This window comes from Malurus melanocephalus, unplaced genomic scaffold, assembly GCF_030028575.1.
Source record: "Malurus melanocephalus ecotype Western Australia unplaced genomic scaffold, MMel_1.1 scaffold_31, whole genome shotgun sequence".
NCBI lineage: Eukaryota > Metazoa > Chordata > Aves > Passeriformes > Maluridae > Malurus > Malurus melanocephalus.
This window is the reverse complement of record NW_026623263.1, coordinates 1,231,378-1,295,506: the sequence shown is the minus strand read 5'-3', so window position 1 is coordinate 1,295,506 and position 64,129 is coordinate 1,231,378. Positions and strand designations below refer to the sequence as shown.

General features: G+C 38.4%; 3 protein-coding genes across 5 annotated transcripts in view; 2 read left to right on the top strand and 1 right to left on the bottom strand.

Moving 5' to 3' along the window:
* Positions 1-14,164: 14,164 nt before the first annotated feature.
* On the top strand, positions 14,165-36,756 carry FAM169A (family with sequence similarity 169 member A). Its single transcript, XM_057363804.1, has 12 exons — positions 14,165-14,299; positions 15,813-15,912; positions 17,062-17,147; positions 18,493-18,664; positions 20,500-20,679; positions 22,100-22,228; positions 26,647-26,753; positions 29,022-29,076; positions 29,419-29,557; positions 31,411-31,576; positions 32,451-32,657; positions 33,374-36,756. The coding sequence occupies exons 1-12, from the start codon at positions 14,165-14,167 to the stop codon at positions 33,905-33,907; spliced, it is 2,010 nt and encodes a 669-aa protein (XP_057219787.1). The 3' UTR covers positions 33,908-36,756.
* Positions 36,757-42,267: 5,511 nt separating this feature from the next.
* On the bottom strand, positions 42,268-47,301 carry NSA2 (NSA2 ribosome biogenesis factor). Its single transcript, XM_057363803.1, has 6 exons — positions 47,229-47,301; positions 46,833-47,020; positions 45,702-45,852; positions 45,193-45,372; positions 43,925-44,117; positions 42,268-42,536 (listed from the first exon to the last, which is right to left on the bottom strand). The coding sequence occupies exons 1-6, from the start codon at positions 47,229-47,231 to the stop codon at positions 42,469-42,471; spliced, it is 783 nt and encodes a 260-aa protein (XP_057219786.1). The 5' UTR covers positions 47,232-47,301; the 3' UTR covers positions 42,268-42,468.
* A 400-nt stretch (positions 47,302-47,701) lies between these two features.
* The window catches only part of GFM2 (GTP dependent ribosome recycling factor mitochondrial 2), a 17,350-nt gene continuing 922 nt past the window's right edge, over positions 47,702-64,129 (top strand). The window contains exons 1-21 of one of the 3 annotated variants that reach the window (XM_057363800.1): positions 47,702-47,764; positions 47,979-48,070; positions 48,365-48,454; positions 49,039-49,123; positions 50,125-50,170; positions 51,072-51,169; positions 52,128-52,253; positions 52,657-52,745; positions 55,123-55,211; positions 55,487-55,547; positions 55,642-55,827; positions 57,606-57,686; positions 58,368-58,516; positions 59,045-59,185; positions 59,266-59,365; positions 59,891-60,080; positions 61,042-61,118; positions 61,577-61,715; positions 61,834-62,019; positions 63,236-63,351; positions 63,590-63,772. In XM_057363800.1, the coding sequence (XP_057219783.1) occupies positions 48,392-48,454; positions 49,039-49,123; positions 50,125-50,170; positions 51,072-51,169; positions 52,128-52,253; positions 52,657-52,745; positions 55,123-55,211; positions 55,487-55,547; positions 55,642-55,827; positions 57,606-57,686; positions 58,368-58,516; positions 59,045-59,185; positions 59,266-59,365; positions 59,891-60,080; positions 61,042-61,118; positions 61,577-61,715; positions 61,834-62,019; positions 63,236-63,351; positions 63,590-63,772 (2,205 nt within the window). In that variant the 5' untranslated portion in view covers positions 47,702-47,764; positions 47,979-48,070; positions 48,365-48,391. Of the gene's footprint in view, positions 47,765-47,787; positions 47,839-47,978; positions 48,071-48,364; positions 48,455-49,038; positions 49,124-49,707; positions 49,839-50,124; positions 50,171-51,071; positions 51,170-52,127; positions 52,254-52,656; positions 52,746-55,122; positions 55,212-55,486; positions 55,548-55,641; positions 55,828-57,605; positions 57,687-58,367; positions 58,517-59,044; positions 59,186-59,265; positions 59,366-59,890; positions 60,081-61,041; positions 61,119-61,576; positions 61,716-61,833; positions 62,020-63,235; positions 63,352-63,589; positions 63,773-64,129 lie in introns of those variants that run through there. The other 2 variants (XM_057363802.1, XM_057363801.1) reach the window with 2 other exon arrangements.

Here is a 64,129-nt window from a genome sequence, read left to right as displayed (position 1 = left end):
CGCCCTGGCAGTTCCCCCGGGCAGTGCCCGACCCCGCCGCCCACCGCTGCCATCACCGGCGGCAGGGCCGCGCCGAACTGGCCGCCGCGGGGCCCGTGGGCGATGGGCGGGGGCGGCTCGGTCGGGCGGTGGGATGGGCCAGGCTCCCCCGCGGCGGGGGCGGCCCGGCTGGGCTCGATCCCCCCTCTGCCTGCCTGGCCTTCGCGGAGCTTGCGGCACGCCGAGTTCGGTGTGAGTTCTGGCCCAGGCCACTCCGTGTTGGTCAGCACCAGCCATCTTTTGTGGGGTCTTTTATWGTAGCGTTGAAATTTACGTATTATAGCCACACACGCATGTACGATCCATTATCCATCCATACACCTTTACGTGTGCATGGAAACAATAATTGCAATGCTACAGTTGCTATCTCCCACAAAGATGGCTCTATGCGTGTGCATGCGTGCAAATACATTTGGACACGCAGAGTCATGCGTGCACACACACACACACACACACACACACACACACACTCTTCTGTTTTCCTACATGTGATGTGTAAGTCTTTCTGAATTTTATTTTGAGGTAGAGTTGATTCATTTCTCTTGAAACGCAGGGAAGCATCTTGCCGAAGATTCCCATTGACGTAGCGTTGCTATCCTGCTTATGAGTGTTAAATGCAGCCTGATAAAGTGGGTTACGCTAAGAGCTAGAGCAAAAGGCTTTACTAGCATTGGTGGAAAACAAACTATATTAACTCACCAATTTTATATATGTGTGAATGCTCTATTTAGAGAAAACCATTAAAGAATTGTCTTTATGCTGGTCTGAGCTGTGGCATTTTCAGTTATTGATAATCAGAAATTTGGAAAACTAGCCTTTAGTGAGAAGACACCATTCAGCTGATATTTGCTTTTTTGTGCACATATCGCCGAGGAGGGAACTTTTTTCTTGTTCTGCGCAACTATACTTATTGTATGAGTTGGGCAGCACCATTGGTCAAAGCCTAGTATAGAGCCCAGCAGTTTCTATGGGGAATTAGCATTGTGTCACAGTGATCAGTATAATAAAAWCAGTGCTGCCTCACTGGGGGACCTTTGAAACATTGCTGTGGATTAGAGTGATCATGGTCTTCCAACTTTATAGAAACTGAGTGCATCTTCTTTCTGTTTCCTYAACCATCCTAGTACCTTCCTTGTTTAATTGACCTCTGTGCAATTTASGTAGTGAAGAACTTCGTGCTTTTTGTCTTAATGGTAACTAGTGAAAAACATTGAAACACCTATTCTGTAGTAGAAAAACGTTGGGGCAGAGAGTGATTTGTAGGACCAATATTTATATTCAGGTGTTATTGATGTCAATGAACATCTCAATTTCAACACTTTTTTTGAGCTGTTGATAAAGTAGGCAGGTTTTAAAGTCTCTTCTTGTTTCTCTTTGCCTAGTCTGATGCTCCTTATCATCTTGTTTGTGTGGAATCAAATGTTTTATGGTGTCTCTCTTTCTTGTTGTACAAGATGAGTAATTAAAATAGGATTCTACTGTACTTGTACACTATCTCTCCAGCAATGCATGATCCAGAACTCTTTCTGTAGTGTTACAAAACTAGACACTTTACAAAGAGGCATTACTCCACAAAATGAATTGGAAAATGCTCTTAATTTATTCAGTATGCACATCAAGGTAGAGAATGTCACTTTGATTTAATAATCAAAATGTGGAGGTTTATATATATGTGGATGGAGTCTTTTTTAATGTCTGTTAGTGTTGTAAAGATAATAGAACTCAAAATTATCTTAAAGCTCTTTTAATCCACACATTGTATAAGCACAATTTTTTAAAAATAGTTGTAGTTGCAGAGCCTTTTCCAGTGAAAGGTGGAGGAAGTTCACTTTACTAGTAAGGTTGACACTTATTAGTGCTTTTATTTTCATGTTTGGTGCAAAAATCACTAAAGAAGAACATGGGATTTGGTGTTGCTAGAGAAACTCATCCGAGTAGAAGAGCCCTTCAATTGCTTTATGTTCTTAGGTATGATAAGATTTAGTATCAATTTCTCTTTTCTACCAATCATGAATATCAAGTAGTAATGATCATTTAAAGGTGTTRCCAGTTATGTTTCTAAACTTCAGGTTCCAATAGTAGTATTAGAGCTGAAGTAATGTTTACTTAGGCTTATTTTCATGTTGCCATTCCTAAATAAATTTCCATGCGAGATACTGGTTTCTTGTTTCTACTCTGATAAATATCTTACTCCTGACTCTCAAGTTTGTAACTTATTCATCACATTGTATCAACTACACATTCCAGAAAGCCCCAGTCGTCCTCTTTATGAAGCTTTGGAGCGCCGGTAGTAGAGGAGTGTGCTTTACTTTGGAACCGCTTTTGTCAATGAATGTCTCTTGGGTAATCATTTTGTAACCTGTTGAGAAAAAAAACCAACTTTTTTTTCTTATAATAGATATGGCCCCATTCACTCAGACTTCAACCCTCCTCTCAAACTTAGGCTTCCAGATGTTGCAGTGCGGTTTACACAAATCTGAGTGCAAAAGTCTGCTCTAATCTGTTTCCTCTCCTGCATTGTTTTACATTTGACCAAAATGGCATATGCAGTATCTTCGTAGCTATTCTCTTGCATTCTTGCAGTTTTGTCTGCTATTGCTGATTTTTTTTTTTTTCTGAACAATGGGATGTGACAGCATATATTTATATAATCATTATAAATTTAATTGGTGTTCTCCAATAAGTCCGAGATTTCAGAAATGCTTTTAAATATCTTGCTAAAATATGTAAAAGAATCCTGTCCCAAAAGAGTAATGAGCTTTCAAATCTTTCCTAAAATCTCCACAAAATTAATAAGAATTTTCAGGACTAACGTACCTGTTTCTTTGTTTTCAAAGCTAACTTGAAAACTTACTGTTGTTTTAAATGATACATTTATAAGGTCTAAATTATTCTTTGAATTGAAAATCAAGGAAGATCCATTTCTTTGAATTGTATACTGAACTGTGTGTTCTACAGCTATTCAAAGTAATAGTTTTGATTTTTGATTTGTTTTCAAATCTGAGTTGTCCTTCTCTTTTGTACTTTTGGTAGTAAATTAACATTTTATGTCAGAATATTATAGGACAGGTGACCTCCATATTCACAGGGCCGGTGTCTCATGCTGCTGCTTATGACTAGAAATTGTTTATGGAACAGAATGATTTGAGTTCATTGTTACCCTTTCTTCTTGGCTTCATAAGAACATGTAAAGTAAGGGTGGCTAAATAGGTTTCTTTAATTCTGAGGGTCACTGAAGAGAAAGAATAATCAGTGAAGGTGTGGTCTCTGTCAAAACAGTAGCCCCTGAGGCAGTACTAGAAGCATATACCCAGTTCAGAAGTTCTGGTGAGGCAGTGGCTGTGAGCATGCTGCTTGCACCGACCTTTCCCAGCACTGAGAATCCGTGAGCTTCAAATGGTATGAAGTGCTGCCTTCACTCTAACTTCATGCTTCTGATACACTGGGTGTAAATAAGTGAAGTGTGTTTAAGTTAGCAAATGTATTGCTGTCTTTTATTTAGCTCTTTTGCAGCCAGCAAATTCTGCAAATAAAAATGTTTTCTAACTTGAATAATATTTCTCACAGCTGTTGTAGAATTAGCCAGCAATAACCATAACTGGGGAATTGGAATAATTTGGGAGTTGATAATGATAAAATAACTGGCAATTTAAACAATAGAAATGTAAATGTTACTACAGTGCAGCACAACTTAAAAGGATTTAAAAATGTTGGAATAATTTAATTTTTTTGATACCTCATCACTGAGAATTTATGTTGTCAACCTTTAGTCTGCAGCTGCAGAAAGGAGTTTTTTTTTAAGGAGCAGGAGGTAATAAGCTCATTCCTGGCAACTCAGGCTTAAGCTGAGCACTGATTTAGTGTTAGTATAATGAGTCAGCAGTGCTAATACTGTTCTTTTTGTTGTTGTTGGGTGCTTTTTTKGTGTTTTTGTTTGTTGGTTTAGGGTTTTTGTTTGTTTATTCACTTTTTGACAAAGTGAGTAGGGGGTATGTTCAGAAGTGTGAGTAGCTTTACTTACCTTGTCCAAACCCACCATTAACAATCAAATAATGTGCATTTCAGAGAAGGTAAGTTATTGAAGCATTTAAAGCTGCTTTTTTGTTTGTGTGTTTGCTTGTTTTTTCAAAATAAAAATTCAAGTACACCCATAATGGGATAGCCTAGGTACTAGAAGGTGTATCTTAGAAGTTTGAATCTTACAAACAAATGTAATACAAATGTATTACAGTGAGAAGCAGGGGAAATGCAGAATGTTGACAGAAGCTTGTAAGTTCTTGGAATGTCAGGATGGTTGCTGAGGACAGATGATATGAGGGAGGAAGTTGTGTGTGAATTCCTTTCTGCTATTAGAGACATTCTTGCTAAAATTTGCAGACATACAACTCCAATCCTGTAGTAACGTGTTTACTGATACCTTGTGAATGCACCTTAATGGATGGATTTTTATAACATGGCTGTCCTGGATTGAAAAAACCAGCAGTGGCTATACCCAGACAAATGTGGGAAACAAGAATTAACCATCCACGAGTATGAGACTGCTGGAATAAAAGGCAAACACAGAATTGCTCAGAAGTCAGTCTGCTAAGGATTTTGTTAAATACTGCTTTGGATGACAGGAAGTATGAATACTGGGGAAGAGATTCATTTTGGGGAAGATAGATGTAACTCACTTGACATTTGAATGGATTCTTGATTCTGATTCTGAGCAATGAAATACTCTTTTTGGTGTTTTACTTTTCCTTTGTTTTGAGAACAGCATTTCTACACAAACAGATACCAGACCTTCTTACTATTTTTTCTACTAGCTGGAACAGCTTACAAGAATGCCTGACTCTTTCCTAGCTTCTTAATTGTATTGATACTGCATATCATTTTATTACTTGCTTATTTTTCAGATGGTGGAGTTTACTTCTAGTTTTCTGGTTTTAATGCATATGCACCTTTTTCATCCTTCTGAAGAATGGAATAAGAAAGATAACATAGTCACTGCTGACTACACCTGTGAGCTAGGCAGGGGTAGTCTAGTTTTTGGGCTTCTGTGAAGGTGAGGAAGTAAGGGTGCTGTTTTGCATGGACATATGGAACCGCTTATAGCTACCACTGTATTTGTGAGAATGGTCTCTGTGACCTGGGATGGCATCTTGAAATACCTCTTCATAAAATGACTGGGCTCAGACTGGAACTCCTTATCCTGTCTATGGCCCAAGCATGTTGTCTGAAAGCCTGATTACTTCCTTTGAACCATGTTTTTGATGTACGCGATAATCTTGACATAAGACTTTGAGAAAGGCAAGGCAAAATTCTTTCCAGTTATCTGTGTCCCTAGTTCCTTTGGAGCAATCCCACACTGTTTTGGTAACACCGACTGTTTTGTAAGTATGCCTGTGAAGTTAGTCATCTTGTAGTTCATAATTTGTTGTACAAAGCAGCTGAAAGAACTTGCTACAGTTGAACACAGAGCACAAATAGCAGTTAAAATTGAGAATTTGCTCATACTAGATACTGTATTTTTAGCCATCTGTCATCCTCTGAAGATAATTGTATCTTCAAGATACACTGGGGCTGRATTGAGAATTTGGAGCTAGCTGCCTATTCCCTTCCTGGGAGAAAAAAAATCTAAGGTGACATTTAAATTCTCACTGCTCTGAATGTGTTATACTTACTGTCTTGCTGCTTTCAGATTTCTAATCCTCAGGCTATTGTAAATGTGCCATAGGGCCATACAGTGAGACCCTGAAACATCTCAATTCTGCGTGCTTGTTGGTTTGCAAGAAAGTTTTATGGTTGCCTGACAGGGGTCTCATGTTGCAACCTTGTTTATTTCCATTCCTGTGTCCAGGAATATCTTATGTCAATTTCTATTCTCCTTTCTACATTTTCATTTGAATCACCCACAAAACCAAGACTGTGCTGCTTTCTTTGTCACATGCTATATTCTTAGTTGTAGGTCTCTTGCTGCAAATGACATTGAAAATCAGGCAAAACCAGCAAAACCACCTACAGATAATTTCAACAAGACAAAAAGAGATTGAATACTGCTTAACTGTTGAATTTCCTACGGCTTGGCTGCTGAAAGCCGGACTTCATGTGGCATAGTTATAATGCATACACCTATTTAAGTAACTCCTAGGGTATGGAGACTGACTGCGAAGATTAATCACCTGCTCCTCGCTGTTAGCAGCCACAGACACCATCACTTGAATTTCCATGTAGAATATTCTCAAAGCAGCCAGAGTTGCTGTTCTTTGGCTGATGAGAAGTAACGCATTAGACTGTGCTAACACATATCTGTGATTGGTTAATCTAATCTGTGCAGCTTTGACGTCCGCCCCAGTTGTGGGAATAGGGGATAGGACAGCACAACCAAGCAATTTAAAAATAGATGCAAATGCGTATGTAGGGTTACTGCAACTGCAGTCTCACTGTGCTGTTAGGTTAGTTATGTTAGGTTGCTTAGTCCACCAGTTATCCAGATTTGGTGGGTTTTGTTGTCTGTTTTTTTTTTCCTACATATGGCAGGAAAATTGTTCTTATCTCTGAAATCGCTACATGTATTTATGAGATGGCCCTTGCAAACCAGTGGGATAATGTAAGAGGAGGATATGAAGGCTTGAAAATGGAAGAAGTTGCCAAGAAAYGTGGGTACCAAGTGGGAATAGGAGATGGTCTTCTGATAGCAAGCAGCAAATTAAACTTCACAATATTGCCTTGTTAGGTGCCTGGAGGAGCAGAAGGCAAGCCTATGGAAATTGTGGAAGATGAGCAGGGGTAAGAGCAGTGTGGCTGTGTGTGTCGCAGGTGGCCCATCAGCCACCTGAGAAGAGAGGCTATGTAGGAGCCCTGAGTGCTCAGCTATAGGAAGGTCATTAAGATCTTTAGGAGCAGATGGTGTAAGGTCTAAACGGCAGCAGCAAAATTGGAGGGTACTCAGGATGAAACCAGAGAACTGCACACCAATGGCTTCAAACTGCTAAAGCATGGAAGGGGGAAAGAGTAGTGAGCAGAGAGGAAAGGTGTGTCATTAGAGGTATCTGTATGGGGTTTGGTGTTATTTTCTTAGCCCCTAAACAGGYTTTTCATGTAGTGAAGGGAACTTAGAGGAAAGTAAGAAATTAGAAAGAGGGGTGAGTGCGGAGTGCTGGGGAGATCAGATATGTATTAGGCAGAGGCAAATTCACAAAGTAATAATCCCATCTGCCTGTATCTGTCTTTTACATGTTAATTATTTTCAAACACAACTAGAACAGTTTTCATTTTTTTGTATGGATAGATTCCCCTTAAAGCGAAGTAGTTGAAAGGGAAGGCATGAAAGCTTTCTGTAAGAAAAATTAATTTTCCAGATTTATTAATTGTGTTTATTTTAAGCAGTCTCAAATGCAGTATTTTGATTTAGTTTATCTCTGGCACATTTTCACTGTAGGAAACACTTGTGCATATTAATTTCCAAAACTCCCTATTGAAGGGAGTCCTCTTCAAGAAACCAAATGATAATCTCATTAAAATATGAGACTGTAGAAAAATGTAAATAACAGGTTAGTAGTTTGCATACTGAAGAACTTAGTTGTTGATTAAATTAGCTATCTAATATAATGTCTAATTTAAATCACTTGAGTAAAATACCAGTGATGGTACACAGGTGCCTAATTGGGCATATTCTTAGGAATTGTACCTACCTAAGGTGGGTTGGAGAGGAAATTTGCATCTCTTCTCCTAATGCTACCCTGTCAGCTTTAATTGAAAGAAATCAGATGCAAATACTTTTTTTTTTTTTTTTAATATGGAGGGCTCTTCCTCTTTCTTTCCTGGTTCATGTTTCTTTTGATAAGAGGGTGCTCATACCCAGCACTGAGAACTTMGGACCATAATTCCTGCTGAGGAGTTGAATCCTTTATGTAGATCTCATAATTCTGTGATATACATGTAAATTTAAGTTACATTGTGTGGCTAATTATTGAATAGAAAGGATTTGTTTTTGTTTGTGTATTTGCATTCAAATCAACAGCCTTGATTTGTGTGTCTGATAGAAAACCAGAGCTGCATAAGCTGCTTCAAGCAGATTATGGGTGATGTGGCTGGCATATTAATCCAGAGATCTTGGTTGATGTTGATGGCAATTTCTAGACCACTGCCTTGTGTTTCCTTAAGAATTTTCTGTTTGTGATTTTGTAGGGTATGAATAGACATTGTTTGGGTTTTATATTACTTTAGACAAAACCAACCAACCAAACAAAATCCCCATTATTTTTTCCTTTCAAGAAAAAAAATAAATCAGAGCAAATTTATCTAAGATGGCAAGAATGTGTATTTATGATTTATATGCCTATATTCTTGAAAAATATGAACAAAAGCTGTACTGTAGGGAAATAGTATTTATATTCCTTTGTGCTAAAGTGTGGATAATGGTTTGAAGACCTGTTGTCCAGCTTCCATTTTGCAATTTAAAACCCAAGAAAACGTTCCTCTAAATCAGTAGTTATTTGAATGAGGAGGGCTTGAGTTGTCTATTCAATGTGGCAGATCAAGTAGTGTGTTATTGTTGCTACTTCAAGCTTGTATGGTTTTCAAGAAATCCTAATACACACTCTGTTGTGTGAAATTTAAACATCTCTCTCCTAAAACGTCTTTTTGTTCCTACAGTCAATATACATTACATCACAGATTAAAGTTCACAGGGTTTTAAGAGGTAGGGATATTTATAAAACACAACGGCTTTGTTACAACAGTGGTCTAAATAGGTAATCACAGGACAGTCTTTCTCTATGTATTTCAGTTATGTTGGCTCATGATAAACCAAGTATGGGCTCTCATAAAAATGTTTAAATGACTGATTATCTTGGTATAAGTTTAATATTTACTTATTTTTATAATAGAAAATCATGAACTTTTAAACTTAAGTATTTTAGATTTGATTCTTATAGAAACAAGAAAAAGAACTACATTTAAAAACAACCACTCACAGTTTAAAGTATTTGATGTTGAATAAAGAAGAAATAAAATGAAAATTTTATTAGTGTATGTAACAACTGGTAGTAAAAGCAAAGAAACATTTATGTAATTTGTCTGTTAATAGACTTAGTGCTAAGAGAGCTTAACAATTTTAGAAGTGGCAGATGTGATGATTTTTGTAGTTTAGTAGTTGAAGCCAAAAGACTGAAAAGATTAGTTTTTCAAAATTTAAAATTTTCTTACAATTTTTATGTAGCTGTAGTTTCACAGCTTTCACCAGACCAGCGACTGGACCTGGCAAGGTGGGAAGCAAAGACAGCAAAATGGAAATGATCCTCCTACTACTCAGACCAAGGTCATTGCTGCTTTGGTGCATCATCAGTCTGGGCCTGGAGCATTGCTTGGGATTTCTGCAGTCCTGGCTTGGCTTTCTCTGTAATTGGTGTATGTGTAGAGTTAAGTGTTTAGTTTGTTATTTATGTCTCTTCTCTTAATGAGAGCCCAGGTGTAGCTCATAGCTAGTCTGGGAGGTCATGGTAGGATCATGGATTATATTTTTAAAACAGAACTTGGTTTAAGGTGTGTGTTGATTCACAGGAAATACATGGCAGTCTTGAGGATCAGTCTGGTGATCCAATACTTCTGCATTTATTGGAATAGATCAAAGCTTGGGTCAGACACTACTGCAGATTAGTTTTTGTCTGAGTAGACCAGTGCTTCAAAGAACTGGACCTGTATTTGTATCCTGCAGGCTGGGTCTGTGTTGGTTATCCTGGTTTAGCAGGAAATGGCTTGAGCACCCTGGCACCTGTTCTCTGAACTGCAAATCACAATTAAAAAACACCACACCAACTAATTAAATTATAATTATTTATTGTTAAAAACAAATTTAAATCTGAAGATTGTTCAGCTGCTTGGTTATTTGTCCCAGCTATTATCTTTTGTTGAAAAGGCATTGAATGATTGTGATTTTATTTTTCTTTTACTTTTTTTAAAGGAAAATTAGTTGTTTGGGTAAGCTGTGCTGTGTAACTATCTATTTCCTGTACTTGTTAAGTTCTGATATGATTTTTGTAAACATATGTCATAATCTCAGTAAAATATTTCTCACACTGGTCTTTTTGAGGTAATGATAATCTGTGTTTTGTAGAGGAGTTCAGGCAGATCAAGTRACACGTCTGTGTTCACATGAAGTCTGTGCTACAGCTGGAAATTCCTCTAAATCCTCATCTGTCAGCCTAACCACTTAGACTTCTCTTCCCCTGAGATAAAGGCACGCAAACCCAGTTTTAAGCTGTTTGTAAGCCCTCTGACATACTGTAGGAAATAACATAGCTGCTGGCTTCTTACTTTTCTGCAATTTTGTGACATTCATTATTGAGGAGTTGCAACGGGTTGAATAGATCTCTTGATTCCTGCTCAAATCCACATGTGATCTGGAAGCTGTGTGTACTGTGCAACTCTCTTAATATTCACTTCCGAGATGACATAGGGGCTCTAGATGTAATTTATTATTAAACCAATTCACAATTTTGCCCACTTTTGCCATGTTTATTTTTTTAACAATAATGCTAACATTAATAAAGATTTTGTAAATAAAGAAGTGCCTGTGTTGCACAGAAATGTGTTCACTTGTCCTGTTAAGCGTGGGTTTTGTTGGTGTTCCATGAATTGATCTGTTACCCTCTGGTGCTGCAGCTGTTCTTAAAAAAGGACGTGCCATTTCTCGTGTAATAGCTTGCATAATGCTGACAAGGGAGAAAGTCATACGATTCCACATTAATGCAAATATTGTTCATGTGAGATTATTACACAAACCCATTAATATTATTTTGTGTAATCATATGTTTTTGAAAAGTGTAAAATTTATTTTATTTTGCTTGAAAAATGAAAAGCTTAAGTTGCCTCATTTGAATAATAAAATAAACTTTTTCCCCCTGCCCCCCCCCAACACACTCTTCTAGTATGGTGKTTTTTTTTTTGTACAAATGCTCATGATGAATTTGGTTGCTTAGGGCTACATTGCATGTGCTCAGTCAGGCTGACTGTGTGCTAACCAATTGGAGTGGTACCCCATGAGCAGAGCATGGTCTTGTAATGTGTGACAAGGATTTGACCTGACAGTTTTACAGTCATGCAGTGTATGGAGGTTTAAAGCAACAAAAAAGGGCATGAGTGACTGCATGGCAGAGACCTGTGCTTTCCTGCCGCCTCTGCAGCAAAAAAAAATGTGTTACTGCTTTGGTCAAGAAAAGCTGTTTTCTCCTGTCCTTTTTCTCTCACTCTTTTATTTGAGACCGACTAGATGTGGAGCCATCTGTATTTTTACTTTGTTTTAAATACTGAATAACCAACTGTAATTTAGTGAGGGATATGTATTAAATCATTACTGTTGAAAGCCATTTCATTTGTCTTTATGATATGTTATTATGCATTTCAAAATTGAGATGCTTGCATTTTGTATTGTGAACTACTTTCTTATGCTCTGCTGTAGATTGGCATGGAATGTTCTTCTTTCATTACTTGTTTATGCTTTTGCTATAACTTGATAACTTTGTGAATAGTTATTGATTTCTTCAGGGATGTAGTGAACTCAAATGCAAACTATTTCTGACCTCATCAACACTGGAACAAAATACATCACACAAGTGTACAACAGCTTGTAACTTTACATGTCTAATCTGCTGCATGGTAAAAAGGATAAATGGCTATTTAGGAGGGGTGCTGAGTAGCTTTTACTTGGTTTAGTCTTGAAGATTTCTCTGTACAGTTTTCTTTTGTATAACATGTTCTCTGTAAATGCTGTGAAAGAAAACATCAAAATTGACTACTGTGAGTTGAGAATAAATAAAATTGAAGTTTGCCATGAGAAATTAAGTAGCCCAAATAACAAACAGAAAAGAGGTCTGTGAATGATTTTAAGGGTAATTTAATGAATGTATTAGTTAGCCTTTTTTGCTTATAAACAAAGACAGGATTGCTGCTTTTGCTTTCATAGTGGTATAGTGGTTGGAACTCAGATAAATTACTGGATTTCTTATTGTGTGTTTTCTGCTTTGGACCTGAATTATTTTATTCAAAAAATGTCAGGAATTATTACCTAGAGGCTTAAAGTTATATTGTGGCTTGTTTGTCTGTTCATCATGTAATAATGAAACCTCAGCTCAATTTCTTTGTTAATAGCAGTGTTATCTAAGAAGTTGGGTATTTCTTTAATAGTAGAGGGGGGTTTCCCTTTCTGCCAGCATACAGAAAATTAAATTTTGTGTTTTTCACCTACTGTATTCATTTACAGCAGGATTTACCTGGCCTGTTGCAGTTTATCAGGTGGTAAAGCCTCATCCTCTTGTAGAAGTAGTGTCGTGTAATCTCATACTTCACCTTGCTTTTCTTGCAATGTGTTTAGATCAGCATAACCAGTGCAGTATTGCTGATGTATTTGAGAACTGTGATCTGGGCAGGTAAGCCTTATCTGCTACACATGAGGAGATGAGTGATGGATGGATTTCACCCCTGACAGCAGTTTCTCTGGTGTGCTTTACTCCTGCCTTCAAAAGCATGCACACATCACCTTTGGCTCTGGAAATCAGTTTGCTTGTGAACAGGAGGAGCCAAAGGAGTAGTGTTAACAAGAGCAAAGGCAGCCTTGAAGTGTAGGGATAAACAGTCAGAGAACTAAGAGGTGCAGCTGGGTATCTGATAGGGTCAGTGAGCAGTAAGTGGGAGGAATGTGAGAGACTGGAAGGGGAGGCAGGAGAAAATGCAAATAACAGCTGAGGGGAAGGAATGACCTGAATTTGAAAGGAAATGTCTATGAGGAATGCATGTGTATATCTGAACAATAGCATTCAGGGAAAATATTAGTGTTTTCATCAGCAACAATGTTAAAGGCAGCATTTGTAGACGCCAATGAAGTCAGGTCCAAGTTGGTTGTTCAATGCTAACAGGGAAAAAAAATCTCTTTTGTAGAAGGAGCAGCCTCTTCTATTCAGTCAACTTAATAGTAGCATATTATTGCAGTTTAAAAGCTTTTAAAATGCAGACTTTTAATTGTTAGTGATTGAGTCAGAATAAGAAATTCTTGTGCACTTGATTTACCTGTGTCAGGAGAATAAGGAATGGTGGATTAAATAGAGGGGACTGAAGATAAAGATGAAAAAGATCATTGAGCATTAGGATTTCAAATAAAATTTAGAAAAAAAAAGACTCTGTAGTGAGGACTAGGAATTGTAAAATTTGTATGAAAAATTTTGTGTTTAAAAATTGTGTGATGGGTTGATGGGAGCTGAGCAGACAAGATCAGATCAAAATCTGTGTGCTCCTCCAGAACACCCGGGTAGGTTCTCATKAACTTGTATTAGCTCATGCTTCTGAGGGTTTGAAAGTACCTTGAAAGTAGCCAATGAGTGTATAGTTTTATAAAGCTGGAAAAATCCTTACCAGAAGAGCACAAAGTGGATACCAGGAACTCTAGCTCATTTCAGTTGACACTCCTTTGGCAAGGAGAATTTTAATCTAAGAGCTTCCAAGAAGTCATTGCCGTTATGCTTGGCTTCATTGCTCTAGTCTTGTCTTGTCACCTCCTGAATGTGTCTCTTTAGTCTGTTGTGGGCTCTTGTTTTTAAAGAGCTTGTACACATTTCTGTTTGCAGCTGAGATGCTTTTGGAAACAACCATCTGTTAGGCACACTAACTGGCCAGTTGTTGAGAAAAATCCTGAGCAATGWTTTGGTTTCTTCGGAGATGTATTTAAGGGCAAAGTCTCAAATTGACTGTCTTGTTATCTTCTGTGTAGTTTACTTTTTGTTTATCACCTAGTTATTGCTTGACCTGTAACATCAAAAACATCATCTGGGAGGGAGAGAGAGCTAAGTCTGCCACCTCAAAGCAGCATGTAGTTGTGCTGCGAACAGGGAGCTTGTGTGTTGGAAATCTGCCACAGCTGAGGTCTGCGGGGATCTGTAGRATAATCTCATCCTTTTCAGGTATTCTTTTACAGAGTGAGTGTTAATGGTCACCGTCCTAATTCTAAATGCCTGGAGCATTTCTCCTTTCTCTCATGCATGTAGAGAATTTTAGTGAACAGCAGAGTATGGGGGTTCAACAGTCTTATTTATGTGTGCATTTCAGGTCTCAAACTACTTACATTAATAATGTTGCTTTATTTCTCAAGAGCATGTCATTCCCTGTGGATATATTGAGCAATTACAGTCATGAGGACTTGGAGAACTCGGCAGAGGATTACCTCTTCAACCTTCGGTGGGGGAATCCAAACGCTCCTGAATTCTTTTCTCTGCAGGACCGTCGCAAGGTAAGAGCAAGTAAATGCTGTAGGTCTGGCATTCTTAATGTCCTTGTAGATTTAAGGTATACAGTCCTATTGAATTACAGAATTATTTTATCAAAGCTTTTGTATTTTTTGAATTCAGGGTTCTTGTGTTAATCTCTATTTTTTTCACTCTGTAGTTGGGTTTAAATCTGGGTAGCTGTGACTGTGTACTGCTTCTAGGCAATAGATCTCTGTATATTCAGTAATTTTAAAAAACCTCCACAAACCCAATCTGTCTATAACCTTAAATCTTCAACTGATGAATCAAACTCTTACCTAAAAATGACTACTTCACATAGTCTCAAAAATTATCATCAGCCTACCACTATCAACCTATCACTAAGGGGTTTGTTATTTTTTGAAGCTAATTGGCTCTTTTTGTATCTCAGTCTTTCAGTGTTCTTCATGTTTAAGTTCAAGTTTTCATTATTTAGCTTCACTAATTTCAAAAGGTTTTTTTTTTTTTATCTGAAATACTCTGTGACACTTCTGAGCTGTAGTAGAGAATAACTGTGACACTTGAGTGTTTTAAACACTTACCCTTGTGTGGGAAGTTGGTCAGTGTCAATTCTGTCCAGACAAATGTTTCTATTAGAACTAATACCAATACAACCAATAGATTATAGCATTGATGAAAAGTAAGTGAGCTGAGAGGATTTTCTGTGGGATCTAAAGGTCAATGCTGTAGATTTCTTAGCAGAATCAGAATCTTGGCTACTTTTCTGCATTTATACAAGTGTTTTATAGCTAAATATTTGCTTGTATTAATATCCTCATTTGTGGCAGTAGCATGTCATAGTCTTCTTWAATTGGTTAAGCACGTCTGTCTACCACACCATTCATGTCTGTCAAGTTTTTTATACCTTAATAATGGAAACATGTGAATTTAAATATCAAAATGCATTTCAACAAAGATACTTGATTCCTTAAAGGAAGATTATTTGACCCTTTTCATATATTCTCTGAGGAGGAAAATCAAGTAGACAACTTCAGAATTTCTAAAATGTATGTAGTGTGAGCGAACAAAACCCTTTTGAATTCGCTTTCCCACTGTAGCACATTAGAACTTGTTAACAAACCAAATTTTGCTTTGCCAGTTTGTTTCTGTGCTTGACTGACTGCCTTATTCTTCTGTTGGCTTTGACAGCTTGCGGAGTTGGGGCTGTTGAAGTGAACATAATGCTGGCTCCTTGCATGCCCTTACTTCAGTTGCGCACACAAATTCAAACTGTTGGCAGAAGAGAGCTGTAACAGCACAAATTACTATAGCTAAATGTGCCAGAGCTTGGGAGTCAGAGCTCTTTAGAATGTAGTTTGTCTCTAAGAAGAAATGTTGATGTCGAAAGTAAGGACTGGAATCTGATGCTTCTACAGTTAGCCATTAAGGACTTGATTTTCAGTATTTATCTTGTTTTCCTTGATAAATATTCTCTGTAGTTTTCACTATTGTTGTTTTAGCATGAGTCTACTGAATTATTGGGCATTCTTGTTTCAGGTTCCTATTACCTTGACATCTGTGGGCTTTGTTCCTCTCTATGGTGAAGAGCAGACGCACAAAGTTCTTGCACTGTTTGCACCATGGGACTCACTCACAGGTTTCATTTTAAGTTTTTTATCTCTATATTGCTGTTAATTCTTTTTTTTTTTGTGAAAAATATGTGTAACCAGGCCCTTGCTCATTTCATGCTACTCTAGCTCATAACTTTGCCACTTGTGCATTTGTTGTTTCCTGTCCTTTTGTTCATATACTATTATTTTTTGTTGTGGATTTAAATACACAAATGCTAGAACTTTGCACACTAATCGGACCAGAACTGGACCCATTGAATTTAAAAGATACGTTGCAAAATAATGTGGTGCTTGTCTGGGTCATAGTACAACATCTCTCTTGATTTTGTTTTTATATATGCTTGACCTCTCCAAAAGGTATTGATTATACTTAGAATACATTAATTTCCCATGAATTGAGATACACATTATTAATAGTGATTGATCAGCATTGTATGTAAATTTGTCTTTAGCTTGAAGTCCTAGCATAGCTCTGGCTGAGATGACAGCCAGGTTTTTGTCAGTTTTCTCCTCCATTTCTTCCTTCCTTCTTATTCCCCTACGAGTCCTCCATGTTTCCTTCTTCCATTTAATGCCATATATATGATTGCCAAATTTGCCACAAATGCCTATAGATGACATTTTTCCTGACTGCTTCTCACATGGCCATCAGCCTTTTTACTTTCATCTAACTCCCTAAAACTTGCACAGTTTCAATATCAATATCCATTAGCAATCCAAAAGTAAAATACATGTAAGARTGAGTCTCATGTTGACAGCCATAGTTTTTAGTGGAAGGAGATATTAGAGCACGGCATCAAAGGATAGTCCTTATGTCTGAAGAAATAGTTCCTGTATGTCATATGGCAAAAAAAAAAAAAAAAAAAAAAAAAAAAAAAAAAAAAAAAAAAAAAANAAAAAAAAAAAAAAAAAAAAAAAAAAAAAAAAAGCATTTGTGTTTATTAGTCTCAGTTATCAAACAAACTTTTGGACTAGGGGGCATTTCATATGGGTGGGGAGTACAGTGCCCCATTTGTTGTGCTAGGGTAGTAGGAGCTACCTAAATGTAGTGCCATCTAGAAGATGCCTAATTTGGTTACTACAGTGTTATTCCTGATTATTTGGCAGCTTTAATAAAATGTTTCTTTTGGAATGGTAAGAATCACTAACTTTTTATTTCCCTTGTTTCTTTCAAGCTGTAGCCCTGTATCTTGCTGACCAGTGGTGGTCAATTGATGACATTGTGAGAACATCTGTCCCTGCTAGACAGGGACTCCATCAGGTAAAGCGCTCCAACATTCACCTAGCAAATAATCTTATACCTCAAGATAAAGGCAAATAGTTAGTCTGACAGATATCACATGTTTTAATTTCATTTAGAAATGAGATGGCTGAAACAAGGTAATAGAGAATAGGTACTAGGGGAAAAGGAACCTCTGTGTGAAGGTAGTGTGTAGAGCAAGAACGACTTGTACAGCAGCTTCATATGTAGACAACATAGATGTTAGCTGTGTTATAATTTCTTTCTTTACTCTTCAGAATATTGTTATSTGGTTGTGTTGAAGCATCTTAGTAGAATAGTGTGTGTACCATGGCAGTACCTATTGGTCTCATCAGGATACTAGCTAACCAAGAATACTGTAAGGAACGTGTTTGACAGAAGCAAGTTGGAGCTGGTGGCTTGCTGTGGCAATACATGAGGTCTGGAAAAGTACATTGCCTGGTATCTGCTTTATTGCTCATCATTGACCCTTGTTATCATTATTTAACCCTATGTAGCATGGAGTTTTCCAAATCTGGAAATCTGTGTTTTTCCAGGGCTGTAATTTATATCTGCTCATGGAATCTGGATACTTATCTTTGATTTTTGCCATTTTTAATATTTTCTGTAGAAAATTTGGCATGTAGCTTGCTTTCCGCATACTTCTTAATGGTAGGAAAATCAGGAAAATGAAATTTTTTGCAAGGGAGGTAGCTGAGACTAAGCATTAGAAGAGAGCATGGTTCCTCCTTCCTTTACAGTAAGTAGAATAGTGGTGAAGTCAAATTTCATGTATAAAAGGAACCATGCAGGACAGAGAAAAGGATATTGAATTCCTTATTTCATGCCACAGAAACTGTTGTAACTATTTTTTTCACTGCATCATGTCCTGTTGCCTGCCACTCTATCAGCAGTGATTGAGTGTGCCAAGTCCTGCCACCCTGAGGCTCATCATTTCTCCTTTGTAAGACTTTGGTTACCTGCTAGCCCAGGAACTCTGAGGCTGATGTGCTGCTATTGCATTTGATGAATGTTTCTTGAGTCCAAAAATAGTTTTGAGTTAAATCATAACATTCCCACTCCACTGCCCTTCTCCCAGCTTTCACATATTGGATTAGGAGTGACATTGAAGTCAAGGAATGTCCTCCGTGGTAGTGATTTGAACTTAATCTATTGCTATGGCTTCTGAGCATCTTCTTGCCTTATAACAAACCCCAGAGTCACCCTGCTTGAGCACTTACAGCCTTCCCTTGAACTCTGTCTGCAGCTGTGTTAACTGGCAACCTTGAAAAATAACATCTCTGATGTATGGTTATTAACTAATCTGACCAATCTTCTAAAATGTTTTTTTTCTGTGTTTCTTTAGGTCAAATCTGTTGGAGAGAGGGTTGTTCTCTATGTTCTGAATCGAATTATCTATCGAACACAAGAAATGGACAGAAATGAGATCCCCTTTCTCTGTCATGGCAGCAGCCATTATGCTAAGATCATGTGGAAGAAAGGAGAGGCTATTGGGTTTTATTCTGTTAAACCTAAAGGTAGAATGCTTGAGGATTGTGGGTTTTGGGTGGTAAAGAGGAGGAGATAGGGACCCTATTTGAAGAATATTGTATTAATAGGCTTTACAGGCCTTGCAGGCCTAATTGACTTGATGTTTTCCTGCAGTCCTAAGAGATCAAATGGCTGTTGAAATCTCTAGCTGAAATATATGCTTTAGCAATTTAAGTTCTTAGATTTCTTTATCTTTACAAAATATATTTAAAATTGTAAGAAATTTTRTATACACAAAACCTTTTTTTTTCCTGCTGTAGAACGATTTTGTTGGGTTGGACTGTGCTTGTCTTGAGTTAGCAAAAACTGARGGCTTTTATTTCTAAACATTTCAAAATTTCACCCATGTTTGGGTGCATAGTGTATCCTCCAAATGAGTAGCCTATGTAGAAAAGACTGCTCTTTTCAGATGTTTTGAAGAGTGGTGGAGCTCTTCTAGAATCCTAAAGGGTAGCTAAGTAATGTAACCTCTCTGCTCAAGTTTGCCTTGCTTGAAAAATGCAGATAATAATAGAGTCATAGAATGACTTTGGTGGAAGGGGCCATAAAGACCATCTAGTTTCAATCCCACCACAGTGGACAGGGACACCTTCCACTAGATCAGGATTCCATACAACCTGACCTTAAACATGGGATGGGGCATTCAGAGTTTGAACACAGATGGGCCATCCATTTCAGGGATGGGCATTCATGGATTCTTTGGACAACCCAGAGCCTCACCACCAYTACAGTGAAGAATTTCTTCCTAACAGCCAATATAAAGCTACCCTCCTTTGGCTTAAGTCCACTGCCCCCTAACCTATCAGTACATGACGTTGTGAAAAGTCCTTCCTGAACTCTSTTGTAGGCTCCTTTCAGGTGCTGAAAGGCCACACTTAGGTCACACCAGAGCCTTCTCTTCTCCAGGCTGAAAAACCCCAACTTTCTTAGCCTTTCCTGGTGCAAGAGGTGTTCCAGCTCTAAGATAAGTGTGTTTCTGGGTCCTRAAAAATACAAGGTTTCAAAGATTRACTGGGTTCTATGGCCAACTTTGTTTTTCTTTGGTCTTGTTAGAGAAGGGGACACCTCTTTGGCATAGTAAACAATGAGAGACAATCCTGAAATGGATTGGCTAGTTAATGGGCTGTCTTAATGCCATTATATGACATCCCTTTCTCACAGCTGAGTTAATACCTRTCCTTGGAATCCTCTGATACCAGGAAGTACCTATGTGTTGTGACCATCTGTTCCRTCTTTAAGTTAGGATCATATGTTGTTTATGGGAGAATTTACATGTCTTCATTATGTCATTACTATGTCTTCATTTCAAAAATTGGAATAATTGTTTCAGTCTTTAAACAAGAAATGAAGTAGTCTTCATATTTGTCCTGAGAAGTCATGTAATCAGTATGAAAGTGTAATTAAATAATTWTGTTTTTTCTATTCACTCCTCCATCTTTCAGCTTCATTTTTACTGTAGTTTTCATATGGAACCATATAGTGAGATTTCAAAGTGAGCCYTTCTTCTCTGTCCTCTCTGTCTTGTCTATTCTTTTCTGGCACTATGRACTTTTCCTATTATATAAATCTATTGATATATCTTGGCAACATTATGAAGCTYGCCCAAAAGAGATAATAAATGACTAATAGCAATTATTTATTTTTAATATAGTTATATATTATTTTTATAACTTTATATTACTTACTATTACATAGTTTGAAGTTTTTATAACTTATAAAGGTCTTTATTTAAATACGCTAAAATCCATGSTGCAGCATGTCAGTTTGGCGTGCAATTATGTCATTCATACTGATGGATATTTTTTCCCTCTGATTGTTTTAGGAAGCGCTTGTAGGTCTTTTCTTCATCAGAAGTATAAGATGCCAGTGCTAGACACAATGTTTGTTAGAAAGAAACATCGTGGAAAAGACTCTGGGCTAATCATGTTGGAAGACTTTGTGGATTCCTTTACTGAAGAGCCTCTTGGCCTACGCTATCCACTGTCATCCTTCATCTATACAGGCAAGCTCTTTAATTTTTCTTCTGATCTTCTTTGTAGTTTCTTTACATGTCCAGTTGCATGCTCCAKATTTGTAGCCTCATCCTCAGGTTGTACATTAAATTTTCTGCGCTTCAGTGAAGGCTAAAAATTGTGATTGGTTTAAGAAGACGTAGTTCCTTATGCTATTTTTAATTRTCTATGTAAGACCACATTATTTGAATTCTGTTGGCTTTCTGCTGCTGTGAAGTTTACCACTGTCCTGTTTGCCCCACCAAGCCTGTAGAATGGGCTGAGGTGTTTCTTGTGGGATCTTACCTGTACCTGCCTTGTAGCATTTTTTACTTACATATAAACCTCACAAGGTTGTTTTCTCTGAACTTCTGGTTAAGAAGACTTACTAGGCTCTGAACTTCTGGTTAAGAAGACTTACTAGGCTCTATTTTGACTTGTGTTTGAGAAGGCACAGTTCTAAAATAGAAGGAAAACACGCTTCTTCCATTAGCAATCTAAGAGGACTATGTGATGTAGAAAATTGCATGGAATCTGGAAATTATGTTCTTGGGACTGTACTCAGACAAGAATTACATTYCTTTTGCCATGTTTCTCAAGGTATGTTCTATTCTTATGCCATTTGCCAGGGTTCCTTCTATGACCATTTTGATCTGGCCTTCTTAACCAGTGGAAGTTTTCTGCTTTTATAAGCATCACAGTCTGTCACTGGATTGATAAGATCTGATTTGTTAGGCATCAACCAGGAAAATTACTTGAGCAGAATTTAATGACTAATGCATTTCTGTGGTCAATGAGACAGTGGGGATCTGTGCTCTGAGACTATGCATCAGTTGTGAATCAGGTGAAAAATTGTAGTTTTCCTAGCAACTGCCACAGAATMATTTCAAAGCTTGCCTCTTCAACTGTATGTTCAATACAGGTATGGAGAGAAAAGAGATGGAAAGACAAGAGAGTAGAAAACATTCTAGGAGCAAACAGTGATTAACCATTCAATGGTAATACGTTAATATTCCCAGAGAGTGCTTTTCACGAGGGCACATTGCAGTGGGTGACATAAAAAGCTTGACTGCATCCTCTGTTTAAGTTACCCTCCTGTCCTGTACCCTCCTGCACAATGCAAGTAGCACTGAAGTAGCCACTGAAGTAGCAAAACCCTGAAGTGGGCACCAGGAAAAGAGGAAAATCTCATTCATCTTTGTTTGCAGTTTAAGATAATAATGGAAAGTATTTAAACCTGAAGAAAGGATTAAGAAGGATGGGCAGGGTAAATATTTCAGACTTGACTGTTTTGTTAAGCAATTATTTCTGGTATTGTTTGCATATGATGGTAGATTTCAAGATAATTTGATTTCAGATAAATTTTAAAACTGAGGTATAGCTGAGTATTTAATATCCATAATATGGTGTTTTTTTCTTATGTTTGCTCAGCTTGTAAGCAGTACCTTGAGAAATACCCCGGGGATAAAAACCTTTTGTGGCAAGTGGAGGGAGGAGGAGACTGGTTCCAGAGAAAGTCTATTATGTCTATAGTGCAAAAGGAAAATCTCAAAATTGCAGGTATGGATGCTTTGTTTTGCTGTTTTCTGACACTTTGTAAAAGTTCAGCAAACACTCTAGAATAGTAACTTCTGTGAACACTTTTTAGAAACTAGCAGAAAGATTTTTATTTGTCCTGAGAGACCATATTTGGAATGATGTCATGGTTTGACCCCAGCTGGCAGCAAAGTACCATGCAGTAGTTTGTTCACTCTGTCCCCCTCCAGTGGGAAGRGAAGGAGAGTCTGAAAAACAAGTAAAACCTGTGAATTGAGATAAGAACAGTTTGATAATTTAAATAAGATAAAATGTAATAAATATAATGGAAAAGGAGACAACAAAAACAGAGAAATAAAACCCAAGAGAGAATTGGGTGCAGTTGCTCACTACTTGCTGACTGATGTTGAGCCAATCCCCAAGCAGCCATCCACCCCTTTTAGCCAACTGTCTCCAGTTTATATACTGAACATGATGTTCTGTGATGTGGAATATCCCTTTGGCCAGCTCAAGCTGGCTGTCCTGGCTTTAATCCCTCCCAGCTTCTTGTGCACCTGCTTGCTGGGAAAGCATGGGAAACTGAAAAGTCCTTGACACAGGGTAAACACTATCCAGCAKCAATTAAAACAATGTATTATCAACATTATTGTCATACTAAATTCAAAATACAGCACTGTGCCAGCTGCTAGGGAAAAAATAATTCTATCCCACCTAGAAGTGGGAGAATATGCATTCCGTCTTGTCTGTATCTTTCACATGCTCAGATTCCATTCTTTAAAATACACAATCACCTTTCATGTCTTTTGATACATACACACAAATCACACACATGTATTATTCCGTTAGTCTGTGGGCCATCCTTATGAAATGTCAGTTGGCTTCATTTAGTCCATGACTTTGAGATCCATCTGTCATAACTGTCTTCTAGGGCAGAAAAGATTTTGTATTGACTTGGATTGTGGCACACTGGAGCCAGTTCTTCTTCCATCATGACTACACTGGTTTGGTTTCACAAAGTTAATTYTTCATTGATCTGTGATTTTTACTATAATACCCTTGATATGGCAGTTGAATGGGAATCAGGTTCAGATCCCCATATTCAAAATGGTGAAGACAGGTGCTGTGAGATACCCAGTTCTGTGATGGGCATATAACCATGGAAAAGACAATACACAGAGTTATACGGCCATTAATATCATACAATTTATAGGCTACTCTCACCCAAAATCAAATGCCTGTTGAGGTATGCAATGGCCTTCCCCATCYTCCTGCATTGCCCGCTAGGTGCACCCAGGTGYTCAAGCCAACTCAACTCCAYACATTTTTTTGCCTTTACCTGAAGCAGGAATAACCCAGACTGTTTYCCCCTGTGTATTTATACACCCTACAGGAAATTTATCCCTTTCTATAGTGTGTATGAGTTTGGACTATGCTATGCCAGACTCCCTAGTATTTACTTAACAGGTGACTTCTGCTACATGAGTGTCCCAATGTGTGAAGGTCCTGCTACCCACTGCTCCTGGATAAATGGAGCAGTCRGTTGTATCATTTCTTTTTTTCTGGAGGCTGGTGCATGACAGGGAGTGTGATATTCCCACTCAGCATCATGGTCTTTGGCCTAGCTGTTCTTGAGTTTTTTTACTAAATGAATCCCTCTGTTTGATTTGACTGGGACACTGCCACCTTCTTAAGACTACTTTCTTAAGCCTCAGTGCTGGTGGTGGTACGGGGCACAGATTATGTTCTCTTCTCTCTACTCATTGCTTCCATCATTATAAATGCATGAGACTTTCCTTGGCTATGTGGGGGGAGGGGTGTGATATAGTCCATCTCCACAGTCTCCCCATATTTCTATTTTGGCTATCATTCTCCATACCAGAGAGGCTTAAACCACTTGGCCCATTTAATTGCAGTGCATGTTTCATGTTCATGATCTGTGCAATTGTGTCCATGGTCAAGACCACCTCTGGATCGTGTGTCCATCTGTAATTTGCCTTGATTACCTGAGGTGTCAGAGGTGCACCAAGCAAAAAATAATTTGTTCTTACATGGCCAATTCCACCTGAGTTGCTTCAATCTTAGTAGCCTGATGCACCTGCTGGTTGTTCTGGTGTTCTTCAGTGGCCCACCTCTAGGGTRTATCAGTCTCTACATAAGGTATTTTCATAGCCAGGTTCTCCACCTAGACAGCAGTATCTTGTCACAACTTGGCAGCCTCAGATAGGTTTGCCTTTGTGCTCTGTCGCTCTGCTTCCATCCCTGCAACCAGCCCCACAGGGCATTTGCCACTACACATGGGTCAGTATAGAGCTAATGCATTTTTCTCATTCAGCAATGTCTAAAGCCAGCTGGATGGCTTTCACCTCTACAAACTCACTTGATTTTCCTTCAGCAGTTCCTGCAACTAGTCATAGGAGACTTGATCTCTGATCCTCTCCTACAAYGTTGCAGAACTATCAGTCAATAAGGCATATTGCTTCTTATTTTCTGGTAATTTATTACACAGCAAGTCCTCTTCAGCATGGGTCACCTTCTCCTCTAGTGATGTTCCATCACCTTTTCAGGCCAGTCCTTCATCACTTTCAAGATTCCTGGACAATCTGGTGGGTGCAATATTGCTGTTGGTGCACTGTTATGGTAGTGACTGGCACCTGTTATTCTTCAACAGCTCCCACAAGAGAAAGGTCCTCTGAGAGAAAAGGCCAGGCAGACAGCTGCCTTATTTCCTCCATCTCCAATGGGAGCTATAGGATATTTTCTGGGTCCTTGAAGTATCCTCTCCTGAGACAGTCTGTGCCAAGGATTCATGGAGGATTCATGGAGACTCTGGGACATTTATAGTGGCATGCTTTTGCCACACATTCCCAGTCAGGCTAGTTTCAGTCTCCAATAAAGGCAGCTGTTGGGATCCCCCTGTCATTCCAGAACTACAAATGGGTTCTTACTCTCTATAGCTTGATGGCATAATGGCACACTGTGTRCTAGTGTCTGTATGAGCCTTATACCCCTGTGGGTATAAGGCATGCTAGGCCTGGCACTGACATGGACATGACATGCCTGACACTGAATCCTCGCGGTCCAGTGAACTAGACCGATCCTCTTCTCCCACTGACTGGAGGCAGGGGCTTTCTGACGAGATACAGAATTCTCCCCTTTCTTGTGAAAAAGGATTAGAATTCTTTACCATAGAATCAGGAGTAAGATTAGCCATTCCACTCTGTCTGCAGGACTGCTTACTAGAGACCGGAGCAGCAAATTTCCAGAAGAATTCACATTTGTGATTGTTTTTCCTTACACTTTACATGCTCATGGCTCTAAGATGGAGGTGGATTTTCCATCTCATATTTCCTTATTCTTTCTGTGGTCCCACAGGTAAACCCACCAGATTTTAAAAACCATGGTGTGATTTATCCTCTCTCTTGAGCAAAAGGATGCTGATTGTTAATAGCTGAGATACTTGTCTSTACAGGTGGGGAGTAGAACCTTCTTTTTGTTGCTTAAACTCCTAGAACTGTTTTTCATACTTTTTGAGCAGATTTTTTTTCACAACTGAGAGGCAAGCCCATAGGTAGGAAGAGAGATTTTCTTTGTGTTCCCAGATGTAGCAAGCCACTTCATCCACCATTGATGGTACTTCATCTCTGCAGATCATTAATGCCAATGAGTTGACATATGGTGATGGTGYGCTGCATATACAAATTTCTACCATGTGGGTTGCATTGGACTTTGTGCAGATCTGTATGTATGTGACTGCACATTGTTTGGGTCATAACAAATCATCTCCAACACAGCTAATTCCCTCAGGTGCTAGACACCTCTCTCTCCATGATGGTCCACTTGCCTGGGTGACAATGGAGTGCCTTCCTTAAAGGGATGCCTTTCCTTCACGCTTGACAAGCAACTAAGTGCCACAYATCTGCTTGTTTCCCCATTAGTGAGATTGGGAGGAGAATCTGAAAAAAAAATGTAAAACATCTGGGTTGAGACAGGAACAGTTTAATAATTAAAATAAAATTAAACAGAAGCCCAATATAATGATAATTATAATGAAAAGGGAGACAACAGAACCAGAGAAATAAAACCCAAGAGAGAGAATTGATGCACAATGCAGTGCAATTATATACTGGGCATGACRTTGTGGTATGGAATATTCCTTTGGTCAGTTTGGGCCAGCTGTCCTGGCTGTGTCCCCTCCCTAGCTTCCTTTGCACCTGCTCACTCAGCAAAAGAAAGTGAAAAGTCCCTGTTTCAGGGTAACCACTRTTTAGCACCACTAAAATGTCAATGTGTAATCTCACACTAAATTCAAGACACACCACTGTATGAGCTACTAGGAAGAAGTAGCTAGTATCCCTGCTGAAAGCAGAACAAAAGGTTAATTGTTATTTGAAGATACTATAATTTTCTCTCTCCCTGTTTCCTCTTTTAAATCTTCACAACAGAGGCTTCAAAGAAGGAAAATAAGAATTTGCAAGCAGAAGATAATTTTTGTCAGTGTGCAGTATCTGAAGCAAGTGGAACAAGGACTGAAGTGGAAACACAGCCAAGTGTAGGTACACAGTCTGTTATCTCTCTTTTTGTTTGCATTGTTACTGAAAAACAAGTCATGAGAAATTTTTTTGTCTGTATCATTATAACTTAATTGGCTCAAGACCATACTGTATATAAAAGACAAATGGTTTTGTTACTTTTTGTGTGGGTGCAATGTTTCCCAGTGATGTAATGCTAATGACTAAACTGGGTTAGTGTGGGTTTGGTTTTGTTTTCCTTGATTTGTTTTTGTTTGTTTGGGTTTTTTTGTTTGCTTCTTTTTGTTTTGGGCTTGGGGTCTTTGGGTTGTTTTGTGGACAGGTGGGGTTTCTCCATACATGTAGAGAGTCTGTGCCACAAATGGCAGGATCTGCAATTTGAGCTGTTTACTAGCAGGTTATATAAGGAAGATTATTTCWAGGGTCTCTGAGATGAAACTGTTTAGAAAAGCTGTTTTTAGAGGTACATATCCATGTCACAGTTCAATACAATGGCAAATGTTAAGCTTGCATTGAGAGTTATACATTGTCCACAGAAAAAGAGTGCAGCTTTCTTTGTATATATTTGATATATCAACCAGATTACAGCTACGAATTGATATGAGTTCATGAATATATTTGTGTCTTAGAGGAAAAGCTTCATAATATTCAATGTCATTTGTGTTCTGAGGACACACAGAATGTGCTTGGCAATCATTTGTAGCTTCCAATACCAYGAGCATGGATTTGAGTGCTTTACAACTGTCCATAGTATTGACATGACCATGCTTTCATGGAAGTCAATGCTTTAATTAAAAATGGGAAATGATGGCTAAATCAATGCTCTCAGCWATTAATATTTATACTTTAGAGTTGGAATTTAAGTCAAATTTTCCTGAATAAGAAAATTAGTATTTCCCAAAGCAAAATTGACAGAAAAGGACTGATGTCTCATTGACCAGAAGCAGTAACTCTTAGTTGTCTTTCATTTGCAACAGTGCCTTTAGCATAATCTCTGAGTTTTAGATAAAGATTCCAATTATGATCATATCAGCAAAATTATCTAAAAACTTACATCTTTTTGTTATAGAATTTATATATCCATATACKTGGAGAAAATAGCAGATTGTAGTTCTTTTGATTTTTGTTGCTGTGAGTTAAGAAGTCAAGTCCTGCTTCTTGTCTTGTTCTAGAGGAAAAGACAGTAGATACTGATCCTCACAGCTTGGTWAAATTGCTGGCAGCTCTATAATTAGCATCTGCAGTATCTAWAAGCAGCTCTGCAGTGGTTTGAAAATTGTTGGACCACCTAAGAAAATATCCCACCTTCCCCCAACCCATGAAAACATATCCCAGTTTTAATTTTCACCTTTCACTTAACGCTCGCTGTTTTGTGTGTTTCAGTTCTAAGAATAATTTGTTGTTAGTCTACAAATTCTCATGTATTTAAAACTCACTGGAAACTGCTTCAAATAGCAGAATGTGGACATGGCCACTTTTTGATTACCTTCTTCCATGGTATTGGAAGTGAGACTGGAGAAGGGGACCAGAATGCTGATTATTGCCATTCCACATTTCTTCTAGTGGCTAAGAAAGAGCAGTGTACATAGCTTTATTTGAATGTCTACAGCTTGTAGTCACTTTAGTGTATTGAGTGCTGAATCCTCAGCTAACTTGCAGAAAAGAATTAAGGTATTGAGATGGTGTGGAAAAACAGGAGACAAAAGAGCTCTGGGGAGGAGGACCTAAGCAGCCTCTTGTGCTGATTGTGCATGTAAGCTGCTTTATTGCTGACTCACCAAGTTCTGATTTTTCTCATTTTTTACATGGGTTGCTGTATTTGTTGCATGTCATGATAAAAATATAACTGTAGAATAGGATACAAATATAAAAATAAAACTTTGCAATCAGATTTTGCCAACCATTGTTATGTAGTCCCCTTAGTTTATAGAGAAAGGGGAAACAAACAAAAAAAGGCTTCTATAATTTAATTATGGGGACACTTGTTATAAACAGAATTCTTAGGAAAAAAACTTGGTAGCATTGTTTATAGTGACTGGTCTTTCAAATCTTATCTTTCATGTTGAGGCCAGAAAAGTTAGTAATCCATGACATAAAGATAATAAAAAAAATAAATTGTGGAGACTRAAGACTTAGATGTAAATGAAGAATTATTGTAGCTGCTGTTCTATAGGATCATTACTATGAAACAGTGCTTTAGAAAGATGCAAGTATAGATAGGAYGATGAAGATATTTTAGTCAATTCAAAAAATTTTAGAATAACATTAGCTTTGCTTTTGCTTCACAGGCTGGCTCTCAAAAAGGTGAAGAATCAACAGATGTCCATGCAAGTACATCTGAAGGTAAAAATAACCTTGATTATCAATATTGCAATTATTGTAGATAAATTGTTTTGCAGGTTATTTTACAGCTTTCCATTTTACTGCATTCATCTGTAAAAAAACATGCTTTCCTCTAAGGTGCTGAGGCTCAACTCAAATATTTTAGAGGAATTCAGATAAAATTGTTATGAATCTTGGTAAAGATACTATTCAGAAAATAYGTACCACAATGAAATGCTGTTTTAGTGGCACTCGATTTCTTTCATGGATTATTTTGGGTGGAGAGGTTATATGTAGATCTTAGACTGAATTAATTCACTTGAATTTACTTTGTTTCTTCTTTTTTGCTGTTATTCTCTTAAGACCCTAATGTAACTCATGTTTCCATCTGGACACGAAGCAGTCATTTAAAACGTCAGAGGATAAATAAAAATAGACAGGAACCTGGACCTGAAGCTTCCCAAAGAGATGAGGAAAATGTTCTTCCTGTGTCCAAAAGCAGGTACCAGTACCCCAATTTTACTGATTTTCTTAGTTTGTTGCTTGGGCAGTCACAAACTACATCAGTGTCTCACAGTGTACAGCTAGAATTTCTTCTTTCTTCCTACTTGTTTGATTTTAAAATTATTAAAAGAGAAGTCCGATGCAAGAAAGAAAGTGAGACACCATATGAAGAGTGATGGCACCAAAACCATGAAAGCTCAGTAGATAATGGAAAGGAGTAGGAGGGCTGAGAGTGTCCTGTTGTAAAAGAATCTGTATCATGGTAAAAATACCATTCACAGCATAGTTTCTTGAGATACTTGTATCCGTAATGTTCTGTGTGATCTTTGAGGAGGTGTCCCTTCCTGACTTCTTATGGTTGACATATTGCAGTGAAATGTGGTCTGACTGTTCAGTTTGGGAGCTGGTTACTGCTAATAACAAGGGTTATGGGGAGCCATATATCTTCAAAATAAAGCCCTTTGCCTAGAGAGGATTTCAAACTATCACATCTGACATAACATGCTGAAAAAAAAACCCAAACCAGCTCCAGTTTAAGAGATGCTATCCTGGGTAGCAATCGTCAGACGTAGATGTGAAGAGTAATTTGACTTGTGTGCCATAACAGTTCCCATAGGACAGGGCTTGGAGTAACAGTTTGCACTGSCTTCCATTCAGAATGCCTATTTTAAGTAAAAAAATAGCCCCTTCCTCCCTCATAGACACACTGTGTCCACTCCACCCTGCTCCATGAATATGTCTCCTTGTTCTCTTCCAAAGAAATCCACTTAAACCCCTAAAGCCTCTTTTGACAAACTGAAGAWAACTTGGTTACTTTCTAGGAAATCACTCAAGCTTGCTCCATTAGGTTTCTTTAAACAGAATTAGTTGTGAGGTTTTTGGTCTGAAGTTGAGACCTTCAGCTAGGTACAGCCTAATTTTTATGTTCAAATCACTCTGTGGAATTACAGATACTGTATTGCTGTGCTGTACTGCCCTAAGATGGTTAAACACGGTAAATGGCACACTTTGGTGCTGCTTGCCACAGCTATTGCCCTCTTCTAATAATTTGCTAATTAGTATGTGAGTTGGGCCTCACAAAATTAAGCCAGTGAGGTGCTGCTGTTACACAAGATGTGTTACATTCTGTTTATAAGCAGAGCTAAGATGAATGGTAGAACAAAGGTAACAGAACAGACTATCAGCTTGTTTCTTTCCTTCCATGCACATCAACAAATGAAAAATGGTCTTCTGTGTGGACTTTCCTATGGAGTGTTTTCATCTCAAGACTCGCACGTAGGACAAAACCCTCCAGTACTGTCTTTACCATGAGATGACAAAGCAGACTCGTGCAAATTTATTGCTTTTTTTTTTTTTTTTTTTGCTTGTATGTAATAGTTTCAGTTTATCTGAACTTCATAATCTCAAAAATGAGAACTGAATGTTTGAGTTACTGTTACTACCTGGCAGGTGCATTAGCAGTTCATCTTTAGCTATTTGTTAAATGTCATCTCTAGGTGATGGCAGCTTCTTCACCTATGATGTGTTTATTGCCTTGAATTATTTTCCAGTCATGGTCTTTGTAATATCTATATTTTCAATGACAATACAAATATAGTAGCTTTCATAATTCCATCATTTTAAAGTGGAAGTGAGACAGATTTTTATAATTGCCAAAGTAATTTTCCTAGTTGATTTTTTATGAGACGTTAGCTATTGTTAGATGCATTTAGTTTTCTTGGTTCTTATTTCCTATGGCAAGCATGCAATACAGCACTTTATAATTGGTCACAAAAGAATTTTCCTGCTGAGATCACCRAAGTTACCTATTAATGTAAAAGATTAAAAGATATATCTTACTACCCTCTACAGACCAGAACTTCTTGCCCACACATCTGAAARCTCTGAAGATCTGGTAGAAGTGCCTAAAGTGGATGCTGTTGAGAACGATGAGGGAATAATTGTTGAAAATGAGGGCCGGTCTGTGTTAGAAGCGGAGATGCAAGTATCACCCACTGAGAAACAAAGTGAGACAGAGGTGAGCTGGATGGGACAGCAATAGCAGCTAAGTTTGGAATACAGCTACAGTTTCTGTTAAATATGGTCCTTGCTACCTTCATTCATGTGACTCTTAACTCTTTGATTTTTCGCACCRGTGCTTCATTTAGAAGAGTATCTGAGAAGTTAAGGCTAGTATAGAATTAGTTGCAGGTAATATTTCACTGTACTTATTTTGAACAAGAGTTTGTAGGATTTTCAGTAAAGGAAATTTCTAGCTTGTCACCATCCTAATTTTCTCCATTGATTTCTCCTAATGAGAAATTCCAGAGAACTGGAATAAGGTCAAGATCTGACCCAGTATCTCTAATTTAAAAACCCAAAAGTTTATTTGAAGRAGTCAATAAATAGCTGGTATGCTTCAGTGACTTCTACTGGCTCTTTTTATTTCTCCACTTAAAACTTGCCTGTTTGGTTTAAACATCAAGTTTAAATCAAACTTTTATCTTCATCTTCTTAACAATGAATTTCTGAATATTCTTAGTGAATATTTATTGTGCCTTCAGGGTTTTAAGTTCTTACTGATGRATGAGAAAGTGTATCTTACACCGTGTCGGGTTCAAGGAATGACTGCAGCATGCATGCATGTCAGATGCATCAAAACGTTTTGTCTTGGCTTGTAACAGTGTAAGCTGTGGTCAGAAATTTAGTGCAGGTGATGGCAACAACAAACAAATACTCTGGTTAAATTAGTTAATGTGCATTAAGTTCTCCCTTCTTAGCACACAATTCTAGATATCTGAGCTATCTGCTTCTCACATTAAGCTGAACATTTAGATCATGGTTACACCCATTTGTGCTGGGGAACAATTGCTAAGCATAATATTGATTTACAAAAGTGGCTTTTTTTTTAGGAAATGCCATCAGAACCTCTTAATGGTGAGGTAGCAGATGAAACTGGTAAGAGCTCACTCATAGCTGAAGGGGAAACAGTAAATGAAGTTCCAAGTGGTGAATCAAAACTGCTATCTGAGAATCAAGGAAAAGAACCTGAAACACTGTTTGTTCCTTTAATTCTTGAAGCTCCAGCAAAACCTCCAGAAGACACTGAATCAGAAAAGGTGAGAGAACTGAAACGAAATGTGAAGTCATTTTTGCATCTTGTAAGGCTTTTTTCCTTTTGTTAAGTAACAGAAAGTAGTTCCTAACATTGTTTGAAATTATTGGAAGTAGCAATTTTTAGGCCAGATGATGTAAATCCATAAGAGAATAAACTAGCATTTCTGTTTCAWTATGCAGAACTGGGACCTACTTACATGTGATGCCCAAAAGAAAGATGCATTYGCTACAGTTTGCCTTGATAGTCATGAAACTGCTGTTTCTCACTAAAATATTGTTGTGAAAAGCCACATCCTTATTTTGTCTAGCAATTCTTGCCTGATGAGGTGTACAAGTAACTAACTACTGCTAAAATGCCTTTGCTTTTATAACAGGGGTTTTACTTTTTTTTTTTTTTGTTTATAGTGCAAAAGCAGATTATTATATGCTAGCAAAACAAAAATTGTGTTTGTCTAAAATACATTTTTTCCCCTTGGGATTAATATCAGAATGCTTTTTCTGTACCTGAACACTTGAATAATTTGAAAAACAGAGAGCAACTCTAGATATCAAACGCAAAAAGGAGCAAAGGACTGTTTTATCAAGTTACATATGTAGAATTAAAAACTGCTGAATACCAAAGTATCCTCTGAGATTGCTAGCTAGAGGAGTAGTTGTTCAGTGTCTTGTATCTTCAATTAACTGTATTTTTGATTGTTTTGACACCCTCCACCCATAGGTTTTAAATGAAAATGATTCTGAAGTGTTGACTGAAGAAGTTACATCAGTAGAGAAGGAGGGCACTGAAGAACAGCAAGAATCTGAAAAGACCAGCACTGAAAATGCAGCTGCTCCAGCATCAAAGGAAGAGCCTTCTGACAATGGCCTGCCCAACTCTGTAGGAACTGAAACAGCAGAAGAATCTGCTTCTGAAAACTTACCTTCCTCATTGGAAGATCAAAATGAGGAAGCAGGGCACAATTCACAGGAGGGCCCTGCTGCCTTGAGTCAGAGCTCTTTGGTAATGGTTGACCTTGAGGGTGTTTCCTTTCAGCAGCCTTCTGGACAGGAAGCACAGAAGAACCAGCTGGAAGAGCCCTCTGAAGAGCCTACAGAGCAGACGGATCACTACACGCAGACAGTGGCAGAGCGGGCTGCTGACAGCAGCTCTGAGGAAGCAGAAATCGAGGTACCCATTGTAGATCGGAGAAACTTGCGAAGAAAGGCCAAAGGCTACAAAGGTCCACCCAAGAAAAAAGGAAAGCCATCTTAAAAATGAAGTGGCGATAATTCATCTATTTATAAGGAGKTTATTTTGTGTAAAACATTAGGGTGTAACTGCACCATATCCGGCACAGGACATCTGGTACATGTTTAAAATTCTGGGCTGGATTTCTTCTTGGGTTCATCACCTTTCCTCAAGTTTTGGTGTGTTGTTTTGTTTTCTTTTTTTAATTTAAGCTGTAGAAATTGAACTTCATAGTATGAAAGTAAGTAGTCAGTCTCTGCCCTTCAGAGATAATACATGCTGAATAAACATAGTTGTGCAATCAAAAGAAACAGTTTGTCTATTTGAGGTGGCAGTCATGGAAGAAAAATGCAGTGTGAAATCCTGGTCCCTTATATGGCTATAGACTTCCATGTCACTGGACATCAATCTAGATAATATTTTAATTTTGAGTAAGTTTGTGTTCTCTACTGTGGAGAAAAGCAGAACAAGAAAACTCCTTCATTGATTCTTGTTCCCTTCCCACAGGTTTAAGARATTAAAAGAATGTAAGATTCTTCATTCTAGGTCTTAAAATGTACAAGAAGGTGTAGCTCAGTAGATCAATGCAACATGAGCAGCACTTGTCTTTCATAAGAATCACGTGAACAGCTGAGTCAATAGAATGCAGTGCAGTATCTGCCATAGCACTTCCTGATAATGGATTTCTTGTGCAAAGATTGAGATGCCTACGCAGTAAATTATTTGTAGCTTCCAAAGCATTTGGTAAGCCTAAGTTTTTCCGGAGTGTATGAAATGTAGCCTCCATATGGAATCATTTGAACTGCCTTCCTGACAACTTACGTGTGTTGAGTGGATAGTTGATTACTTGTTACATTACAGGAAAGGGATATGACAATGCCTGATCTTGTTTTAGTCTGAATGGAAGTGGTTCTTTGTGTTTCCCAAATACTTGGCTGGTGCTGTGGGGTATGTTGTGTCTTCCAGGTGTGCAACTCCTGTGAGCACTGGCATTTCAGGTGGTTGTGATATTCATTAATGTATTAGTGGGTATTTCAGCAAATGCTTGTTTGCCAAACCTCTATGCCTTTAGGAGTTAGTGGGTGATACCCTGCAAATGCTTCTGATATCCATTTTTGCTTTCTAACCTGAGTGTAGTTCCTGGGATGACAGTTTTCCAGTTCATTACTTCTTTAAAGCAGCAGCCAAACTTTGCTGTATGCAGACAGGAATAAAACCAGATTTTTCATGCTTATTTCCCCTCTGAGGTTCTCTTGGCAAACCATGTGTTTAACTTGTCACACATATCTAAGTTACTCCTTRGTTTGCTATGTGTTTCACAGGACAGCGATGCTGAGAACAGTAAATCACACCACTTTTTGTCCTGTATATGCCTTTTTCAAGGTTCACAGCGTCTCAAAAACAGAAGTACAAGGTTCACTTGAATAGTTGCAATGCTGTCTTAACTTTTATCCCTTTAGGAAGGTAAGGTAAGAATCTGGCTTTGGATTTTTATGCCTATATGGTTTAACTCTATTTATAAGGTATTTTAACTATATGATACATTGGTACTATTTTTTTCAGCTGATGAAGTACCATGCTCCTTTTTAATCTGTTAAGAGAATCTCATAGAAAAAAGGCATTTTCTAAGAAATGTGTGTTACCTAAACTTAAGATTCAGGGTATGTGAGATTACTGAGTTAAATCTGGGTTTCTTGAACTATTGCATGTAGTTATATCTTATCAATGTATATACAGATACMCTTTTAGAGCCCTATTACTGATAAATATTCAAAATCATTCCTGATTGTGTGTAAACATGGTCAAGTGAACCTTAAGCATTTCTAAAACTGATAAAGCTTTTTATATAAAGCATATAAGACAAAGCTTCTGTTATCTTCTGTATGGCTTCTCTTTCACTGCTGAGATTTTTTCTGTTAAAAAGTGGCTGGAAAACACATCTATTGCTAAGAATTGGGGATTTTTGAGGACTGGTGGCCTAAAATAGAGTGGTTATATAGAGTATWCTGCAACTTATCCTCCATTTTTAGGGCAAGCTTTACTGAAGATTAATATTCTGAATCCTTCAATTTGTATAAATGTATCCACTTTGGAAATGTTAAGGATTCTTTTGCTTATGAGCCCCAGTAATTTCAGTTACTTCCAGGTGGATTTTGATTATATGTTTGTTACTTACATTCCCTGTAAAGTTGGAAAACTGTTCATGAGAAGGTAATTTCACTTACCTGGCTTTTACTTTTCGTGGAACAAAGTTGGAACAATTGCAGTTAGTATCTTTCTTTTAAGACATTTGCAGAGTAAATACACAAATATCATGAGATTATGGTACTGGAATAGGCATGATTTCTACTGAGAATTATCAAATTTCTGATCTCATTTCAGTTAGTTCTAAATACTGAACTTAAATTTACATGTTAAAAGTATACCCTTGAATAGATGTCTCTATAAATCTGGGGTATCTGGGATAATAACTGATGTCAAGACTTTCATTAACAGAATGTGAGCAGTTGTGGTGCAATTAGCAATTCCAGCAACCAGYAGAGTCTTGAAAAATTGACACTGTTCTAACAGTGGTCACAGCAGTACTTTGAACCAAAGGACATGCTTTATTTCTATAACTTCTTTGGCACCAATCTTTCTCCACTAAATGCAGAGTAACAAAATCAAAATAGTGACTTTAAGTAGTAGTTTCTATTGCTGTACTGATTGTCCCACTGGAACAGTAGTTCAATACCTTATTCATTCTGTTAAACTTACCTAAGGGAACATGTTTGACAACTATATTGACTGGAGTGTTTTACCTTGGGGACTATTAACTGTCTTACTAACATCAAACTCTTAAATAATTTTTAAGATCCTATTGCACCAGCAACGWATAATTAAAACATCGACTTTATACAAGTTTGTACCAAATGTTATTACAACATGCTGTGGATCTATGTGTGTAGAGTGAAAGCAAGCAGTATTATTTTTGAGCTTTATTTAGTCTAGGAATAGAGTATAAAGAACATTAATTTGTGACTTCAGCCTTGCACTTAAATGGTAAATGGTTTTGTACTTGAATCCAATATTCGTTCTAATGTCTGTCTTGTACTGCTTCTCCCACATTCTCTTGCTCAGTTTTAATTTAATGCAGAATTCTTGTTTGCTGTTCTCCTGTTTCATAGCCCTTCGCATGAAAGTGTATACATCTTATTTCAAAAGCGCTTTAACTTCTTTCAGATTATGTCTGACCTTGCTGCTTTTTTGTACCATTTCATTTGTAGATGTCAGTAATCAAATCGATCATTTACAATGACATTGGCACTATTAGCAACAAATAGGTCTAAATTTCAGCTTCCTTGCTTTTAAGTGACTGTTCTAAAATATTACTATGGGGATACACTTCTAAATTTATTTTCACAAATGTGGTGTTAGATGTTTTCTAAACTAGTGATACCCTGTTTATAAATCTTATGAAAGATGTATTGCTATTGCATAGTATTGTACCTTAGTCTTGTTACTGTGTTAATTTTTCCTTTTTTTGGTACTGTCTTGGCTGCTTTTGAAATGTTTTGAAGTAGTAATAAACTTTTATTTTATGATTATTTTTGTTTGGTTTTTAGTATTTGAGTACTTTCTGCTATCTAGGATGCACATTTTAAAGTGGTTCAGTTCACTGGAACTATCATTTTACAACCTATCTTCTACAAAGAAGTTTGTAAAACATAAAAAATACTAATTAAAAATACTTTATTGATTAAAATAATTTTCTTTTGCTTATGCCTCAGATTTTATTAAAAGAAAAATGCTGCAGAATAGGCTCTTCTGAATATTACACCACGCATTCTGGTGTTTATATTATTATGCAAGATGATGTAAACTTAGTAGTTATCAATGTAGTATGTTATAGACTAGCCAACTAAAAATGCTGTAATGCACTGTCCTASAGTGTGGTACATTAAAATGTCTTAAATGCAATTGTGTTATTCAGCCAGCAAGTCAAGTATTTATAGCACTAAATGTAGTCACGTTTTTCAAGACAGCTGTAGGGAATTAAAGTATTCTCTTCATGTTGTTAATGTCCAGTAAAGATGAAAGCAACAAGAACTTTGCTTTATAAGAATAAATGGAGGTTTATCTGTTCTGACAAAATGCTCTCTTTCCAAGCAAGTAACTTACTGTCTTGTGACCCTCTCTTACTTTCAAATCACTTGTCACTAACACAAAGTAAATAACTTAGTAAGTAACTAGGGCAATGTGTTAAACTAATGGAATAGTTTGTAAGAGGCGCAGACTTTGTGGTTGCAGTCACTGTCTCTGTAAGGTGGTGTAAGAGAAGTCATAAAGATGGTASAAAAGCAGCTAGCTTGACTTCCTGGCCAGAGTTTCAGATCTGAAACATGACTGGAGAAGCATCTGTGATAGAATAGGCTGGAGCTGCAATTCGTCTCCCTGGAGAAGAGAAAGCTCAGGAGGGTCTTACTTTGTCTGCACATACCTGGTGGATGGGGAGTGTATGTCACAAATGCTTTAGATTGCTTAAAGAATCACTGTCAAAGGTATTAGCAAAAGCAGGTTTAATATAAATCACCAAAAGCATGACTTAAAAAAGTTTGATGGCAAGATTCACTGCTTTACTTACTAAAGAGATGAAGCATACAAAGGAAAATTGAATTAGRATAAATCTAAAATTTAATTTAGAGATGTAGGATGCAAAAAGGTGAAGACCTTCTGCTGAGTCAGCAGGTTCAGGGAGGACCCCCTTACTTTTGCAGCAGCATAGAAGATAAGGTTTGTTGGTAATTACRTGCTGAGAAAGAGCAGGACTTGACTTGAGATGGGGACATGCAGAGACAGGGCAGCACTTTCCCAGGACAAATATCCTTGTTCTGGCTCCTGGAAGTAATGCACAACACAGAATAGAGCAAACATAGGAATGGGGTTGAGGTACCCCCATGACCCCATGATGCCTGGGTTACACATGTGCCCCAGGATGCGGACACCCCATCAGCTGGATCAACACTTATGCTCCCTCCCCCCCTCATCTCTCTCTTTTCAGCGCACCATTTATCCAAGACACACTGGTGTGTGCTTGTACAAGGAGATCAGGGACTAACATACTAATTTCTATGCTAAGTATGGAATTTTGAGAACCCTCTGACTTTTATCATTCCAAACACCTATGAATCTTGAGTATTTCCTTCTCTTTATGGCTGGGATGCCACAGCTTTCCAAACCCCTGACAGAGCATAACTGAGTCCAATCTTAGTTCTAGACTTTGTCAATGTTGTCAATCCTGAAGGATTTCGCAGCATTTGACCATTATGAAGTGATTCAACAAGATTTACTCAACCATGACTTAATTATATCTGATATGGCAACTGTACTTGCTACAGGGCGTTTAAATCAATTCACAGATATGTGTGCGTGTATATATCTGTAGATAGATATATACATACAAAGATAAAGATACCTGCTAAAGTTCCAATGACTTCAGTGAAATACTTGCACTGAACGCTTTTGCTTTTCTCAAGTAGTTAGATTTGAGCCTTAAGGAGTGAAGGGAGCTATCAGCCCAGGCCCTATCAACAGCTTTCAATACTGGTCCTCTGAGTATCACAAGCTCTTGAGTTAGTGAGCTCTGGGAAGTGTTCCACTAAAAGGAACCTGCTCTACCCAGGAGGGCCTCACTTTAGACTRTTGTTTATAGGATTGCAAGATGGTTTACTTTAGACATCAGTTAATCTTCATCCTGGCCATAATTACTGGAATCCTATCAAAGTCCAGTAATAATAATACTGTTCCATACTGGCTATGGTTCAGGTAAGTAATACTCAAAGACTTTTGGGGATGGCTGATTATCTCTTGTGTCTCTCCTTGGTTAGGCATCAGAAGTTCCTGTTTATGGAGTATTTCTGGTGAGCTCAAGGGGTGCTTAACTGTGCAAGAACTGTTAAGGCAAAAACCTAATGAGACCACAGAGCAGCCTGAGGAGGAGAAGGCAGAGGCCATGCATCACTGCAGAATAAAAATATGGACTAAGACTCAGTGATGCCCAACTGGCATATAGGAAATTCTATTTAAACAAAAACCAGTTTAAACTAAAAGTGGTCAGATGCTGGATCAGGTTGCTCAGACAGGTTGTAGAATCTCCACCCCTGCTGTAGGTGACTCTGCTTTGACTGGGGGCATGCACTACATTATCTCAAGAAGTCCCTTCCAACCTAACATCTCTGATTCTATCTGCCATACAATCTGCTTTCTGCATGTGTGATCAACTGTAGCCTGAAACTTTCATTAAAGCAAAAAAGCCCAAAGCAAACCTATTGACGTTCTGACTTCTGAAATATCTTGCGTTTCATCTGAAAATTTTCTTCTTGCAGTGTTGAAAGATACTAGTGCCTGAAGAAACTGGATGAAATTTATAGATTTGACTTGCAACATGTGCTAAAAGCTCCTTTGGCTAGAAGCGAAGTACTATTTCAGAGTAAAAATATAAAATGGTGGGTGTGGTCATTTACAGTGATAACATACTTCTGTTTGCCACTAAATTAATGACTGGAAGATTACCCATGCAGTTATATTCAGCATTGCTGAAAGCTTCCAGTTTAGAAGCAACTTTTGCTTTTTTCATTTCAAGAATGCAAGCTAAACACATATTGATCAGCTGAGGCTTGCAACCTTTAGTTTTTCTTCAGTATTTCTCAAAGCCATCAAAGTTGTGTTTTCAAATTTCACATCTTTAAGCACTCTTAAATTTGTACATTTAAACTTCTGAAACTGTTCTCTTGCTTGGAACTAAGGTGCTACGTTCTCCTACCCTTATTTTTTCTCTTAATGCAGTTGTGGTAACAAAAGAGAAGACTTGAGGTAAGGTGGCAGGTGGAGAGTAGCTGCCCTTCYGGTTATCTTTCACCCCGCACTGTGGTGGCAAAAGTCCTTTTCCACTTGGATCTGAGAAATGCTCATTAGGCCTCTGCCATGACTAACAGCACCTGGACTCAGCTCCTCTTGAGCTTATCACACTGTGCTCCCAGGGTCYACTGCTGAGAAGCTCCTGTTTTCATAAAGGACAGCTTTGGAAATGATTTTTCTTGCCTGTATGATATAACATCCTTGTTCTTACACTTTCAAGAAAAGTGCTGACCCAGACTGGGCCCAGGATGAAACGCTGTTCTGACTAAAGCCCACTCTTGTGACCCTGTAAACAGCTGTCCAAAATGGGGCCCTCTGAGCTCTCCTGGGCTGCASCAGCTGCTGGCAGCAACCTCCCTGCGAGTGGGGCCGTTCAGAGCCAGCGTGCTCTCATGTTTGCTACACTCAGAGGATAGCAGAACAATGATGAGTCCTGGGCTGACATCCTCACTCAAGGCCCCATCCTTCACATGTTAATGAGATGCAAAGGCATCCAGAGTGAGTATTTCACTATCTTCAAGGGGAATGTTTCACAGGTACCTTTCACTGACTTTGTGTGCATACATGTACACATATGCTGTGGCAAATGCTGGGAGAAATGCTGCTTTCTTAGATGTTCAAGTAACTTTAGACATCTCAGTTAGACTTGTAAGTAAGGTAAAGTCAAAAGCTAAACTAAATGTTGCCCAGTGTTGTTCTTCTGCTGAGTTAAGTTATAATTTAAATTAGGTTAAAAGCTGTTGCAAGTGTTATTCCTGTTAAATTGTTAAGTTATAACTTAAAGCTATGAGTGAAGTTTAAGGTATAGATTAAGTACTGTTAACTTTGAGTGCTCTGAGACTTTCAGTACATATTATACTTTATTCTTGCCCTTTTTATCTTTCTATCACATGCACCTAAAACCACATACCCCCCACACCCATGCCCTATATTGTTCTTGGTTAATTTCTGTTTGATTGCCTGAATTTTGTTTTTTCGTTTATTGCTTTGCATTTTCCTTGGTGTGCCTTAACCGTATGGTAAGTGGTAGAATGGTAGAGAATCTTGCCAACAAACTTTGTTGCCTTGTTGCTTAATATTAAATCTGTTTCTTTCTTGGCGATTTTTGGTGTTTTTGGTGATTTTTCAAGTGATCTTAAACATTTGTTCATAACAGCACTTCTTATTCCTAAGCACATCTCGTTCCTAAGCCCACAATTCTGCAGAAGCAAGTATCAAACTTGGTGCTCAATTTCTAATGTCAGTCTGCAGAAGATTCCAGCTCCAGCCTTTCAGCTCTTCTGTTCTTCCAGAAACAGAATACAAATTAGCATGCTCTTCTGAACCTTTAGATATTACAGCAGGACTAAGATTGTGTGAGACAGTGGCTGTATTTCCCATCACTGGGAATGTGAGCTGAGATAGGTAAAACATACCTACGCAAGGAAACTGCTACTGTAAAAACACCAAGAAGGTTTAGATCATATCCACACCACATGAGCAAAGCATAAAAATTAAATCTCTTTATTTGGACCATGTTCAGCTGAGCAAACATAAATATAAAAATGTGAGCAGTTGTTTCCAGATTAAGCTCTTCATCATCTTGTGAGGTCACTGCTCTTGAATGGCTGAAGGTTCCAAAGATCTTGTAAATTTGTGTAAAGTCCACTTATTTCATAGGTGCCCATATCCAATGTTTGGTATCCAATTTAAACAAGCAGAATTGCGTTAATACAGCCATCATTTTCTGGATTGTTAGTTACTTGGGCATATTTCCCTAGGAAGAAAAGAGAATTACATGTGTACAAAACCTTGAAGTAGTGCATATGGATTAGATCTATGTTTGCAAGTTCAATCAATAAGTTTCTGAAGTATAGGGACTCAGATGAATTTTGAAATCTAAATTTACTTTCTGCTGAGCTATAAACTTACGTTCTCAAAACATTACATTCAAGCTCTTTTTTATAAATGAGATCATTCAGAGTTCTGAGTAGATAAAAAAAATCTTAGGTTTCCTACTGTCCAAGTGAACCCCTGTTAAATGAAGTCAGTCTGATCCTGTTAAGATCATACACTCACAGAATATGCTAGGTTGAAGGGATCCATCAGTATCACTGATTTCAACTCTTGGCCCTGCACAGGASACCCCAAGAACTGACTGAAAGCATTGTTCAAAYGCCTCTTGAACTCTGTGAATGGTGGTGCTGTGACCACTTTCCTGGGCAGCCTGTTCCAGCCCAACCACCCTCTGGGTAAAGAACCTTTCACAGATATCCAACCTAAATCTCCCCTRGCTCAGCTTCATGCTGTTCCTCAAATCCTGTCACTGGTCATGAGACTGAAGAGATCAGGACCAGCCCCTCCACTTCCCCTTGTGAGGATGCTGAAGACCACAATGAGGTCTCCCCTCAGTCTCTTCTCCTCCAGGCTRAACAGACCAAATGTCCTCAATCACTCCTCCTAAGGCTTCCCCTCCAGACCCTTCACCATCCTCACTGCCTCTTCTGGACAYTCTCCCATAGCTTTATATCTCTCTGCTMTTGTGGCACCCAAAGCTGCCCCCAGCACTGAGGTGAGGCTGCCCCAGTGCAGAGYAGGGCAGGACAATCCCCTCCCTTGCCYGGCTGGTGATGCTGTGCCTGATGCCCCCAGRACAYGRGTGKCCCTCCTGGCTKCCAGGGCACTGCTGGCTCATGTTCAACCTGCCACTGACCAGGAGCCCAGGCCCCTTTCTGTGGCACTAGTCTCCATCCTCTCATTCCCCAGTTTTTAGATACAGCCATGGCTGCCCCATCTCACGTGCAGAATCTATGATCCTCCTACACAGAACTTCGGCTGAAAACCAAATACRATTGTTCAGAGTTCTCATGGTTAGTCTTTACAGGCTCCTGGCATTGCTCAATGTGACACACAGGCAAGCAAGCTGAGTATTTATTTTGAAYTTTATCTAATTTGATTTTGGATGTGTGAAAGGAAAACCTAAAAGTAACACTTACAGCTTGTATTTTCAGAGCTGCTATTAGTTGCTTCTGCTACAGCCCAAACCTAACTTATAACAATGGTTAATGTTTAAGTGGATGAAGGCTTAAGAAGACCAGAAACTTTAAAAAGTAGTTCTGCTACTATACTAGTATACTAGTAGTATAACTAGTTAAACGTACTTACCCCAGATAACTTTGCCCCCTTGTGTCACAAGGCCAAGCTCACTCACGTTCACCTCAATGACAGTACCCTTGGTAATTACTCCCAGTTGCGTATACAAAGGAGATGATGGATTCTTTTTTACACCAAGGATAGGTAGGCAAAAAGTAGCTTTAAGTTCCGGATGTGTTACATGAGCCTTCTTGAAACGTAAGCCCTGTTGCGTAAAGTGTTAGAATGAGTTAACACTTACTTTCAGCTCTCATAACTGAACTAGTTAAACACTTTGAGAATCATGTCCTTAGGTTTACATGTTTAGAGAGATTGGGAAGAATGAAACMACTTAGAATACAGAATGCTATCTGTCTACTATGGACTGCCAGATTTATTTTAAAACCTGACTGATGACAAGATAAAGCTTTCTATATATATTTTCAGCATGTAAATTTTTAGTAGTAGGCCAACAGTAATACCTGTTACATTGGACAGCTTCTGTTCCATGAAGAAAGCATGCCAAAATATGAAATGCCCATCTCCTATGGCACTTTTTATCTAGTGACCTGCACTTTGCAGAAGTTACTTCATCATTGTGTACCATAAATTTTTCTGTGCCAATTAAAACCTTTCCAAGGCTGCTGTGTAAGGCCATCAAACTAGTAAAGAACTACAATCCAACAGCAGCCTGCACAGTGACTATTGATTCCTGTGAGGGAATGGGAATAGGTATCTATATAAAAAAAACACTGTATGTCTGATAGCTTTTCCTCCTGTGCACTGCCAGGCTGATAAGAGGCCAGGCAGTGTTCCTGCAGATTGGTAAGTAAAGGTTGGGCTGGAAGCACAGCTTTTCCCCTRCATACAGTCACAACTGTGCTTCAAGCTTACTTAAGCCAAAAGGAGGAAGTTCCAGAGTCCCTGAGCAGAGTGGGCTTCTGCAGCTGAGAGAATGATAGCAGTTTGAAAAAGACAACTCCAACTTTAAAAGCTATTCAAAATAATTTTGATAAAAACTTTCCCATGCTAATTTGTGAGCTTGTAGCTTTAACTTACTGGCATCATCTGAGTTACTGAAATAAAAGCAGATATTTCAACACAGACTGTGACTGCAAAGGGCTCTCCCTACCCTCATGCTATTAGAAGTTTGTATTTTTRCAAGGAATTAACAAGAACGTTCTACATTAAGTAGTGATCAAGTGCATTATCATACAATAAAGTTTCCTCACTACAGAAAATTAACACAGTAAATCAAAAGAATTATTACTTAATTGATCTTAAAAGCTCAAAAACATTACCATTGGTCGAATGAATCGCTCGTACTTAGGAGGCTTCCTAGTAAAGCCATCTCCAACAAAACAAACTTTTGTAACCATCCTCTTCCATGCCTTCTTCTTCCTCTTTCCTGTTCGAATCACCTTTAAAACTTCTGTTTCTCCTTGTGCACGAACCTTTGGCACAGGAACCTCCCATTTCCCCTAGAAGGAGGGTAAAACAAAAAGAGGTCATATTCTTACATTCCACATAGCTAAAAGAAACAGGAAAAACCAAAGCATGAAATTAAGTATCTGTTAAGCACAGACCATACTTGTTATGCAACTCATAGCCACCTACTTTAATGAGCACCTAGGTTAGAAAAATCCAGATCCTGCCTATGCTCACATTGTCCTAAACTGTTCAGCTCAAGGCTTCATGCTTTAATTAGTCTTTGCTTGTAGACTGTTAGGTAACTGAAGCATCAGTAACACTAGAAGTGGACATTGTCACRCATAATTGTAGGTATCGTAACTTTGATATATTTACTTACAGCTTTTTCTTTTCTTTTTTGTTTGATCATGTTAGAGAGGACCTTAGCCCGGGACTGGCCTTCTCTGTCCAGCAGGTATGCTGGTACAGCTCCTTTGGGTGTTTTTTCATCACTCTTCTGCTTTGTGTTTCTCTTCTCATGCATTTTAATGCTGCAAAGAAACAAAACCAATAATAACAGCACAATAAAAAACGTAATTTTTAGACATAACCTTTTAATGTAGCCTGTGCCTGCTCAGATTTTTCTTCTAAGAGATACTTGTAAAAAATTATGTATTTCTATTTAAGAAATAATCCTAATAAGTTTTCAAGGAAAACTACTAACTTCACTTAAAGTTGTCACTTCTACCAGCACAGGAACACAAGACGTGCAAGGAATTTCTGAGTGACCTAAAGCAAACAGCCTTCCTCTCCGCTGACAAAAATTAACATTCCACTCCTCTTCTGAGATTTGATGACAATACTTACATACGTGAGAAATGTGAGTTTGTAAAAGGGGCCAAGTTTTGTTAATTTTGAGGCTGTTTAGKGAGGGTAAGAAAAGACCCACAAACTAGTTAATAAACCCATTACCTTTAAAAGCAGCAGAGGAAAATAACTTTGAAACCAACAAAAAACCCACAGTGGACAGGTATGCAATTAATTAGCAATTAATGAGACTGTTAACAGCTTGGATTTCAATTTCTGGACATCATRTAATGCAGAAAAATGCTTCTGTCTATGCTTGACAGTGTTATTCATCCTTGAAGACAGGCCTCACCTCTTCAAATACTGTGCATGCTACTGTATCTTTTCTATTAACCATTAAAAAAATGCCTGCTGCTCGTGGTACACTAACCCAGCAGCTGACAGAAAACCTCCAAGGAAACACACTTCCTTTTTTTGTCATATTAGTCACTGTTACTGCTCGTCAACACTTTTCTCAGGAGTACTTTCCGCRGCGCAATTGTTAACATTCACTGACTAGAGAGAAAGTCTGAAATGTGTTTGCTGCGGCAAAGCCCCTTTCTCCCACAGCCTGAGCGACATTTAAGACATGTAACCCAAGTAATAACGAGCTCTTTTTATAACAACATCTCGTCTCATCCTTCAAGGATGACAGTACAGCATTAGAGAAGAGGCAGACACTCACGTCTTCTTCATCTGTATTTTCTCGGCATGCCGCTGCTTATGGTACAGCTTCGCCTTCAGCCCGATCATCTTCTTGGCCTTGCGGGAACGCTCATGAGCCTCGCGGCCCTCTTTCTTCCTCCGCTTCTCGTGGTAGTCCAGCCGGTAGCCATAGCGCTTGCGGTGGAGCTCGATGTGCTCGTTCTGCGGCTGTGGGCACAGCGGCAGCGCGGTCAGCGGCCACACGAGCCCGCCATGCGCGGACGGCGCCCCCCGCCACACGCGGAGAAGCGGCGGCCCGACGGCGGCACCTTCCCCGCAGCCCCCCCGGCCCGCCCCTGCCCCGCTGTGCGCATCCAGCCGCCCCGGCACCGCGTCCCGAGTCCCCAGCCCCGCACCCCGCTGCCCCGGCTCTCACCATGTCGGCAGCCCCGCGGCCTCCTCCGCGCCGGAAAGGGCGGGCCTCTTGGGATCCGGGCCCGGCTGGAAACTCTCCCTGCGCTCCTTTGGTTCCACCCCGAGCAGAGGCGCCGTCTGCGCCTTCCCAGAGCTTTGCGCTGGTCTTAGGGAGGYCAGAGAGACGGGAGAAACGGGGCGGGAGAGGCCAAAGAGGCGCTTTTTGCCGCCTGGTCTGTCAGGCTGGAGTGGGGGAACGGAACGCGGGAGGGAGGTGAAGCAGCGGGGGAAGGGAACAGGCGATTGCTTTCCTGCGGCTGTGCGGGAAGGGCAGGGCCGCACGGTCCGGGCTGGGCCGTGAGGAAGGTCCGGGGGCCGGGAGGTGACCCAGAGCCGCAGGGACAATCCCAGGCGTTCSTAACGCGGCGGGGAAGGCGGTGTGGCTTTGCGGAGCGTCACCGGGGATCGGCCCCTGGTGGCACTCGGTGAAGGCACTGTGCCCGTCCTGTCCCCCTGGTCAGCGGAGTGCGGCCGCACCTCCAGAATGAGGGGCTGCAGGTGAGCGAGTGCGCTGAGCCTCCTGCCCTTCACTGTGAAACCACCACGAAGCATAAAGACAGGGGAGCTGGACAGTACGTCTCTTGAATAACCAGCAGCCATCTAGGAATGCTTTTGAAGCTGCTACACTTAGTCTTTATATTGCAGTGGTTTTTTTTTTGGCTATACTTGAAAGGTCATGGTACTTAATATTTTCTGTTTCTGTCCTAAATAGGTACTTTGTCTTGCAGTCCTTCCTCCTTCAGGACTAGGAAAGCCATTTGTGTTTTGCTGACCAGGAATCGATGCTCTAGAGCTTATCTGAGAGTGAGTGTAAACTCTTGATTTTCATTATTCTGCTGTACTGTTTCCTTGAGAAATATATTAATTTCATGAGAAATGTTTTTAATGTTTGTGGGTATGCATTTATGCTGCGTTCTTAAGGCTTAGTAGCATTATTATTACAGATCTGACACTGATATCTGCAAAGCAGTAACCTGAAAGATGTTAATCTGATTTCCAATCAAAAAGAACAAAGTTTTGTTATTGAGTTATGTCAAAAGAACAGTTAACCTGTTTCCTGTCATAAACGTTTTGTACAGTATTTATTTACTTTACCAGGGAACCGCTTTAAGCACAGGAGCCAGAATGTTGAGAATTATGGGGAAATTTTTGGTGAATGCACTGAAGTCATCAAGTTTGTGCAATAAGGTAACTTTCTTTCAATCTTGGTACTTTGTGTGCAAAGGAAAGACTTGGGCTTTTCTGAGTAARCTTCTTCAGTTGTGGTGTTGGTTTTTGTTTGAGTTTTTTTTGTCTTTAAAAGTTGGCCTCGGGGTAATACATACTTATATGTTGGAATAGGGCTTCAGAACTAGGAAGTTGAATTTATGATTTTTGTATAAATTTATTGACTAGTGATTGTTAAATTATTTACAAATTATTACAAGTAATTAGACATATTAAAAATCCTGTGACAAAATATTTTGATGCTGCCATAGATTTTTTATTATTTCTATTATTATTACTTTGTTTTTATTATTATAGAATTTTTATTATTTATCCCAGTATTACTGGGATTGAATTTGATTTAAACMTCGGGGGTTTGATGTGGGCATCATCTTCAAGCATCTGCTTCCATGTTGCTGGTAATGCTTATGAGCTTATGTAAATACCTGACAACAGTATCTGTTTCTGTAGATGTTTTTTTTTTTTTAATTAATTTTTCTACACCTGGCAAAAATGTAGCTAGAAAGTAAGTAGTTGTATTCTATGCAATTCTTTTTTCTTTCAAGTACACGTATTTCAGAAAGACAAAAATGAAGGTCGTGAATGTGACACAGCAAAACTGCAGTCTAAGAAATTTCAGTTCTCCACCAGGTATATATTAATGTTTGCTTAATAGTAAGAATTTTTAAGTGAATAAGAATTTTTTAAAAAATTCTTCCTGAATACGTTCTGTTTTATTGTGTTCTTTTGGTCATTCTTGATAGAATTTAGTGCATGAAGCATAAATAGAGCAGTTAAACAGCTCAAGGACTGAAAAATTGTTGTGTTGCTGCTTTTTTCTCAGTAGATTCATGGTAAAAACCTTTAGAAAACAATAATAAGAAAAGGTACATATTATAAAAAGTCTGGTTGGTTATGAAGTGTGCTGGAACCCCTCATTAAAGATTCCTGTAAGATGCCTCTTTTATGTCTCTCTGGTGAGACTGATAATCCATAGATGGTGAAGGAATGCTGGCTTAAATATTGTTGAATTCTGTTTTGCCTATCAAAGCTGAATTAAAGTACTATGAGAGTTCCTGAAACACAACTTCAATCGCTTGAATAACTGAATTTGGGTTAGTTTAATAAAAATATTACTTTGACAACTTATTTTTCAACTAAATAGTGTGAGAAAGAATATATCCTGCAARAAAACAGTATTTAAAACTTCCCAGTCCCGTATTTTCTCAACACAGGTCAGCTTGTCTTTTATCCATGAGAATTACGCTGTATAGCTTCAAGGCTTAAAGGAGAAATAACTTCTCAAGTTTGTTATCTAATCACCAGTTCAAATGAATTGTCACCATTACAGTTRTCTTGAACTGAGGTATGCTTCTGCAGAGTAAAATATTACTGTGCTGATGATACTTTTCTGGGTTGGCTTTTTCCTGGTGTTTCTAAATTACAGCTTTTTAAGAGTTTGAATTGTTTTTGGGAGAGGTTTATTTAAATACATATCTTTAGAAATTTGAGGTAGTAGAGATTACAGATTGTCATGAATTGTGGCTCTGAATCCTCTGTTCTTTTAATAACGGTTTTTAGAAGTTTTCTTAAGTGTATTTCTCCACTGGGTTCTGTCTGAGAAGCTGTTGTTTCATTTTGTTTGTTTCCAGGAGATGTTAAGTCTCTGCATTCTGTCATTAATCCTCATATATCCAGGTACATCAATCYAGCTAATTGTTCAGATGTAACTGCAGTCAGAGTGGTTGATGTGATAACAAGTCATAGGTTGTTGTTATGCCTGTCACATCAGCATGTTTAATTTACAGTTTGTACTTGCTTAGCTTTACCCTTGTGACATTTCAATATAGAGTGCTTGTTAGTGGCATATTGGTGGGTTGTGTCTTGTTTACACCATCATGACCAAAATTGGGCTATTAGGCAAAATTTAGGCTATTAGGCTTCATGGGAGCACTCTGCTACTTAAATGAGGGCAAGGCAATTAGCGGCCAAGCTGCCAAAGAGATGTCTTGGGGCTGAAGTTCCCTTGGATGGCTCCTGAGGGTAGGGTGTACCTGAGGGTGAGGTCAAGCCAGCATTGATGGTGAACATGGGCACTCGTCACTAGCCTGTGCTGCACAGAGCAAGTGAAGCAGTTCTGGAAGCCACTGGTGAGGTGCTTCGGAAAGGAAGAGTAGGCTGAACTGGATCAAGGGCAGCTTCATGGGAACTTGGGTGCTCTRTTTGGGTCATAAATATGCAATAGATTGTTTTAGGCACCAGCTCTCAGGGGTTGGGATGGACAAGAGAGGGGGATGGGCTGTTTCTATTTGTGAGGAGGGCAGATGGGTGAGAAGGAGCTCAAGAAGAGACCTTCCCTGAAGTGGAGCTCGGAAACCTCTTGCAGCACGGTTCAGTACTGCTTATTTGAAGAAAATCCATCCTATCAATTGCTAACATCCTTCAGTGTTAGAATATACTCCATATCAGATATATAGCAGAGGAAAGGTGCTATTAATCTGGCATGCTGTTCTTGGGGAAAATTAGGTTTTTATGCAAATAAGAATATCGCATGACTAAAAAATTGCCACACTAACCATAATGTTCTCCTTTTATGCAGAATCCGAAACATAGGCATTATGGCTCACATTGATGCAGGCAAAACTACGACAACAGAGAGAATKCTGTATTATTCTGGCTATATAAGAGCACTTGGAGGTTAGAAATACTTCTTGTATTTCAGTAGGTTTAAGAATTTGAATTGTGTACAATGCAGGCAGTACAGTTGCTGTTGGATGTAGAAGGCAGTTGTTCCAAAGTTGTGCTACAATTTAATTGAATTTTAATGCATGTTCCTTTGTGTTCCGAGGCTTTGAGACATGACAGGATCATATTTTTCTTATAGCACATTGTGGTTTTTTTGACATTTGAAAATCTCCTTATTTTACTGGTTTCTCATTGGTCATTCTGGTTAAGCAGTTTGTTGAGTTCTCTTTTGACCCSTGAAGAAACCAGAGAAATAAAAAGTATCCATTTCTTTTGAAAGCCATAGCCCAGGAAGCATTCCTTGCTACACTGACTTTAATAGAATTGTTCAAGATTGAAATGGTCACAACAGCGTTTGTTTGTGTTTCTTTTTGACCTTTTAAATTTTATACCCTGTTCTCTACTGTGTATGACTGATAGAAAATGTTAGGCTTGTGAAATGGTTGAACTTGGGATCCTGCTAATTTAAAACTGTGGAACTGGGATTTTTTAATTAAAAATTAGGCAAAACCCAACCTCTTAGAGGTTTGCTTGTTTGTACTTCAGTTYTGACTTAATTTTGATTACCGGGTTTTAAAGTGTCGGTCACATTCCACACAGTGAATGCAGCAAGGTTTTCCAAAGCTGTAGTTTTTTGCGTTATTTTGGACTTTGTTTAGTTTTTAGGATTAAGAGCAATAAAAAGGAAATGCTCATCTTTCAYTTCACTTGCAGAGCACTTATTCCTTGCAAAGGAGCCTGGGTAGATTACCTGACATTACAGTGTTTTTAAAAAGGCTAATTTTCATAGCTTATACATAGATAGATATATGTAAGAGGGACAGTATTTCACTCTCTCTTGACATTTGTATTCAAACACAGTTTCAGACTTTGAATTGTTTACCTACCCTGTTCTGCTTCCTGTTTATAGATGTTGATGATGGGGACACAGTGACAGATTTTATGGCACAAGAGCGAGAACGTGGTATTACCATTCAGTCTGCTGCTGTTACATTTGACTGGAAGGACTACAGAATCAATCTGATTGACACCCCAGGTACTGCTCTTTAGCAGTACTCACGTTATTAAAAGAGAATGGGTGAGGTGGACTGTCACAGAGTGTCTTTATCTTAAATATGAAATAAAATTTAATTGGCTTAATTGCATCAGTAAAAATGCCTATACTAAGCTCTGTTCAGCTTTGGATAATTATTGTTTGCTGATGGCAAACCTAGCTTTTATGAAGTGAGCTCAGCTGTTTCCACATTAAATTGTTCTCAGTTCTGGGATTGCATCATAATAATTTGGTTTATTTCAAAAACTGATAGATGTATTTCCCTGCAAGTAAAGAAAATGTTATTTTGACATAATTAGAAAGAAAATAAAAGTTTAAATGTGTAATGACCTGTTGATATTGACTGTTTGAATTATGACGGTATAAAAGGAAATTTGTTTTTCAGGTCATGTGGACTTTACAGTGGAAGTTGAGCGTTGTTTGAGAGTTCTGGATGGAGCAGTAGCAGTGTTTGATGCATCAGCTGGTGTTGAGGTAAAATCAAGGTCAATCAAAAAAGTTAGATTTTGTGTGTGTGTGTGCAGTCTGTCATGGAAAGGGGCGAGATTTTCTTAAATCCTTTGAGTTTGATTAGTCTGCCAGTYCTCCAGGAAAGATGAGATCCTTGTGCCCAATCCGTCTGTCAGCATCCCATTATGGGGACCTGGGGACCCTTTGCAGTACAATTCACTGGATCAGAGTGTGGTTCAGCCTCCTTGTTCAGAGTCATACGCTAACAGAAAGACTCCCTCCTGGGGGGTCGCTAATTGATCTGGTGGTGCCTCTGGAAAGATCCAGGGACACATGCCAACAGCATAAAAAGACCCCCTCCTGGGCTTCCACAGCCAAGTATGTTTACTTTCTGCCCGCAATTGTTTGCACCCTTGAAGGACTCAGACTTAAATGGTTTATGCAATAACACTCCTCATTAATATAATCAACTGTGACAGGTTAAGGTTTGAAGACTGCTGGTGATAGCATCTGGCTGCAAAAATGTATTCAAAGCCATATACTAACCAGCTGTAATCCCTAACCAAAGCTCGTGTAGTCTGGTCCTTCAGTGTGCATAGAGTAGTTCTTAACCAATAGGTGTCGCTGTGGGAGAGAAGACAAGTTCACCCCGTGGACTGATCCYAGAAGTTCTCAGAAATTTCTAACTACTCCCCATTCTTAATTGACTTTTATACTACTTTTGTGTTTAGGTGCAGCTTGAGTGACTGTGGTCATGCATCATGTTCAGTGGGGGGTGGTCGTACCRTGGAGGTGGGTAATGTCAGTATAGYATCTGAGGTGACCTTTAAGATGGAGCTGTATGTCTGTGATCTTGCCACGGTTGCTGGTTCAGCAGCAAGAAATCTTGTTTTTTCTCCATTGATTGACAGTTGCTATGTGGCTTATCAGCTACAAGGTACCACTGAGTTCCCCCTCTTGCAAGGATTTCGGCAGAGCCTGGACACAGTGTCTCCACTCTGCTCCACCCTCTGTTTAGTCCCCCTCAACGTGTATTGTGTGTGGGAAGTCGGGCATGCTGACCACATCCTGTGGGGAGTAGCAACTGCATTTCACCTTGTAATTTCCACATTGTTATAAATTCTGTTAGAGTGTGAATGTACCATCCTGGTTTTCTCTGATTTCACCTTCAGTTGCCCGCAGTCATTTTCCCACAGCCTCTACTGCCTTAAATCAGACTGAAATAATGTACAGGGGTTTTGCGCTGTATTATCTAATGACTTAAATCAGACTGAAATAATGTACAGGGATTTTGTGCTGTATTATCTCTCTTGATGCTTTTATCGAGATTCAGCTTCAGGAAGCTGAGCATTTAATTTTAAATCCTGTAGTGCACAGGAATTTCAATGGTAATAAGTAGCAATTAAGTGATATTACTGCTAGAAGTTTATGGTGTTTTTGTTGCTTTGTTGTTGTCTTTTACAAATGTTGATTGAGGTGAATACATCTGACTAGCTCCACAAATTGAAAGAAATATTTGTCCATTTCTCATTTTCAGGTTTCATGTAGAAAATAGGTACTTTTCAGCCAGGTTTATTCTCTGCATGGGCTGAAATGTCACTATGACTTTCTTAACATAGTGCAGAAAAGGTGTAGATTGGCTAGAATTTAACTTTTTATAGCATGAGATGTTTCAGTAGTTCGATCCTGTAGAAAAGTGATATGTGAAATCTCTCTTTAATCTCTCTTTTTCCTGGATGAGGGATGAGAGAACTCTTAGTCACTCTAAGTCAGATTATTTGACTTGTTATTGGAAAGTATTTAGATGCAATTAAATATGAACCTGAACTGAGTAATAGTCTCCACCGCCAGCAACAAAACAATTAGATCTGCTTTTTTTTTCTGAAACTCTAGCAAATCCTTGCATTATTCCATGTGGTGGTAAGAGACTGTTTTTGAATCTGATTTTTCTATACACTTGCTCTAACTTTCAGATAAAAATAGATATGATAAATAGCTTAGCAGTGCACAAATTACTATAAAAAATACAGTAGTTTTTACCCTTGTATTTGTAGCCACAGAAATGCCTGCCTGTGTGTGCTTAAGTAATTAGGCAATAAAGCCCAAAGTCGCTACATTACTGAGTTTTTCCTGCATATGCCCCCTGTAATGGTTTGTTTCTCTCCATATTCCCTTACCAGTATGCCTGCATGCCCTTAGTGCAGGAAAGGAAATTACAGTTGCTGAGAGATGACATGAGACAAAGCTGCTTGTGGAGTTCTTATGTGCTGCTAGATATGGCATTGTCACAGCACACTCAGCACAGTTCCCTTCTCTAATCTGAACTCAGACTTTCAGTGGTGTTAGGGAACATATAGTTCAGCTATTGACACTAATGTTTCCATTTTGTGTTTTGCTTTAGGCACAAACTCTGACCGTCTGGAGACAAGCAGACAAACACCAGATACCCCGAATTTGCTTTTTAAACAAGATGGACAAAAACAGGGCAAGGTATTTAAGCAGTTATTTTAATCATTGCAAAAAACCTTATAGGATAATGTGTAGCATTTTCTTGTTAAGCACTGAGTAACCCAATTATATTCTATATGTAACATAATATATATACTTACTATATATTAATATATATACTTACTATATATTTCTTTGATGCTGCGAATGCATATTCTTGTGTAATTATAGAAGTAATTTTTGCAGTAAATAAGGAATGGTGAACCTATTTTACTAATGTCAAAGTTTTGTGTAACAGTACATTTTTTTCCCTGTAGTTTTGCCTATTCTGTTGAGAGCATCAAACAAAAGTTGAAGACAAAACCTTTGCTGTTACAGGTAAGCTTAGAAATTAAATGCTTGTTTCTTTTCTTTGAGTGGAACTTCTTTCTTGATTTTTTGCAGCTATCTAAAGTCTCCATTCTATTTGCAGGTGCCCATTGGGGAAGCCAAGACCTTCAGAGGACTGGTTGATGTTGTGACTAARGAGCAAATAATTTGGAAGCCTACTTCTGATTTGGATGATGGAAAAAATTTTGAGCGAAAGCTGCTCCTGGAGACTGATGATCCAAACCTGTTCCAAGAAGTCCAGGATGCAAGAAATACCTTAATAGAACAAGTAAAGTTCTAAAGTAAATACATAATGTATCTAAAACCATTACTTAGAACGGTAGGAAAAAGAGGCTGAAAGGGTTCTCCAGATATGTCTGGTTAAGTGACCTGCTCAAATCAGGGGCTAACTCAAGCATTAGGTCGATTTGTTCAGTTCAATTGTCAAGTCAAAGGATGATGATTCTCTATGCACAGCCTGTCCTAGTGCTTGCATAGAGATTTCTGTATGTCCAAGGGGAATTTACTGTGATGCAAGCTGAGACAGCCATGCTGGTCCTTTCCCTGTGTACCTCTGAGGAGAATCTTGCTCTCTTTTTCTTGAAGCAGGCCCACTAACASTATTTCAAATAGAAAGAGACTATTTGCATCCTGCTTTAGCCTCTTCAAGCTAGACAAACCCTTCTCTCTGGGCTTTGAGCTGCACTCCAGCCCTAATGGTGGTTTTCCACAGGAGTTCCTACGATTTGTCAGTCTCTTTTGTCCTGGGGAAGCAAAAAGCAGACAGTGCTTGTTAAATGCCGGAAGGTATTTTGGTACGTTTACACAAGGCCTGATGTGACTTGGAACCTGCAGGGTATCCATACTCTTGACAGCTAGAAGCTGGATGGGATGTTGCAGGCTGGTCGAAATGGCACTAAATACTGTGTTAGAGGTAGCTCAATCCAATCGTAAATCAGTCTTTTTTAAATGGAAGSGCTGCCTTCCACAACTTTGAATAACATTGTTCAAGTGCATAAACAGGTGATACTAGCTTTCTATTTCCTTTGAAATTGTAAAGATCTGTATTATATTGCTCTGAGTTCAGTAGAATACATACACAGTCTGGTTTTCAACTTACTAGGTTTTAAATGGCAGTACTATTACTCGGCCTTTTATCTTAATAATTATATTGTCAAATAGAAAGGTTTGTAAGAACACTGTTGGTTTTTTCCCTTTGTTTTCTGAGCCTTTCCTGGAGGAGGAAGGGGTGGATAATTGAGWTAACTATGTTTGTAAAAGAGTTTTTGAAACGCTTTCTATACCGTTAACACTCCTTATCAGAAACATGGTAAAATACAGTCTTTTAAATACTGGCCCTTTTACACACTTCACTTTCACTTAATTAAATGATCTATTTCCTTTATTTCTTCCGTTCTAACTATTAACTTGATTAGACTTCAAATAACTTATCAAGGGTTTATTTTAGAATTTGCCCAATTGGTGTTGTAGCTAATAGCAGGGGCAAAGTGCCTTCCTATATTTGGGTGTCCTGAGTCCGTGGCAGTGCAGGGGTCTATGTGAGATAAGTTTTAAGGAGTTAAGTTACAGGCCAAGCTAACTGGTCCAGTTTGAAAACAGAGATGTGCTCTTGGACCTACAACTCTTTGACATGAAGAATGTCAAAATGATGCTTGTCTCTGTTCTCCAGGTGTTGCCTTGCAAAGGCTACTTGCTGCTTGCTTCAGATTTCACTGTGTTTGCAGGACTGAAGTACATCAACAATACCCTTCATGTCTGTCACTGTATGGCTGGAGGTTTTTTCCCATTTCAGGGAGAAGTACAAGCACTCTCTCTCCCACTGATGTTTTGCTTGTCAGCAGCTTTTTATGTAGATTTTAATGACTTTTTCCCCTCTATCCTCTCTTGAAACCTTCATTTCTGTAATTTTATGTGATTTGAGTTTATAATTGCTGATGTCTTTAAAGGCTTTGTTCCTGCTCTGTTTAGTTGTATATCCTAAATAAGTAAGATTTGTGACTTGTCAAACCGCTCTATGCCAAATAATAAAGAACTATTCTGTTAAAGGTTGCAGATCTGGATGATGAATTTGCTGAACTGRTTCTAGGGGAACATAGTGAGAATTTTGACTCAATACCAGCTGACAAGGTACTTTTTTGCATTTACAGGTGCTTGCTAGCTGTTATTCTGAGGTTTTGGGTTATTCTTTTTTTGGCACATGCAAGTTATGATTTTGAAGTTATCAACAAAAGAAAGATCACTCCAGCTTCTGTAGTGAATTAATAGTAGTGTGGATTTAGAACACAATGTATTCAGACTTAATATGAATTTTATAAGAATGCGCTGTGATTCTTAGGCATGCTATGCATGATTTTAAAAGTTGCATTTGTTCAGGAAGATGGGGTGTTCTGTTTTTTGAAAGTTTGACTGTGCAGAGGAGCTTAGGGAAAGGTRAATGGAACTTCCAGGTAGACTCAATACAGTTTGTCACAGAGCTGATTCTCTTACCACTGCAGCATCTCAACTACTTTGGAGTGGTTGGATCTTTAGACACTGCATGTTGAAAGCAGTGAGGTACTGAATTAAAAGGACTGTTACAACAAGAACAGCAGCAGATCTGTATGAAATGTTTTCTTGTTTAGCATCTAAATTTTTGGGTTTATAATTTGGAGCTTGTTCAAAGCAGTGAAAGGAATTTGAATGAATGATGTATTTACAAATATATATATTAGCTTTTAAGGGGTTAGTTGGCAGAATCTGATAGCTGGAATGTAACTTAAGGCTGAATTGTAGTTCATGTGTTAACAGAAAATAATTCTTTTTTTGCAGTTGCAGTCTGCCATCCGCAGAATCACGCTAGCTCAGAAGGCTGTCCCTGTCCTSTGTGGCAGTGCACTGAAGAACAAAGGGGTGCAGCCATTACTGGATGCTATTACTCTGTACTTGCCAGCACCCAATGAGCGTTCATATGAGTTTCTGTAAGTACAGGTAGAGAAGGAGATTCAGAAAAGAAGAAGGAAAAATAAGTAGGAAAACACAAAAGGAGAAAATGAAAAAATATTGACAAAGCATTCATATTCTTTATAATTGTTTACCCTTTTTAGGTATTAAATAACAGGAGAGATGTGTAGATAGAAATATTTGAGTACTGAACCTATTTTGATCAGTGCTACTAGAATTGGATGCAATTATCTCCACTTGTCAAACTTGCACTTCAGAGTTCTTAAGTCTTTTTTCAATCTGAGGACAGTCTCATTTTACAAAAATGTGGTCTAGGGATCTTATTTAGTATTGACTGAATGATGTGACACCTTGCATGTCTTATTGGAGCTGAAATTGCTTAGATTAATTCTTTACAGTACAAATGATGATTTTTGAAAATCTGCCTCCATTAATATTACAGTAAGAAATATATCACCTCTTAAATTAGTGGAATTTAGGTAAATGCGAGTTTTGAGTGGATTAATTCTGCAAGTATGTTTTTTGTTGTGCCTTTTATTTTGCAGACAGTGGTACAAGGATGACCTATGTGCCCTGGCATTCAAAGTTCTTCATGACAAATGTCGTGGACCATTAGTTTTTGTTCGTGTTTACTCAGGTTCATTGAAACCTCAGTCAGCTGTATATAATATTAACAAAAGCTGCACGTGAGTAACTTAGATGTGTGGTTCAATGTGGCCTTGGAATGTCTGTTAAAAACCCGAATAACAGAGAATTTAATTTTTAGAGAGAGAATGAGCCGACTGCTCCTGCCTTTTGCTGACCAACAAATTGAAATACCATCACTAATGCCTGGCAACATTGCCCTGACTGTTGGGTTAAAACAGGTAATGAAAAATACTGATACTGTAAGGGAGCTTGTTTCAGTAGTGTGCTTTCTATTTCTATGATACTGTATCGCAAATGGGTTCTTGATAATGGTGACGTATGTAAACTTGCTTTATTTGAAGTGCATTTAGATGTACTTCCTCCTAAACTTAAATGCCACAGTGTATGAATATCAGTAATTGGCCTGGAAACTGCAGGGCTGATTGGAAAGGACTGAACACTGAAGRTGTTAGGGTTTGAGCTTATATTAATACTGTAACTCTTAAAATACAGTGTAGTGCCACAAAGAGACATCCCTGTGGGGATAATGATGTCCCAAACCAGTTACCCAAAAGCCATAGTTTTAAGTTCCAWTAAGTTTGTTTCATGCTTTCTTCTCTTTTAATTAATTTCTTACAGTCTGAATAGGCTGCATGAGTCTCATTTGGACACAGTTTTGTAATGTAACCAGCTTTAGCATACATTTTGTGTTTGGGGGTTTTTGCTTGGATTTTTTTGACATCACTTTTTCTRTTGATCTGTAGAGTGCCACTGGAGATACCATAGTGTCATCAAAGGCTTCAGCTRTTGCTGCAGCACGCCGAGCAGGAAGGGATGCTGGGGAGAAGAAGAGGTCTGTGAGTGGTGTAGACAGTCTTCTGCTGGCAGGTGTTGAGATCCCTGAGCCTGTCTTCTTCTGCACCATTGAACCTCCTTCAATGGCCAGACAACAAGGTAAAATGCATCCACCAAGCTGGATGAGTGAGTTATACAAATTTAAGAGTAGGTGATCTGGTATGGCTCTTTCTGGTGTTTTGCACTGATTACTTTAGGTAATGGTTGTCCATGTCGTTTGCTATTACTATGTCAAGCACTATCGGTACTAATACTTTTCTGGTTTTGTGTCTAGAAAAGTAGTGATTTAGAAATAAGATATGGAGGCACTCATTCTGAGTTTTGCTGCAGTCACACTGGTTGCTGTACATAGTGTCCTGAGCAGAAATGACCTTGAACTGGGTGTTTGTGTGTGTGTTTCAGTTGGCACTCTCAGTTTTATTCAGTAAAGTCTCACATACCAAGAATTTCTGTGTGTCTAGTTAGGGTTTATCCATGCAGTATGACCTGTAATCCAGTGATCTGTGCCAGAGGGCTTGGTTATTTGATTSTTTTTGGAAATACCCTTTAAATTCTGTATCTTTGTTCTGATAAAACTGAGCTTGTTTGGGGGTGAAGAGGAGGAGGGATAAGTACCAGTCCACTGAGGTTGAATGGAGTAGCATAAAACATAGGTTTGGAGCAACATGTCTGCAGGCTGAGCCATTGGGTTGTAAGGTGTTACTGATTTTATGGTGTTTGCATGTTTTCGTTTGCTTGTATTTGTTGGTTTTTTTCCCGAAAGGCTGTAAGGTAGATATGCTGACTTAGTGAATAATCTGAAAGTCCAAGTCTGTCTTCATACAAGCTCAAAATATCACTCTGAAAATAGTATGTTTAATAATTGAATTAAAGCACTCTGTAGCACAGTTAATTTGTGGTAGAAAATCAGAAGTTGCAGGTTACTTGTGATTTGGTCTGACTTTGTCTGCCAGAATCTGTGTTCCTCTAGGGTTCTTTTGTTTGTTTTGAGGAAAGTGACTGTGATTATCAAATTACTGAATTCACTTTGATGAATACAAAGTTTGGTATTTCTGTACAGATTTGGATAATGCATTGAGCTGCCTTCAGCGTGAAGATCCAAGTTTAAAAGTGAAGCCAGATCCTGACACAGGACAAGTAAGATGAATCTTCTGTTTCTCATAATATAATTTTAGAATGTCAAGAACAGACCTTAGTTAGCTCATTTGCATATTGAGATTTTCTTGAAGAGGAAGAACACTTTAAATGTTCATATGATACTTGTACAGCATAAATACACCCCATGCTCTGCATGTTTCTGACAATTTTGTACTTAAAAAGTTAAATTACGTAGTCTATAAAGTTATGTAAAATAACCTTATTTATGGTGGTCAGTACCGGTAACTACCCTCTCGCTTGTATGGTGTTTATGTCAGATGACTAAAAGCAGTGTTTTTTTCCTCTAGGGTCCTTAGAATTTAAAGTATCATGGTCCTCAGAATTAGAAGCATTCATAAGAGACAATTTAAAGCATGCAAGTCCTTGCTCAAAGGATTTGTATTAAAATCTGAGTTTTGCTTGTTTTTCCACTTCTCTCTTAATTATCTTCTCAACAGACTATCCTCTGTGGCATGGGAGAACTACACATAGAAATAATTCATGATCGAATCAAACGTGAATATGGAATTGAGACTTATTTGGGACCTCTTCAAATAGCATACCGAGAAACCATCTTAAATACTGCCCAAGCTACAGGTAAAATGAGTCAATGGAAGAAACATCTTGTTTGTTATATTGYAGCTTGATTCACTTTAAATAATATATGAGTAACTTCCAGATGAATTTTATGTATTATTTTTTCATCCCCCTGCAGATATATTGGACAGAACAGTAGGAGATAAACGACACTTTGTCACTGCAGAGGTAGAAGTGAGGCCCAGGTTARGGGAAGAAGGAAGGACAAAACCCATTATCAACTATGCTGAGAGTGTCAGTGAAGTACTACCTAAAGAACTGCAAGGACCTATAGAAAATGGAATCTCAAATTCATGCATTCAAGGTAAAGGAAGTGCTATGACAGGTATGCCGGTCTAATATTTTTGTAATAAGCAATATTCTAGGAGAAGCTGCTTGGTAACTTGGAAACTAAAAGATTGTATGTACTAACATGTACATAAGGTACAAAGGAAAACTATGAAATGTCTTCAGCTACAAAAATGAAGAGACACATTTTTCTCTATGCCAGGAATAGAAGTCAGCATGCCTTTGGTTTGTTTTCAAAGTTGATGTCTTCTCAGTCACTCAACMGTGAGCTTGGAATTCTTTCAGTTTATTTTTTAATCTGTTATTAGAGATGAGGCATTTATTTGATGACATCACATAAACCATAGTGATGTAACAGAAATGATTTCATAGGCCAGCATGTATTACACTTCTACTACTGTTATGAATGCATTTTTTTGTTTTCAAATATGCTACATCCATTACCATTTTCAATAAAAAGCTTTATCTAATTGCAAAGTGTGTGTTTTCCAAAAGACTGAAAGTATTCTTGACTTTTGATTAAAAATAGGATGTCTAAAGTGARCAGAAAACTCTGCTTTACAGTAAAATCAATATTAATCAAAATCAAAATTAATGCCATTGGGTGCTTTAAAAAAAATGAAAACACCTGCCCATGATCTCTGTAAGAAAAAGGTGATCTGTTTTTTTTTCTCAGATGTGGTTCAGGCCTCATGCAGTCTAATACAGTTTATTCTGATTGAGAGTTCTGGGTGGGAGTGAGGTAATCTGCCTGCRATACTAGTTCATCCTTTAAGGAATTGAGTTACCCTTGGAGTTTTGGTTATGGATTAGTATCAGGTATTGCTGTGGTCATATTGTGTTCAAAAGGAGACTATTTTGCCTTCAAGTTAAACAAGCTTTCCCTACATTTTCAAATGAGGTCTTGTTCAACAAAAAAGTTTTAGATACTGTTAATGTATTTTAAAATAATTTCATTTTTGGCAACAGTTGTATGAAKGAGTACATTCAGGAACTTCTGGTTCTGAAAATTATCTGTGCTTTTGATGAAGAGAGTAAGAAAGTGTGAGTCTTCACTCCTTTGTATCTTTTGGCAAAGCTAGGTAATGATGAAACCTCAAAATAAGGAATGTGACCAGTAGCCACACCCCTGGGGGCAGGACAGGGAAGGAGAAAGCAAAGAGGAAAGTGAGAAGCTTCAAATTAATTCTCTTTTTTTCCCTCTCTTGTCTCTTCTCCCTGGCCCTGCTCAGGACCTCTGCTTGGATTCCCAGTTCARGATATCGATGTGACAGTACAGTCACTGACAGTGCATCCAGACACCTCACACACAATGGTATCAGCCTGTGTCTCCCGCTGCGTTCAAAAGGTACAGTGAAACGTAAGCTGCTGTAGCAAAGAGTAGCATGATTATTGCTGGGAAAATATGTGTGTATCAATATCTGGTCATTGTTCCTCTCTGCATGCCCTTGTAATGCTCTTGCTGGGTATAGATTTTGAAAGTTGAGCATTTGAGAGACTGCTTCAGTGATGTAAGTACTTAGGTCAGTTTTATTTTAAAAAACCTATAAAAACACATCAGCATAACTTACTTCCTTTCCACGTAGGCTTTGAAAAAAGCTGGTATACAAATACTGGAGCCTCTGATGAACCTAGAAATCACAGTAAGTGAAGATCATCTCAGTGCAACACTTGCTGATCTTGCACAGCGTAGAGGTAATATTCAGGAAATCCAGTCTCGTCAAGATAACAGAGTTGTGGTTGCTGCTGTTCCACTAGCAGAAATGATGGTACGTGATTACCTCACTAGTAGTAAAACTGACCTTTTTTATAAGCATAAAAATAATTTGGCTTCAGTTTAYTTCTCCTTTTGTTATGGATAAGTAAACTTACCACAGATTTTTTWACTGGATTTTAATTATTGAAGGTTAGAAAGGAATGCCCAAAAATTGAGTATTTTTTTTAATGCCCAATTCAGATTGCTAAACCAGCATGTACTCAACTGTAAGTCAGAGAAATAGTAAATACTACTAAAACAGGTTTTACAGAGAACAGTTTTTAAAAGATTATTATTGACTTTTGCATGTATTGCAATTCTAATACAGTAATATGAAAAACTTTACTTACTAGTACATAGYACTATGCTT

Coding starts and splice junctions, on each gene's coding strand:
- NSA2 (XM_057363803.1), bottom strand. Junction 45,853..46,832: donor AAAATACAGATGAAGAAGAC/GTGAGTGTCTGC, acceptor GTTTCTTTGCAG/CATTAAAATGCATGAGAAGA. Junction 45,373..45,701: donor AAAAAAGAAAAGAAAAAGCT/GTAAGTAAATAT, acceptor CCCTCCTTCTAG/GGGAAATGGGAGGTTCCTGT.